The following is a 72,089-nucleotide window of genomic DNA, read 5'->3' as shown; positions in this document are numbered from 1 at the left end:
TCGATGACCTTCCCTCGATAGTGTCTCACCCTCGAGTATTAATATATGCTAATGATGTAAAATTACGTCTGGCATATAAAAATATGGCATCATCCTATCTCTTACAAGCTGACATTGATGCGTTTCAGGCATCTAGCCAACCTTTATAGAAGCCCTCCTATAGAAGCCCTTCTCAATTGGTTTCTTACATCCTTGATAGCTTACCGCTCGAGCATGTTAACAGTATTTCTAAAGAAATTTATGACCTAGGTATCATCCTTGATCATAAATTTAAACTCGACTCTCATGTAAAGACCGTGGTCAATAAGGCCAGAATAGTTATGGGTTTATTCGAGCGATGGTCGAAGGAGTTCGACGATCCGTACACGACAAAAATAGTTTATATATCTTTGGTACGAGATATTCTTGAGTATGGCTCATGTAGCTGGTCACCACAATATGCTATCCATCAGGACAGAATTGAATCTGTTCAGAAACAATTCTTGTTGCTTCTCTTCGCGACTTAAATTGGGATCCTCGTGTGCGGTGACCTTCATACTCCAGCAGACTTCTTATAATTTAATTAATCATAGAGCCATGTTGGATGTAATATTTATTCATAAATTAACTACCGGTGAAATTTACTCTTCTGTGACTAGTCACATAAATTTCTCTATCCCAACTTGACTAACACGGAATTTTGTACCCCTATCGCTTCAATTTTGCTCAACTAATTATGCTTTGCATTAACCGTGCAGTTTTCTCTGTGATGACTATAACTAGCATTACAGGGTATTCCGCTCGGAGTCTACTCTTCCTCTTATAAAGTCTTCTATTCTAAACTATTTACCAAGAAGATATTCTTATTATTATTTGGAATTGTATTTGTATACATAGTTGTAGTTTGTATCGTTTTTTTTTTTACTATTTCGTATCGTACGTTACACCACTGCGCCCCTCGGTTGGTTGGGCGGGGGGTGGGATGCAGTACGTTGCATCGGGATTCGCGTAAAAAACACAAAGCGAAATGAATGTAAATCAAGTACAAGACCTAGTGCAGAACGCTGTTAGCCAAGCATTGACGCAGGAAGAACAGAGATTCCAGTCACAGTTTACTGAGATCAACGCAAGAGTCAGCAATTTGTTCATTCAACCGGCACAGGTGGAAGTTTATTAGTGAATTTTGATGAACTCAGAAATCTGATGCGATATTCCTTTCGATAAAATCAAATCAGTTCCCGAGTTTAGTGGGGGATCTGACGAGTATGTAGCATGGATACAATTGGCCGTCGATGCGTACGAGCTGTTCAAACCATTTAATGGCAGCTGCACGTTTTACCAAGCGGTAACAATCATCAGAAATAAAATCAGGGTCGCAGCTAGGGCAGTGCTAGTGTCTCACAATACAGTCCTTAATTTTCGACACAATAATAGCTAGGCTAGATCACTCATATGCAGATAAAACTTCGCTACGCCTTTTGAGGCAAAACAAGGTGGTTAGGCAAGGTGAATAAAGCCTCATAAAATATTATGCTGGGTCAAAAGGAAGTTGACCCTAGTTACAAATAAAATCGTAATGTCACATGAGGCGGAGTACGCTACATTGCTCAACTGTGAAGTCAGAGGATATGCACTCCACGCCTTTGTTTCTGGAGTAAAAAATCCCTTAAGGCCATTGTTCTTTCGGCACAGCCGAAGATAGCGTCTGCATTGACACTAGCCAGAAAAGCAGCATCATACATAGAGCGCAGTATGTTTTCGGCATCCTATTCCAAGGAAATGTCAGAAAGAGAACAGGCGAGATAGATAATATAAGCCGACTGCACGCGAAACAAGACAAAAACAATAGATTTGATCGTGAAAGGAACCATCATTTCGCTTAAAGGCAGCAGGGCAATAACAGCCCCCAAGAAAAGAACAAATAAAAACAAGTAAGACGTTCTAGTCGGGAGCTCCCGACTAGGGAATACCCTGAACCCACTTATTCCAATACCAAATAAATTAAAAACAAGAGGTTCTAGTCGGGAGCTCCCGACTTGGGGATACCCTGAATCCTCTTCTTCTAACATCAAATGCATATATATATTCTTTTTTAGAAGCTATATGTCAAGTTTGGTGACACTAGCTCTTTACCAGTTTTGCCCAAAAAACAGGATATCTATATCGATTGCTTGGAAACGGTTAAGTTATCGATTATCGGAAACAAACTCGATCTGCGCAGACACTAGGAGCACCTACATCTATTTCAAGTCTCTAGCTCTTATAGGTTCTGAGATCCTTGCGTTCATACATACGGACGGGCGGACGGACGGACGAACGGACGGACATGGACGGACATATCATTCACAGAAGTGGATGACAAAATAGTGCCTGCATCCGTCAAAAAAGAATTCAGGAGCAAGATTTTAAAAAGAATAAAAGTGATTTCGACCTAAAACGAGGCCTTACCATTCAATACCTCAGTCATTGCTTCAATCCGCACAACGAGCCTCTCTACACAAAATTATACCCTTACCCAACGGGAGTTTCTGATTTCGTACATAACGAAGTCAAGCAGTTACTTAAAAATGGCATCATAATACCATCAGAGTCTCCAAACAACAGTCCAGCATAAGTTGTTGACAAAAAAGGTCTTGACAGCAATGGCAGCAAAAATAAACGATTAGTGATCGACTTTAGGGAGCTAAACAATGCCGGATATTCCAATGATTTTCGGGAATCTAGGAAAATTTTTTACGATTTTAGATATAACAATTAAGAGGTTCTAGTCGGGAGCTTCCGACTAGGGGATACCCTGAACCCTCTTCTTCCAACATCAAATGCATATTCTATTCTGTTTTAGAAGCTATATGCCAAGTTTGGTGACTCTAGCTCTTATTATTTACCAAAATTGGCAAAAAAACAGTATATCGATTTCGATTTTTATCGATTGCTTGGAAACGGAGTAAGTTATCGATTATCGGTAATAAACTCGATCTGCGCGGGAACTAGGAGCACCTACATCTATTTCAAGTCTCTAGCTCTTATAGGTTCTGAGATCCTTGCGTTCATACATACGGAAGGACGGACGGACGGACAGACAGACGGACATGGCTAGATCGACTCGGCTATTGTTGCTAATCAAGAATATATTTACTTTATGGGGTCGGAGATGCTTCCTTCTGCCTGTTACATACATTTCGGATTTCGCACAAATACAATATACCCTTATACCCATTTTTAATGGGTTCAGGGTATACAAATAAAAAATACGCCACCTTATAAAACTCACAAACAAAAACACCCTATTCAAAACAATCAGGCCACTCATCAACATAGACGCGGTAAATGCAATACACTGCGATCTACCAGCATTCGCCAGTATACAACATAACTTGGTGCTAAATTTTCCGGTAACCGAATTCTGGCACTGCAAAAATATAGTGGTCGACATTACAGATAAAAATAAACAAATCGAAATGATCACCACCGAGCATCACCGCGCGCACAGAGCCGCCCAGGAAAATACTAAACTATTATTTTCCACAAATGACGAAGTTGGCCAACGAAGCAGTAAAAAAGCACGATAGGCATCCCAAAAAAACAAATACTTAGTGGGACACTAATTCCATCATACGCTGGAGAAAAACTCCACATTAATATCTTTTCAACGGACAAAAAAGTATTTCTTGCTTGCATTGACAAATTCTTGAAATTCACCGTAGTCCAACCACTGGCATCTCGCACAATTATAGATGTAAAACCGCCCATCATCAAGCTGTTGAATTTATTTCCACAGACCAATTTATTGCGATAACGAAGATTCTTTAAATTCAGAAACTATCAGGCGCTGATACAGTCGAATTGATACTAAGGGCAACAATCGTGTACAACCGATCCATACATTCGGTCACAGACCAAACACCCATCGACATAATACACGCAGCGTCGAACGAACTTAGGCAGGCCATTATCAAGGTCTTCCAGTCCAAGAACATTGTCCATATATTAATAGCGTATCCTAGGGTCAAGCTCTTTTGCAAGAAAATCACCATCTTTCCGGTGGCACACCAACACGTCACACTACAGCTACAAGATGATACCATAGCCGAATGCGACAATGACATTCTAGCGGTCAATGAATGAGTAACGACGACCTACGCCGCCGTCTGTAAATTGGCAGCGCAAGACACCTGCGCACAAGCACTAGACGCCGGCAGCACAGCCCTTTGCCGCACGCACCACCTAAACCCCATCACACAAGTCGATGACGGTATTATCATTATCAATGAGAGTGCTGCCAAGGTCAGCACAGACGATAGTCCAGAGATTACTACAAACTGGACACACCTCCCCACATTCCTCTCTTCGGCCATAATCAACGGCACAAAATATGTAAACCAGCGCGAGATGTTAACCCGATCGCCAGAAGTGGCAGGGACGCCTCTACTCAGCATCATCAGCCACGATCCAGTTCTAAGCATGCCCCAACTACAAAGGATGAACAACCACAATTTGCGCGTCATCAGAAGTTTCGAGGACGAATTGAAGGCCTCTGGGTCTCATAAGATTTGGATTGCAGCAGGCATCATCCTCAGTATCGTTGGCATTGGCTTTCACATCGTTTGGCAAGTTGTAAAGAGAAGGCAAGCATCGAAGGAAGTACAGAAGGTGGAATAAAAACCATTAACAGCTATAAAATAACCGAGAACGGTCAAAAGCTTGAGAGAGGAGTAGTCAACACATAAGAATTGCACTTCATATTTATGTCATAAGAACACACTTTTGTTTATAAGAACGCAAGAATGTTGCAGTGCACTTTGCTTTACTGCGACATTCTTCTAATCTACGAGTTCAGTGCCCGGCCACTGCGGCCAGCAGCGGTAACCTGACACTTGCCTATGCCGCAAGCGACAGTGTTGGAGTTTGCCCAACCGGCTTGCCGGATATAGTTGCTAAGACTTATGCGCCTAGCCTTAGGGTTCAGATCTAATTCAATGTTTTAATTCTAGTTTGGTTTGTAACCAACTTTGTAGGAACAACTTCTTCAAATATACTGCTCCGGCACTTGCCGTTATCAGTCCGTTCCTAATTGTTTCATTGCTGAGCCACAAGGCCAGTGATTTGGAAGGCTAGTTGCTATCCGAACATAATCTACAAGTTTACCAATCTCAGCACTTGTGACGAGGGTCTGAATATACAACATCAACATCTACAATTGAAAAAATCACATAACTTACAGGTGTGAGCTATATTATTCAGGTAAAAAGCTTATATGCTACTGGATACTAATTTATAAAAGGTGCTGCGGACGCACCACCGAATTTCACAGCTGCTATTAGGTACCAACGACGGAAGACAGACAACTGTTCATCAGTCAATTCTGGCCATATTGGGTGTATGAAAACGTGCGTGATCTTGCGCGGTACATGAAGTGATTGCCAAACGAACACCTTCATCGTCCTGTAAGGAAACGTGATCATTATCAAGCAAACCATCCTGGAAAAAGACAAGGAGACAATACAAACAGTCGTCGGGATAGCTATCGAGATCCTTCAATGACCTGTGACCAAAGTCGGTGTGCTAGGCGCCGAACATATTAGAGGTAAACAAGCTCCTGAAGATAATGCGGAGACTGCAGGTGCTTGTTACCAAGGCCTCAACATTAAATGAAAAATATTTTGCTCTTTTCTGAATAGTACTTAGATGATATTGGTCAAATCTTTATAGTAGTTCTGGATAACAGACCCACTATCGAGACAATACGTTAACTAAATCTACACATGTTGTCTGGACTTGCCTAACCAGGGGGCAACTCAGGCCGCTCCTGGTTGGTTACGAGCCACTGCCATAAAATTGGGCTCACTCTATTGTGTTTACACGTGAAAAAGATTGCCACATTAAGCCTGTTCTGCATCCATATTTGCTAATATATAAAAATATCGTAAATTCGTCTGCAGGACCTCGGAAAATGGCAACAAGTACAGCAATTGCGAAGAGAAGAGATTGCTTAAACTGTTGTTCGCCTACCTAGTAGGGCACCACACAGCGAAATATCACCTTCACAGAATACACCTCTTAAATATCTTATTGTACGTTCTTCTTCACAAAAACACTTATGTATTTTCTCAGTGAAAGTTGGGAAAGGTGAAATTAAAACATTTTTAGAAAGACACGGCTCCTCTTCATAGGGAAAGTCGAACCACTCTTGTTCATTAGCGAGCACTAGGTTCAATAGACCGTTTTGACTCCCTTTTATCAATATAGTAAGTGTAGGTATAGATTAATTTACTTATTATTTTAAAATTTCGAAAGCAGGTTCGATGCTTTGTATGCGGTGGTAAAGTCCATGCCCGACATAATGCAAACAATTCAAACAGAAAACATTTCATTCCGCGTTCTTTATTCTAAATCCAATTGCAACCTATCCGCAATTATATTAATCTAGCAACATATTCCTGCGTAATATATAGTATATACAGCAATATATTTGTATATTGTTTGTAAGACCATTTAAGAGTCAACACTGTTATTTTACGGGGTTAACCTTTGTGTTACTTAAACATATTTTTTATTTAACGATTGTCTATTCCAAGATTATTGGAGATTGGAGCCGCTTGCCTCCGTCAGGCTACGCATATATTGAGCTTCGGTAACCATGACGCCTTCTTTATCTGCAAATCGTGTGTGCATTTCTGCAGCAATAAACCTTTTACTCGCTGCTATGTCTAAGCGTGGTGCTACTTTCGAACTGTTCGTTTACTTTTCGCGTGCTAACATCTCTCTTGCTCGACCCAAATCGTGTAAAATATAGTGCTGGGGAAAATTATCAGTCATTAAATCATTTTTTTAATAAACAATTTAATTTTAATTTTTTTTGTATTTTGATTTGCTAGCTCGAGGGCCAGGGTTTAGTTTATTGAAAACAAAAGTAAAAAAAAATTGGCTTTATTCGATTGCTTATCGGCAACCGTCTTCAGGGCACTAAAACCAAGAAACAATAATCAAATAACATTAAAATAAATTAATTTAAGCAATAAATTAAACATTTAACACACGTCTGCGCTTCTTGACTTGGAGATTGAAATTCTTTGGCTATTTAATAAGTCTCAACACAAGCGAGCGCAATTTTATGTGTATTTGTTTAAGTTTACTCTTTAGTTTGTTTTGTAGCTATTTTAATGTATGCTGTTTGTTGAAGTGTTGCAGGATTATTGTTGTTTCCTTGTCATACAGTCGGTCATTGGTGCTATTTTTATACCCTGAACCCATTCAAATGCGTAAAACAAGTATAATGTATTTATGTAAACATATGAAACAGGCAGAAGGAAGAAGCACCGATCCCATAAAGTACATATATTCTTGATCAGCATCAACAGCCGAATCAATCCAGCCATGTCCGTATGAACGCGAGGATATCAGAAACTATAGCAGTTAGAGACAGATTTTCCGATATTCGTAACTTGGTCCGTTTCCAAGTAATCGATAAAAATCGACATCAAAATCCTTTTTTTTTTACCAATTTTGGTAAATAATAAGAGATAATAATAATAATAAGAGCTAGAGTAAAATAATTGATATATTGCTTTTAGACTATATATATACATATATATATATATATATATATATATATATATATATATTTATATATAAAGATAATTGCATTTAAAATGTGATATATATATATATATATATATATATATATATCAAGTTCCGCTCAGTTAATACCTATAATAACCCAACTTATATTGCCCATGAATTTGAGCCACATTTTAAATGCAATTTTCTTTTTGAGTTCAATAAGATGTTCTGATGGTTCAATAAGATGTACTGTAGAACATTTTATTTAGATTGGTTAAGAAAATCCCATGAGTTATGTGTCTTACTGCGCAATTGGATGGGGTCAAATTCCAAGAATTTCTATATACATGTATATACATGTACACACACACATTCATGCGCATCTGCTGCGAAATCTGTCAACAGCATTGCGATTGCGATTGTTTTTTGTGCTGATATTTTAATTCAATAAGACACAATTATTGGTGTGACTGTTGGGTAGAGGTGGTGCGGTCTGTCGCGAGTTCAAGAATTCTTAATCTGAAGTCCGATTTGTGTCGCATTATCATTGTTTTTAGTTAACACTCTATTGAAATTGTTGTTGGTGACCCGCAACAATGTATTTTGTAAATTACATTACTTCTATGTATTGTAGTTGTTGCGCTATTGAGCTTTTTCAATAGCTTTCACAAATATTAATAATGAACTATTTATTTTTTGTGTTCAAAATTGTTTTATATTTCTTAAAGTTACGAGAAGCAGGCAGACCCGAATCGGTCTGTGCTTATTATTTAAGAACAATAGTTTGTATATAGGCAAGCGAACCCGAATTAGAACGTGCCAATTTTAGCGAAGAGACAATTATTAGTTATAATTTTGAGTAATGCAAGTGGCCGATGCGTACCAAATGCATGAAGCGAACGAACTTAACTAGCTCGATGCGCAGCATCGAGGCCTTCGCATAAGTAAAGCTAGGGCAATAAAACGATCGTTACAGCGAAGAGCGGCAGCTCTATGTAAATGAATTCTTAAGAGCGAAATTTAGGCCCTTGCTTTGCAGAGCGAGTATTATAAGATAAAATTAAGATGCTGCTCTTATCAGTTGCGAGGTCGCTCCAGTTGTTTTGGCTGCGTAATCAGACATTCTCCCCCCGTTGGAAGGCATGGGCTTTCAACAGATTCCCTGACGGGCAATAGGCATAGCTTGTTTGCAGCTCTTCTCGTTTCCCCTGTTGCGGTGCGCAAAATGGCTACTCGAGCGACTCCATCCTTTCCCACGATTAGCTCTGTGATTCTCGCCAGTGGCCACCTTAGAGGCGGCAGATTTTCATCCTTTACGAGGACTATGTCGTTGACGCATAGGCTTGGTTTCGGAGTACGTCATTTGGAGCGCTGCTGAAGCAGTGATAAGTATTCTTCACGCCAGCGAGACCAAAACAGTTGTTGGAGGTACGTTACGCGTTGCCAACCATCCAGACGATTGAATTGAAGGTGCGTCACATCAGGTTCAAAGAACGATGAGCTGGGTCCACCAATCAAGAAATGAGCTGGAGTGAGCACATCTAGATCTGCTGGATCTTCTGAAAGAGGAAACAATGGCCTGGAATTAATTATCGATGCTATGTGGCAGACTAGGGTGCGAAACTCTTCGAAGTTGAGAACACAAGATCCAACAGCACGATAAAAATGATGTTTCGCTGTCTTCACTGCTGCTTCCAAAGGCCGCCAAAATGCGGTGAATGAGGAGGTATAAATTTCCAATCAATGGAATCAGCCATGCAAAAATTATGCACTGACTCAATATGATTACGACTTGTAAATAGACGCTTGAGATCCAGCTCGTTTTTGGCGCCGACAAAGTTGGTAGCGTTATCCGACCATATCTGAGATGGCCTGCCTCGAGTCGATATAAACCTCTTAAGCGCATTCAAGAAAGAAGCTGTCGACAGATCCTCGACCAGTTCCAGGTGAACCGCTTTAGTCGCGAAGCAGACGAAGACAGCCATGTAACATTTGACTGGAGCTTTATTTCGTACGTCTGGCTTATAGAAAAATGGTCCACAATAGTCATCACCTGAGACTTCAAAGGCTCGACAAGCAGTCAAACGTTCTTTGGGCAGATCACCCATTATATGCTCTATTAATCGAGGCTTGGCACGAAAGCATCTCACACATTTTTCAACCACCTTGGATACGGTCTTCCTTCCACCAATCGGCCAATACTGCAACCGAATATGAGCAAGAAGTGCCCGTGGACCAGCGTGTAAGTCCCGATTGTGAAACTGTGATGACCGAGTTTGTGATGGGGTGGTGACACGGGAGAATTATTGGATGGCGAGCGTCGAAATCCAGCGAACAGTTTTTCAAGCGCCCATCAACTCTAAGAATTCCGAAATCATCCAAAAAAGGGTTAAGTGATGCGATACAACTGGACGGTTTAACAACTCTTCTCGATTGCAATGATTTGACACCTGTCTCTCTGGACGAGCCTTAGTAAGAGTTGGGTCCCATGTTGTATATCAGACACTGTTAGTCCAGGATGCCTGCTTCTGTGTATGATGATGTATAAATATATCCAAATATAAGCTGCATTGTATCAAATGAGTTGACGCATTTACAAGTGACAGTTATATCAACGAAGGGAGATGACGCAATAAGGACCCTTTTTTTAAGTTCGAGTTCTGTCCTTTCTGACAAGCAAGAAGCAGGCCAGTCCAATTTGTTTTTAACTAGAAATTCTGGGCCGTTGAACCACAGAGACGATTGATCTAATTCACTGGGCGTAGATCCTCTCGAGAGTATATCTTCCGGGTTGAGTGAAGTAGGCACGTAACGCCATTCCATGCCATTAGTTAGCTCTTGAACTGCTGTGACGCGATTAGCCACAAACACATTGAGCTTGCAGGGCTCGGTCCTTATCCAGGAAAGACATACAGAAGAATCCGACCAACAGTAGAATTTTCCATCAAACAGATTCATCTAAGATATCTCACGCATGAGATTAGATAATAAGACGGCACCACAGAGCTCTAGCTTTAGAACTGTGATTTTTTTCAGAGGAGCTACACGCGATTTGGAACACAACAGCTGACAACTGGCTGATGTTCGTCGAGAAAGGACGTAGACACAGGCCCCATATGCTTCGATGCTGGCGTCGCAGGATCCGTGAACTTCTAACTCGGCTGCAGGTATTGACACGAGACGAGGAAATTTAAGAAACTGTGCCTTCTCAAAACTGCAGCAAAGATCATGCCAAGCTGTTGCCAGTAATGATGGCAAGCTCCCGTCCCACTCAAGCTTCTCCTTCCAGATCTGCTGCATAAAGATTTTAGCCTTGGCAATTATCTATGAGTCCAAGCGGGTCATACAAGCGAGCTATGGTCGATAGTATTGACCTTCTTGATGGTTTAGATCTCTGCTGAATGGACGAAAACGAAAACAACAATCGATCCGACGCTGAGTCCCAAGCGAGTCCAAGAGTTTTGTTGATGGCGCTACCATCATCAAACTTTAGGGAAGATTCTCTGTCCTCTATGGGTATCCCTTTCAGTACAGCAGAATTGTTTGAGCACCACTTTCGCAACTTGAAGCCCCCACTTGCCAAGATTCCAGCCGTCTGATTAAGAAGTTCCTTTGCTTCTTGAATTGAATCACCCCCTGAAATGAGGTCATCAACGTAGAAGTCACGCCGCAAAATCCGAGATCCAATTGGAAAATTAGTTTCCTCATCCACAGACAGCTGATGCATAGCACGGATAGAGAGGAATGAAGCTGGCTTTGTTCCGTATGTTACTGTATCTAGCTTAAAAATCGTTATATCCTGTTCTGGCGAGTCTCGCCATAGAATGCATTGGAGAAAATCATCCGGTGCTGAAACGCGTACGCAGCGATACATTTTTCCAATATCTCCTGTTAGGGCGATCGGGAAATTACGAAAGCGAAAAAGGATATGAAACAGCGAGCTTTGAATAACAGGTCCAGCCATCAATAGTTCATTTAATGAATAACCTGACGAGGTAGCTGCTGAGCCGTCGAAAACGACTCGCAATTTTGTCGTTGAGCTGACTTCTTTAAAGACACAGTGATGAGGAAGAAAGTATTGACAAAGTCCTATAGACTCTGGAGCAACAGGCGACATATGACCAAGATCCAAATATTCCTTTAGAAAGTTTGAATATTGAATCTTCAGATCTGGACGATTTTGTAGTTTGCGTTCCAGGGTCAGGAACCGACGAAAGGCTTGTTGGTATGACGTCCCCAGACATTCCAAACTTCGCTTGAAGGGTAAACGAACTGAATATTGGCCACTAGGCAATCTGATATGAGTCTTTACGAAATGTTCTTCACAGATGTTTTCTTCCTTTGAAGTGGTAGGTGTACTTTCCAAGCAGGATTCTATCTCCCAAAATCTTCGAACCAATTCATCAGCACGTTCTTCAGAACTTGACTCAAGTTTGCCCGCAGTATGCTTTGCCATTAACATAGAACCACTCAAGCGGGGTCCGCCTCCAAAAACTACCCAACCAAGCCGTGTTTTTTGAAGACACGGTAGTCCTAGGAGAAGCCTTATCTGGCCGACGCTGAGAAGGTCGTAAAACAGGCTAGCTCCAAGTAGCAAGTCCACGCGTTGAGGCTTAAAGAAAGACGGATCTGCAAGTTTTATGTTAGCGGGAATGTTCCAATTCGTCGTGTTGATAGTAAAACTCGGTTGACTATCAGTTATGTTAGGCGCTACCAGAGCTGTAAGGCATGTTGAGTATTCAGAGACTTGAGACTGTATTGTGATAGTGACCGTGTTTCCTTCTGTTTCAAAACGAGAATCTCCTAGACCAGATACAATGGCTGAGGACTTGTGCTTCTTTAGCTGAAGCTGTTGAGCAAGGCGCGACGTTATAAGGTGAAGCTGAGAACCAGAATCCAAAAGGGCACGACAAGGTATCAAAGTGCCGGAGCGATTTCTTACAAAGATCATAGCCGTAGCCAAGACGACAACATCACTACTGAAATATTGGGCAACAAGAGATGTGGAGGTAGATGGCGATGACTTAGCGAAAGAGGCATGGGCTATCGGCGATGAATTTGCAGGCTCAGTCAGCTGACCAGACGGAGATGCGAATTGTTTAAATGCAGCAGAGAATGATGTTTCGCCCCGCTGGTTCGACAGCATCCAGAGCTGCATGATCGCAATTGATGACCTTTCTTTAGGCAATTCAAGCACAATGCAACTCGTTTTGCCTCCCTAAGCCGTAATGCAGGGGTCAAATTTCCAAATCGAGAACAATTATATATACTATGACCAGGGCTGTCACAAAAGACGCTGACAGGGGCGTCGTGGTTAGTGGCGATAAATGACGATCTACTGGTGTTAATTGCTCTAGTTTTTCCCACCTGATGGCTAGGGGCTAGCTAGCAAAATTTACGGTTTCCATTGTTCGGCATCTCTGCTCCAGAAACGTAGCCATATGCTCCCACGATGGTATTAAATTAACGAACGACGAATCCTCTAGCCTTTCTTCTCATTTGGCTTGTGATATTGGGTCCAGCTTTTGTAAAATAATCTGCACAATGATGCATCCAGCGATTTGTTCGGAGTTGCCCATGCTCTTTAACGCGCGAAAATGTGCGTTGAATTGGTCGGCCGATCCACCCGCCACCCTCTTGAGCCCCAATATCTCAAGTATGTGTACCTGAAAAACCAAACGTCTATTATTAAACCTTTTCTCCAATAAATTAAGTGCTATGGCATAATTATCGTTTGTTATTTCCAATGATCGAATCGCGTCCAGCGTTGTATCGTTAGGCACGATCGAAGATGCTGCAGCTTTTCGATATCTGCTAGATCAGGATGATTTTCTATGACGGTTGTGAACATAGAATAAAAGTCGGCCCATACTGTGTAACCACCACTGAACGTAGGCAACTTTATTGAGGGTAGTGTTGGCGGTGCCTTTGCTCTAACTGTCTGCGAGGGCAGCACAGATTGGTCGCGAAATGTTGAGCAGGGCAATATTGAGACACGTTTCGCAATTTTACTCCGAACCGAAATTTCCATAGAAACTGCTAACTCGTCGAAGTCCTCACGCAATTGGTTACCGATTTCATCAAAGTCTAGTTCTTCGAGGCTAGTGTGAGTAATATCAAATGAGATCTGAAGCCGCTCGATTTGCTTCAGCCTAACACTAAGACCGCACTCACCAATTGCACTAAGTGGCGAATTAGTTAGAGCATTTCGAAGTGTTTGCAAACTGTCATAAACTGAAATGGCTTTGCGCTTCAGAAAGGTCACCCTGTTTGCAGAGGGCACTGCACTAGAGGCATTATTTTCGGTTGCCATTAGAAGCGCGATAGAAAGCGCGTGCGAAACTAGCTGAGTAACTAACAACGGTGATCGCTAGTACATGCAAACCGTTCAAAAAACAATAGTTGTACAATAAGAACTTCGGCGAACGCAAGTGTCAAGCTATGTAATGAAGCAACGGCAATAGCTTTTACATAAGTACCGTACGAATGAGCAGCGACCGAGAGAGTAGGCAAAGCGACGGCGATAAGTATGTATGTATATAAAGTGCACAAAACGAAATGCCAGGTGGTGCCTTTTAAGATTATTGCTTTAATGTAAAGCAAATAATCTTACAACAACAAAAATAAAAATCACGTCGGTGTCACCAAATGTTGCGCTATTGAGCTCTTTCAATAGCTTTCACAAATATTAATAATTAACTATTTATTTTTTGTGTTCAAAATTGTTTTATATTTCTTAAAGTTACGAGAAGCAGGCAGACCCGAATTGGTCTGTGCTTATTATTTAAGAACAATAGTTTGTATATAGGCAAGCGAACCCGAATTAGAACGTGCCAATTTTAGCGAAGAGACAATTATTAGTTATAATTTTGAGTAATGCAAGTGGCCGATGCGTACCAAATGCATGAAGCGAACGAACTTAACTAGCTCGATGCGCAGCATCGAGGCCTTCGCATAAATAAAGCTAGGGCAATAAAACGATCGTTACAGCGAAGAGCGGCAGCTCTATGTAAATGAATTCTTAAGAGCGAAATTTAGGCCCTTGCTTTGCAGAGCGAGTATTATAAGATAAAATTAAGATGCTGCTCTTATCAGTTGCGAGGTCGCTCCAGTTGTTTTGGCTGCGTAACCAGACATTCTCCCCCCGTTGGAAGGCATGGGCTTTCAACAGATTCCCTGACGGGCAATAGGCATAGCTTGTTTGCAGCTCTTCTCGTTTCCCCTGTTGCGGTGCGCAAATGGCTACTAGAGGCGGCAGATTTTCATTCTTTACGAGGACTATGTCGTTGACGCATAGGCTTGGTTTCGGAGTACGCCATTTGGAGCGCTGCTGAAGCAGTGATAAGTATTCTTCACGCCAGCGAGACCAAAACAGTTGTTGGAGGAACGTTACGCGTTGCCAACCATCCAGACGATTGAATTGAAGGTGCGTCACATCAGGTTCAAAGAACGATGAGCTGGGTTCACCAATCAAGAAATGAGCTGGAGTGAGCACATCTAGATCTGCTGGATCTTCTGAAAGAGGAAACAATGGCCTGGAATTAATTATCGATGCTATGTGGCAGACTAGGGTGCGAAACTCTTCGAAGTTGAGAACACAAGATCCAACAGCACGACAAAAATGATGTTTCGCTGTCTTCACTGCTGCTTCCAAAGGCCGCCAAAATGCGGTGAACGAGGAGGTATAAATTTTCAATCAATGGAATCAGCCATGCAAAAATTATGCACTGACTCAATATGATTACGACTTGTAAATAGACGCTTGAGATCCAGAAGCTCGTTTTTGGCGCCGACAAAGTTGGTAGCGTTATCCGACCATATCTGAGATGGCCTGCCTCGAGTCGATATAAACCTCTTAAGCGCATTCAAGAAAGAAGCTGTCGACAGATCCTCGACCAGTTCCAGGTGAACCGCTTTAGTCGCGAAGCAGACGAAGACAGCCATGTAACATTTGACTGGAGCTTTATTTCGTACGTCTGGCTTATAGAAAAATGGTCCACAATAGTCAACACCAGAGACTTCAAAGGCTCGACAAGCAGTCAAACGTTCTTTGGGCAGATCACCCATTATATGCTCTATTAATCGAGGCTTGGCACGAAAGCATCTCACACATTTTTCAACCACCTTGGATACGGTCTTCCTTCCACCAATCGGCCCATACTGCAACCGAATATGAGCAAGAAGTGCCCGTGGACCAGCGTGTAAGTCCCGATTGTGAAACTGTGTGATGACCGAGTTTGTGATGGGGTGGTGACACGGGAGAATTATTGGATGGCGAGCGTCGAAATCCAGCGAACAGTTTTTCAAGCGCCCATCAACTCTAAGAATTCCGAAATCATCCAAAAAAGGGTTAAGTGATGCGATACAACTGGACGGTTTAACAACTCTTCTCGATTGCAATGATTTGACACCTGTCTCTCTGGACGAGCCTTAGTAAGAGTTGGGTCCCATGTTGTATATCAGACACTGTTAGTCCAGGATGCCTGCTTCTGTGTATGAATTTATTAATATATCCGAATATACGCTGCATTGTATCAAATGAGTTGACGTATTTACAAGTGACAGTTATATCAACGAAGGGAGATGACGCAATAAGGACCCTTTTTTTAAGTTCGTGTTCTGTTCTTTCTGACAAGCAAGAAGCTGGCCAGTCCAATTTGTTTTTAACTAGAAATTCTGGGCCGTTAAACCACATGGCTAGGGGCTAGCTAGCAAAATTTACGGTTTCCATTGTTCGGCATCTCTGCTCCAGAAACGTAGCCATATGCTCCCACGATGATATTAAATTAACGAACGACGAATCCTCTAGCCTTTCTTCCCATTTGGCTTGTGATATTGGGTCCAGCTTTTGTAAAATAATCTGCACAATGATGCATCCAGCGATTTGTTCGGAGTTGCCCATGCTCTTTAACGCGCGAAAATGTGCGTTGAGTTGCTCGGCCGATCCACCCGCCACCCTCTTGAGCCCCAATATCTCAAGTATGTGTGCCTGAAAAACCAAACGTCTATTATTAAACCTATTCTCCAATAAATTAAGTGCTATGGCATAATTATCGTTTGTTATTTCCAATGATCGAATCGCGTCCAGCGTTGTATCCTTCAGGCACGATCGAAGATGCTGCAGCTTTTCGATATCTGCTAGATCAGGATGATTTTCTATGACGGTTGTGAACATAGAATAAAAGTCGGCCCATACTGTGTAACCACCACTGAACGTAGGCAACTTTATTGAGGGTAGTGTTGGCGGTGCCTTTGCTCTAACTGTCTGCGAGGGCAGCACAGATTGGTCGCGAAATGTTGAGCAGGGCAATATTGAGACACGTTTCGCAATTTCACTCCGAACCGAAATTTCCATAGAAACTGCTAACTCGTCGAAGTCCTCACGCAATTGGTTACCGATTTCATCAAAGTCTAGTTCTTCGAGGCTAGTGTGAGTAATATCAAATGAGGTCTGAAGCCGCTCGATTTGCTTCAGCCTAACACTAAGACCGCACTCACCAATTGCACTAAGTGGCGAATTAGTTAGAGCATTTCGAAGTGTTTGCAAACTGTCATAAATTGAAATGGCTTTGCGCTTCAGAAAGGTCACCCTGTTTGCAGAGGGCACTGCACTAGAGGCATTATTTTCGGTTGCCATTAGAAGCGCGATAGAAAGCGCGTGCGAAACAAGCTGAGTAACTAACAACGGTGATCGCTAGTACATGCAAACCGTTCAAAAAACAATAGTTGTACAATAAGAACTTCGGCGAACGCAAGTGTCAAGCTATGTAATGAAGCAACGGCAATAGCCTTTACATAAGTACCGTACGAATGAGCAGAGACTTTAAGCGACCGAGAGAGTAGGCAAAGTGACGGCGATAAGTATGTATGTATATAAAGTGCACAAAACGAAATGCCAGGTGGTGCCTTTTAAGATTATTGCTTTAATGTAAAGCAAATAATCTTACAACAACAAAAATAAAAATCACGTCGGGGTCACCAAATGATGCGCTATTGAGCTTTTTCAATAGCTTTCACAAATAGAAATAATTAACTATTTATTTTTTGTGTTCAAAATTGTTTTATATTTCTTAAAGTTACGAGAAGCAGGCAGACCCGAATTGGTCTCTGCTTATTATTTAAGAACAATAGTGTGTGTACAGGCAAGCGAACCCGAATTAGAACGTGCCAATTTTAGCGAAGAGACAATTATTAGTTATAATTTTGAGTAATGCAAGTGGCCGATGCGTACCAAATGCATGAAGCGAACGAACTTAACTAACTCGATGCGCAGCATCGAGGCCTTCGCATAAGTAAAGCTAGGGCAATAAAACGATCGTTACAGCGAAGAGCGGCAGCTCTATGTAAATGAATTCTTAAGAGCGAAATTTAGGCCCTTGCTTTGCAGAGCGAGTATTATAAGATAAAATTAAGATGCTGCTCTTATCAGTTGCGAGGTCGCTCCAGTTGTTTTGGCTGCGTAACCAGACATTCTCCCCCCGTTGGAAGGCATGGGCTTTCAACAGATTCCCTGACGGGGAATAGGCATAGCTTGGTTGCAGCTCTTCTCGTTTCCCCTGTTGCGGTGCGCAAATGGCTACTAGAGGCGGCAGATTTTCTTTACGAGGACTATGTCGTTGACGCATAGGCTTGGTTTCGGAGTACGCCATTTGGAGCGCTGCTGAAGCAGTGATAAGTATTCTTCACGCCAGCGAGACCAAAACAGTTGTTGGAGGAACGTTACGCGTTGCCAACCATCCAGACGATTGAATTGAAGGTGCGTCACATCAGGTTCAAAGAACGATGAGCTGGGTTCACCAATCAAGAAATGAGCTGGAGTGAGCACATCTAGATCTGCTGGATCTTCTGAAAGAGGAAACAATGGCCTGGAATTAATTATCGATGCTATGTGGCAGACTAGGGTGCGAAACTCTTCGAAGTTGAGAACACAAGATCCAACAGCACGACAAAAATGATGTTTCGCTGTCTTCACTGCTGCTTCCAAAGGCCGCCAAAATGCGGTGAACGAGGAGGTATAAATTTTCAATCAATGGAATCAGCCATGCAAAAATTATGCACTGACTCAATATGATTACGACTTGTAAATAGACGCTTGAGATCCAGAAGCTCGTTTTTGGCGCCGACAAAGTTGGTAGCGTTATCCGACCATATCTGAGATGGCCTGCCTCGAGTCGATATAAACCTCTTAAGCGCATTCAAGAAAGAAGCTGTCGACAGATCCTCGACCAGTTCCAGGTGAACCGCTTTAGTCGCGAAGCAGACGAAGACAGCCATGTAACATTTGACTGGAGCTTTATTTCGTACGTCTGGCTTATAGAAAAATGGTCCACAATAGTCATCACCTGAGACTTCAAAGGCTCGACAAGCAGTCAAACGTTCTTTGGGCAGATCACCCATTATATGCTCTATTAATCGAGGCTTGGCACGAAAGCATCTCACACATTTTTCAACCACCTTGGATACGGTCTTCCTTCCACCAATCGGCCCATACTGCAACCGAATATGAGCAAGAAGTGCCCGTGGACCAGCGTGTAAGTCCCGATTGTGAAACTGTGTGATGACCGAGTTTGTGATGGGGTGGTGACACGGGAGAATTATTGGATGGCGAGCGTCGAAATCCAGCGAACAGTTTTTCAAGCGCCCATCAACTCTAAGAATTCCGAAATCATCCAAAAAAGGGTTAAGTGATGCGATACAACTGGACGGTTTAACAACTCTTCTCGATTGCAATGATTTGACACCTGTCTCTCTGGACGAGCCTTAGTAAGAGTTGGGTCCCATGTTGTATATCAGACACTGTTAGTCCAGGATGCCTGCTTCTGTGTATGAATTTATTAATATATCCGAATATACGCTGCATTGTATCAAATGAGTTGACGTATTTACAAGTGACAGTTATATCAACGAAGGGAGATGACGCAATAAGGACCCTTTTTTTAAGTTCGTGTTCTGTTCTTTCTGACAAGCAAGAAGCTGGCCAGTCCAATTTGTTTTTAACTAGAAATTCTGGGCCGTTAAACCACATGGCTAGGGGCTAGCTAGCAAAATTTACGGTTTCCATTGTTCGGCATCTCTGCTCCAGAAACGTAGCCATATGCTCCCACGATGATATTAAATTAACGAACGACGAATCCTCTAGCCTTTCTTCCCATTTGGCTTGTGATATTGGGTCCAGCTTTTGTAAAATAATCTGCACAATGATGCATCCAGCGATTTGTTCGGAGTTGCCCATGCTCTTTAACGCGCGAAAATGTGCGTTGAGTTGCTCGGCCGATCCACCCGCCACCCTCTTCAGCCCCAATATCTCAAGTATGTGTGCCTGAAAAACCAAACGTCTATTATTAAACCTATTCTCCAATAAATTAAGTGCTATGGCATAATTATCGTTTGTTATTTCCAATGATCGAATCGCGTCCAGCGTTGTATCCTTCAGGCACGATCGAAGATGCTGCAGCTTTTCGATATCTGCTAGATCAGGATGATTTTCTATGACGGTTGTGAACATAGAATAAAAGTCGGCCCATACTGTGTAACCACCACTGAACGTAGGCAACTTTATTGAGGGTAGTGTTGGCGGTGCCTTTGCTCTAACTGTCTGCGAGGGCAGCACAGATTGGTCGCGAAATGTTGAGCAGGGCAATATTGAGACACGTTTCGCAATTTTACTCCGAACCGAAATTTCCATAGAAACTGCTAACTCGTCGAAGTCCTCACGCAATTGGTTACCGATTTCATCAAAGTCTAGTTCTTCGAGGCTAGTGTGAGTAATATCAAATGAGATCTGAAGCCGCTCGATTTGCTTCAGCCTAACACTAAGACCGCACTCACCAATTGCACTAAGTGGCGAATTAGTTAGAGCATTTCGAAGTGTTTGCAAACTGTCATAAACTGAAATGGCTTTACGCTTCAGAAAGGTCACCCTGTTTGCAGAGGGCACTGCACTAGAGGCATTATTTTCGGTTGCCATTAGAAGCGCGATAGAAAGCGCGTGCGAAACTAGCTGAGTAACTAACAACGGTGATCGCTAGTACATGCAAACCGTTCAAAAAACAATAGTTGTACAATAAGAACTTCGGCGAACGCAAGTGTCAAGCTATGTAATGAAGCAACGGCAATAGCTTTTACATAAGTACCGTACGAATGAGCAGCGACCGAGAGAGTAGGCAAAGCGACGGCGATAAGTATGTATGTATATAAAGTGCACAAAACGAAATGCCAGGTGGTGCCTTTTAAGATTATTGCTTTAATGTAAAGCAAATAATCTTACAACAACAAAAATAAAAATCACGTCGGTGTCACCAAATGTTGCGCTATTGAGCTCTTTCAATAGCTTTCACAAATATTAATAATTAACTATTTATTTTTTGTGTTCAAAATTGTTTTATATTTCTTAAAGTTACGAGAAGCAGGCAGACCCGAATTGGTCTGTGCTTATTATTTAAGAACAATAGTTTGTATATAGGCAAGCGAACCCGAATTAGAACGTGCCAATTTTAGCGAAGAGACAATTATTAGTTATAATTTTGAGTAATGCAAGTGGCCGATGCGTACCAAATGCATGAAGCGAACGAACTTAACTAACTCGATGCGCAGCATCGAGGCCTTCGCATAAGTAAAGCTAGGGCAATAAAACGATCGTTACAGCGAAGAGCGGCAGCTCTATGTAAATGAATTCTTAAGAGCGAAATTTAGGCCCTTGCTTTGCAGAGCGAGTATTATAAGATAAAATTAAGATGCTGCTCTTATCAGTTGCGAGGTCGCTCCAGTTGTTTTGGCTGCGTAACCAGACATTCTCCCCCCGTTGGAAGGCATGGGCTTTCAACAGATTCCCTGACGGGGAATAGGCATAGCTTGGTTGCAGCTCTTCTCGTTTCCCCTGTTGCGGTGCGCAAATGGCTACTAGAGGCGGCAGATTTTCTTTACGAGGACTATGTCGTTGACGCATAGGCTTGGTTTCGGAGTACGCCATTTGGAGCGCTGCTGAAGCAGTGATAAGTATTCTTCACGCCAGCGAGACCAAAACAGTTGTTGGAGGAACGTTACGCGTTGCCAACCATCCAGACGATTGAATTGAAGGTGCGTCACATCAGGTTCAAAGAACGATGAGCTGGGTTCACCAATCAAGAAATGAGCTGGAGTGAGCACATCTAGATCTGCTGGATCTTCTGAAAGAGGAAACAATGGCCTGGAATTAATTATCGATGCTATGTGGCAGACTAGGGTGCGAAACTCTTCGAAGTTGAGAACACAAGATCCAACAGCACGACAAAAATGATGTTTCGCTGTCTTCACTGCTGCTTCCAAAGGCCGCCAAAATGCGGTGAACGAGGAGGTATAAATTTTCAATCAATGGAATCAGCCATGCAAAAATTATGCACTGACTCAATATGATTACGACTTGTAAATAGACGCTTGAGATCCAGAAGCTCGTTTTTGGCGCCGACAAAGTTGGTAGCGTTATCCGACCATATCTGAGATGGCCTGCCTCGAGTCGATATAAACCTCTTAAGCGCATTCAAGAAAGAAGCTGTCGACAGATCCTCGACCAGTTCCAGGTGAACCGCTTTAGTCGCGAAGCAGACGAAGACAGCCATGTAACATTTGACTGGAGCTTTATTTCGTACGTCTGGCTTATAGAAAAATGGTCCACAATAGTCAACACCAGAGACTTCAAAGGCTCGACAAGCAGTCAAACGTTCTTTGGGCAGATCACCCATTATATGCTCTATTAATCGAGGCTTGGCACGAAAGCATCTCACACATTTTTCAACCACCTTGGATACGGTCTTCCTTCCACCAATCGGCCCATACTGCAACCGAATATGAGCAAGAAGTGCCCGTGGACCAGCGTGTAAGTCCCGATTGTGAAACTGTGTGATGACCGAGTTTGTGATGGGGTGGTGACACGGGAGAATTATTGGATGGCGAGCGTCGAAATCCAGCGAACAGTTTTTCAAGCGCCCATCAACTCTAAGAATTCCGAAATCATCCAAAAAAGGGTTAAGTGATGCGATACAACTGGACGGTTTAACAACTCTTCTCGATTGCAATGATTTGACACCTGTCTCTCTGGACGAGCCTTAGTAAGAGTTGGGTCCCATGTTGTATATCAGACACTGTTAGTCCAGGATGCCTGCTTCTGTGTATGAATTTATTAATATATCCGAATATACGCTGCATTGTATCAAATGAGTTGACGTATTTACAAGTGACAGTTATATCAACGAAGGGAGATGACGCAATAAGGACCCTTTTTTTAAGTTCGTGTTCTGTTCTTTCTGACAAGCAAGAAGCTGGCCAGTCCAATTTGTTTTTAACTAGAAATTCTGGGCCGTTAAACCACATGGCTAGGGGCTAGCTAGCAAAATTTACGGTTTCCATTGTTCGGCATCTCTGCTCCAGAAACGTAGCCATATGCTCCCACGATGATATTAAATTAACGAACGACGAATCCTCTAGCCTTTCTTCCCATTTGGCTTGTGATATTGGGTCCAGCTTTTGTAAAATAATCTGCACAATGATGCATCCAGCGATTTGTTCGGAGTTGCCCATGCTCTTTAACGCGCGAAAATGTGCGTTGAGTTGCTCGGCCGATCCACCCGCCACCCTCTTGAGCCCCAATATCTCAAGTATGTGTGCCTGAAAAACCAAACGTCTATTATTAAACCTATTCTCCAATAAATTAAGTGCTATGGCATAATTATCGTTTGTTATTTCCAATGATCGAATCGCGTCCAGCGTTGTATCGTTAGGCACGATCGAAGATGCTGCAGCTTTTCGATATCTGCTAGATCAGGATGATTTTCTATGACGGTTGTGAACATAGAATAAAAGTCGGCCCATACTGTGTAACCACCACTGAACGTAGGCAACTTTATTGAGGGTAGTGTTGGCGGTGCCTTTGCTCTAACTGTCTGCGAGGGCAGCACAGATTGGTCGCGAAATGTTGAGCAGGGCAATATTGAGACACGTTTCGCAATTTCACTCCGAACCGAAATTTCCATAGAAACTGCTAACTCGTCGAAGTCCTCACGCAATTGGTTACCGATTTCATCAAAGTCTAGTTCTTCGAGGCTAGTGTGAGTAATATCAAATGAGATCTGAAGCCGCTCGATTTGCTTCAGCCTAACACTAAGACCGCACTCACCAATTGCACTAAGTGGCGAATTAGTTAGAGCATTTCGAAGTGTTTGCAAACTGTCATAAACTGAAATGGCTTTGCGCTTCAGAAAGGTCACCCTGTTTGCAGAGGGCACTGCACTAGAGGCATTATTTTCGGTTGCCATTAGAAGCGCGATAGAAAGCGCGTGCGAAACTAGCTGAGTAACTAACAACGGTGATCGCTAGTACATGCAAACCGTTCAAAAAACAATAGTTGTACAATAAGAACTTCGGCGAACGCAAGTGTCAAGCTATGTAATGAAGCAACGGCAATAGCTTTTACATAAGTACCGTACGAATGAGCAGCGACCGAGAGAGTAGGCAAAGCGACGGCGATAAGTATGTATGTATATAAAGTGCACAAAACGAAATGCCAGGTGGTGCCTTTTAAGATTATTGCTTTAATGTAAAGCAAATAATCTTACAACAACAAAAATAAAAATCACGTCGGTGTCACCAAATGTTGCGCTATTGAGCTCTTTCAATAGCTTTCACAAATATTAATAATTAACTATTTATTTTTTGTGTTCAAAATTGTTTTATATTTCTTAAAGTTACGAGAAGCAGGCAGACCCGAATTGGTCTGTGCTTATTATTTAAGAACAATAGTTTGTATATAGGCAAGCGAACCCGAATTAGAACGTGCCAATTTTAGCGAAGAGACAATTATTAGTTATAATTTTGAGTAATGCAAGTGGCCGATGCGTACCAAATGCATGAAGCGAACGAACTTAACTAACTCGATGCGCAGCATCGAGGTCTTCGCATAAGTAAAGCTAGGGCAATAAAACGATCGTTACAGCGAAGAGCGGCAGCTCTATGTAAATGAATTCTTAAGAGCGAAATTTAGGCCCTTGCTTTGCAGAGCGAGTATTATAAGATAAAATTAAGATGCTGCTCTTATCAGTTGCGAGGTCGCTCCAGTTGTTTTGGCTGCGTAACCAGACATTCTCCCCCCGTTGGAAGGCATGGGCTTTCAACAGATTCCCTGACGGGCAATAGGCATAGCTTGTTTGCAGCTCTTCTCGTTTCCCCTGTTGCGGTGCGCAAATGGCTACTAGAGGCGGCAGATTTTCATTCTTTACGAGGACTATGTCGTTGACGCATAGGCTTGGTTTCGGAGTACGCCATTTGGAGCGCTGCTGAAGCAGTGATAAGTATTCTTCACGCCAGCGAGACCAAAACAGTTGTTGGAGGAACGTTACGCGTTGCCAACCATCCAGACGATTGAATTGAAGGTGCGTCACATCAGGTTCAAAGAACGATGAGCTGGGTTCACCAATCAAGAAATGAGCTGGAGTGAGCACATCTAGATCTGCTGGATCTTCTGAAAGAGGAAACAATGGCCTGGAATTAATTATCGATGCTATGTGGCAGACTAGGGTGCGAAACTCTTCGAAGTTGAGAACACAAGATCCAACAGCACGACAAAAATGATGTTTCGCTGTCTTCACTGCTGCTTCCAAAGGCCGCCAAAATGCGGTGAACGAGGAGGTATAAATTTTCAATCAATGGAATCAGCCATGCAAAAATTATGCACTGACTCAATATGATTACGACTTGTAAATAGACGCTTGAGATCCAGAAGCTCGTTTTTGGCGCCGACAAAGTTGGTAGCGTTATCCGACCATATCTGAGATGGCCTGCCTCGAGTCGATATAAACCTCTTAAGCGCATTCAAGAAAGAAGCTGTCGACAGATCCTCGACCAGTTCCAGGTGAACCGCTTTAGTCGCGAAGCAGACGAAGACAGCCATGTAACATTTGACTGGAGCTTTATTTCGTACGTCTGGCTTATAGAAAAATGGTCCACAATAGTCAACACCAGAGACTTCAAAGGCTCGACAAGCAGTCAAACGTTCTTTGGGCAGATCACCCATTATATGCTCTATTAATCGAGGCTTGGCACGAAAGCATCTCACACATTTTTCAACCACCTTGGATACGGTCTTCCTTCCACCAATCGGCCCATACTGCAACCGAATATGAGCAAGAAGTGCCCGTGGACCAGCGTGTAAGTCCCGATTGTGAAACTGTGTGATGACCGAGTTTGTGATGGGGTGGTGACACGGGAGAATTATTGGATGGCGAGCGTCGAAATCCAGCGAACAGTTTTTCAAGCGCCCATCAACTCTAAGAATTCCGAAATCATCCAAAAAAGGGTTAAGTGATGCGATACAACTGGACGGTTTAACAACTCTTCTCGATTGCAATGATTTGACACCTGTCTCTCTGGACGAGCCTTAGTAAGAGTTGGGTCCCATGTTGTATATCAGACACTGTTAGTCCAGGATGCCTGCTTCTGTGTATGAATTTATTAATATATCCGAATATACGCTGCATTGTATCAAATGAGTTGACGTATTTACAAGTGACAGTTATATCAACGAAGGGAGATGACGCAATAAGGACCCTTTTTTTAAGTTCGTGTTCTGTTCTTTCTGACAAGCAAGAAGCTGGCCAGTCCAATTTGTTTTTAACTAGAAATTCTGGGCCGTTAAACCACATGGCTAGGGGCTAGCTAGCAAAATTTACGGTTTCCATTGTTCGGCATCTCTGCTCCAGAAACGTAGCCATATGCTCCCACGATGATATTAAATTAACGAACGACGAATCCTCTAGCCTTTCTTCCCATTTGGCTTGTGATATTGGGTCCAGCTTTTGTAAAATAATCTGCACAATGATGCATCCAGCGATTTGTTCGGAGTTGCCCATGCTCTTTAACGCGCGAAAATGTGCGTTGAGTTGCTCGGCCGATCCACCCGCCACCCTCTTGAGCCCCAATATCTCAAGTATGTGTGCCTGAAAAACCAAACGTCTATTATTAAACCTATTCTCCAATAAATTAAGTGCTATGGCATAATTATCGTTTGTTATTTCCAATGATCGAATCGCGTCCAGCGTTGTATCCTTCAGGCACGATCGAAGATGCTGCAGCTTTTCGATATCTGCTAGATCAGGATGATTTTCTATGACGGTTGTGAACATAGAATAAAAGTCGGCCCATACTGTGTAACCACCACTGAACGTAGGCAACTTTATTGAGGGTAGTGTTGGCGGTGCCTTTGCTCTAACTGTCTGCGAGGGCAGCACAGATTGGTCGCGAAATGTTGAGCAGGGCAATATTGAGACACGTTTCGCAATTTCACTCCGAACCGAAATTTCCATAGAAACTGCTAACTCGTCGAAGTCCTCACGCAATTGGTTACCGATTTCATCAAAGTCTAGTTCTTCGAGGCTAGTGTGAGTAATATCAAATGAGGTCTGAAGCCGCTCGATTTGCTTCAGCCTAACACTAAGACCGCACTCACCAATTGCACTAAGTGGCGAATTAGTTAGAGCATTTCGAAGTGTTTGCAAACTGTCATAAATTGAAATGGCTTTGCGCTTCAGAAAGGTCACCCTGTTTGCAGAGGGCACTGCACTAGAGGCATTATTTTCGGTTGCCATTAGAAGCGCGATAGAAAGCGCGTGCGAAACAAGCTGAGTAACTAACAACGGTGATCGCTAGTACATGCAAACCGTTCAAAAAACAATAGTTGTACAATAAGAACTTCGGCGAACGCAAGTGTCAAGCTATGTAATGAAGCAACGGCAATAGCCTTTACATAAGTACCGTACGAATGAGCAGAGACTTTAAGCGACCGAGAGAGTAGGCAAAGTGACGGCGATAAGTATGTATGTATATAAAGTGCACAAAACGAAATGCCAGGTGGTGCCTTTTAAGATTATTGCTTTAATGTAAAGCAAATAATCTTACAACAACAAAAATAAAATTCACGTCGGGGTCACCAAATGATGCGCTATTGAGCTTTTTCAATCTCTTTCACAAATAGAAATAATTAACTATTTATTTTTTGTGTTCAAAATTGTTTTATATTTCTTAAAGTTACGAGAAGCAGGCAGACCCGAATTGGTCTCTGCTTATTATTTAAGAACAATAGTGTGTGTACAGGCAAGCGAACCCGAATTAGAACGTGCCAATTTTAGCGAAGAGACAATTATTAGTTATAATTTTGAGTAATGCAAGTGGCCGATGCGTACCAAATGCATGAAGCGAACGAACTTAACTAACTCGATGCGCAGCATCGAGGCCTTCGCATAAGTAAAGCTAGGGCAATAAAACGATCGTTACAGCGAAGAGCGGCAGCTCTATGTAAATGAATTCTTAAGAGCGAAATTTAGGCCCTTGCTTTGCAGAGCGAGTATTATAAGATAAAATTAAGATGCTGCTCTTATCAGTTGCGAGGTCGCTCCAGTTGTTTTGGCTGCGTAACCAGACATTCTCCCCCCGTTGGAAGGCATGGGCTTTCAACAGATTCCCTGACGGGGAATAGGCATAGCTTGGTTGCAGCTCTTCTCGTTTCCCCTGTTGCGGTGCGCAAATGGCTACTAGAGGCGGCAGATTTTCTTTACGAGGACTATGTCGTTGACGCATAGGCTTGGTTTCGGAGTACGCCATTTGGAGCGCTGCTGAAGCAGTGATAAGTATTCTTCACGCCAGCGAGACCAAAACAGTTGTTGGAGGAACGTTACGCGTTGCCAACCATCCAGACGATTGAATTGAAGGTGCGTCACATCAGGTTCAAAGAACGATGAGCTGGGTTCACCAATCAAGAAATGAGCTGGAGTGAGCACATCTAGATCTGCTGGATCTTCTGAAAGAGGAAACAATGGCCTGGAATTAATTATCGATGCTATGTGGCAGACTAGGGTGCGAAACTCTTCGAAGTTGAGAACACAAGATCCAACAGCACGACAAAAATGATGTTTCGCTGTCTTCACTGCTGCTTCCAAAGGCCGCCAAAATGCGGTGAACGAGGAGGTATAAATTTTCAATCAATGGAATCAGCCATGCAAAAATTATGCACTGACTCAATATGATTACGACTTGTAAATAGACGCTTGAGATCCAGAAGCTCGTTTTTGGCGCCGACAAAGTTGGTAGCGTTATCCGATCATATCTGAGATGGCCTGCCTCGAGTCGATATAAACCTCTTAAGCGCATTCAAGAAAGAAGCTGTCGACAGATCCTCGACCAGTTCCAGGTGAACCGCTTTAGTCGCGAAGCAGACGAAGACAGCCATGTAACATTTGACTGGAGCTTTATTTCGTACGTCTGGCTTATAGAAAAATGGTCCACAATAGTCAACACCAGAGACTTCAAAGGCTCGACAAGCAGTCAAACGTTCTTTGGGCAGATCACCCATTATATGCTCTATTAATCGAGGCTTGGCACGAAAGCATCTCACACATTTTTCAACCACCTTGGATACGGTCTTCCTTCCACCAATCGGCCCATACTGCAACCGAATATGAGCAAGAAGTGCCCGTGGACCAGCGTGTAAGTCCCGATTGTGAAACTGTGTGATGACCGAGTTTGTGATGGGGTGGTGACACGGGAGAATTATTGGATGGCGAGCGTCGAAATCCAGCGAACAGTTTTTCAAGCGCCCATCAACTCTAAGAATTCCGAAATCATCCAAAAAAGGGTTAAGTGATGCGATACAACTGGACGGTTTAACAACTCTTCTCGATTGCAATGATTTGACACCTGTCTCTCTGGACGAGCCTTAGTATATCAGACACTGTTAGTCCAGGATGCCTGCTTCTGTGTATGAATTTATTAATATATCCGAATATACGCCGAATATACGGAGATGACGCAATAAGGACCCTTTTTATAAGTTCGAGTTCTGTTCTTTCTGACAAGCAAGAAGCAGGCCAGTCCAATTTGTTTTTAACTAGAAATTCTGGGCCGTTGAACCACAGAGACGATTGATCTAATTCACTGGGCGTAGATCCTCTCGAGAGTATATCTTCCGGGTTGAGTGAAGTAGGCACGTAACGCCATTCCATGCCATTAGTTAGCTCTTGAACTGCTGTGACGCGATTAGCCACAAACACATTGAGCTTGCAGGGCTCGGTCCTTATCCAGGAAAGACATACAGAAGAATCCGACCAACAGTAGAATTTTCCATCAAACAGATTCATTTAAGATATCTCACGCATGAGATTAGATAATAAGACGGCACCACAGAGCTCTAGCTTTAGAACTGTGATTTTTTTCAGAGGAGCTACACGCGATTTGGAACACAACAGCTGAAAACTGGCTGATGTTCGTCGAGAAAGGACGTAGACACAGGCCCCATATGCTTCGATGCTGGCGTCGCAGAAGCCGTGAACTTCTAACTCTGCTGCAGGTATTGACACGAGACGAGGAAATTTAAGAAACTGTGCCTTCTCAAAACTGCAGCAAAGATCATGCCAAGCTGTTGCCAGTGATGATGGCAAGCTCCCGTCCCACTCAAGCTTCTCCTTCCAGATCTGCTGCATAAAGATTTTAGCCTTGACAATTATCGGCCCTATGAGTCCAAGCGGGTCATACAAGCGAGCTATGGTCGATAGTATTGACCTTCTTGATGGTTTAGATCTCTGCTGAATGGACGAAAACGAAAACAACAATCGATCCGACGCTGAGTCCCAAGCGAGTCCAAGAGTTTTGTTGATGTCGCTACCATCATCAAACTTTAGGGAAGATTCTCTGTCCTCTACGGGTATCCCTTTCAGTACAGCAGAATTGTTTGAGCACCACTTTCGCAACTTGAAGCCCCCACTTGCCAAGATTCCAGCCGTCTGATTAAAAAGTTCCTTTGCTTCTTGAATTGAATCACCCCCTGAAATGAGTTCATCAACGTAGAAGTCACGCCGCAAAATCCGAGATCCAATTGGAAAATTAGTTTCCTCATCCACAGACAGCTGATGCATAGCACGGATTGAGAGGAATGAAGCTGGCTTTGTTCCGTATGTAACTGTATCTAGCTTAAAAATCTTTATATCCTGTTCTGGCGAGTTTCGCCATAGAATGCATTGGAGAAAATCATCTGGTGCTGAAACGCGTACGCAGCGATACATTTTTCCAATATCTCCTGTTAGGGCGATCGGGAAATTACGAAAGCGAAAAAGGATATGAAACAGCGAGCTTTGAATAACAGGTCCAGCCAGCAATAGTTCATTTAATGTTTAACCTGACGAGGTAGCTGCTGAGCCGTCGAAAACGACTCGCAATTTTGTCGTTGAACTGACTTCTTTAAAGACACAGTGATGAGGAAGAAAGTATTGACAAAGTCCTATAGACTCTGGAGCAACAGGCGACATATGACCAAGATTCAAATATTCCTTTAGAAAGTTTGAATATTGAATCTTCAGATCTGGACGATTTTGTAGTTTGCGTTCCAGGGTCAGGAACCGACGAAAGGCTTGTTGGTATGACGTCCCCAGACATTCCAAACTTCGCTTGAAGGGTAAACGAACTGAATATTGGCCACTAGGCAATCTGATATGAGTCTTTACGAAATGTTCTTCACAGATGTTTTCTTCCTTTGAAGTGGTAGGTGTACTTTCCAAGCAGGATTCTATCTCCCAAAATCTTCGAACCAATTCATCAGCACGTTCTTCAGAACTTGACTCAAGTTTGCCCGCAGTATGCTTTGCCATTAACATAGAACCACTCAAGCGGGGTCCGCCTCCAAAAACTACCCAACCAAGCCGTGTTTTTTGAAGACACGGTAGTCCAAGTAGCAAGTCCACGCGTTGAGGTTTAAAGAAAGACGGATCTGCAAGTTTTATGTTAGCGGGAATGTTCCAATTCGTCGTGTTGATAGTAAAACTCGGTTGACTATCAGTTATGTTAGGCGCTACCAGAGCTGTAAGGCATGTTGAGTATTCAGAGACTTGAGACTGTATTATGATAGTGACCGTGTTTCCTTCTGTTTCAAAACGAGAATCTCCTAGACCATATACAATGGCTGAGGACTTGTGCTTCTTTAGCTGAAGCTGTTGAGCAAGGCGCGACGTTATAAGGTGAAGCTGAGAACCAGAATCCAAAAGGGCACGACAAGGTATCAAAGTGCCGGAGCGATTTCTTACAAAGATCATAGCCGTAGCCAAGACGACAACATCACTACTGAAATACTGGGCAACAAGAGATGTGGAGGTAGATGGCGATGACTTAGCGAAAGAGGCATGGGCTATCGGCGATGAATTTGCAGGCTCAGTCAGCTGACCAGACGGAGATACGGAATTGTTTAAATGCAGCAGAGAATGATGTTTCGCCCCGCAGGTCCGACAGCATTCAGAGCTGCATGATCGCAATTGATGACCTTTCTTTAGGCAATTCAAGCACAATGCAACTCGCTTTGCCTCCCTAAGCCGTAATGCAGGGGTCAAATTTCCAAATCGAGAACAATTATATATACTATGACCAGGGCTGTCGATAGTGGCGATAAATGACGATCTACTGGTGTTAATTGCTCTAGTTTTTCCCACCTGATGGCTAGGGGCTAGCTAGCAAAATTTACGGTTTCCATTGTTCGGCATCTCTGCTCCAGAAACGTAGCCATATGCTCCCACGATGGTATTAAATTAACAAACGACGAATCCTCTAGCCTTTCTTCCCATTTGGCTTGTGATATTGGGTCCAGCTTTTGTAAAATAATCTGATCACAATGATGCATCCAGCGATTTGTTCGGAGTTGCCCATGCTCTTTAACGCGCGAAAATGTGCGTTGAATTGGTCGGATAACTCCCTTAGCGACACGGCAGATCCACCTGCCACCCTCTTGAGCCCCAATATCTCAAGTATGTGTGACTGAAAAACCAAACGTCTATTATTAAACCTTTTCTCCAATAAATTAAGTGCTATGGCATAATTATCGTTTGTTATTTCCAATGATCGAACCGCGTCCAGCGCTGTATCCTTCAGGCACGATCGAAGATGCTGCAGCTTTTCGATATCTGCTAGATCAGGATGATTTTCTATGACGGTTGTGAACATAGAATAAAAGTCGGCCCATTCTGTGTAACCACCACTGAACGTAGGCAACTTTATTAAGGGGAGTGTTGGCGAAGCCTTTGCTCTAACTGTCTGCGAGGGCAGCACAGATTGGTCGCGAAATGTTGAGCAGGGCAATATTGAGACACGTTTCGCAATTTCACTCCGAACCGAAATTTCCATAGAAACTGCTAACTCGTCGAAGTCCTCACGCAATTGGTTACCGATTTCATCAAAGTCTAGTTCTTCGAGGCTAGTGTGAGTAATATCAAATGAGGTCTGAAGCCGCTCGATTTGCTTCAGCCTAACACTAAGACAGCACTCATCAATTGTTCTACATTGTTGTCTATTTAAAAATGTATTAATTATATTCTGTGAGAAGTCGTTTTTGGTCAAATGTTATTTAATATCGTGTCCAATTTCTTTGTGGTCTCTTGGTTAGTGCTCTGAAGAGGGTTCCCGAGATTTAGCACTCAAGGTAATATCAGGCCAGACACCTCTGAATACGAAAATGTAAGGTGGTCCGAGTCAAATTTGATTGATGCGACCAATAGGCAGGTAGTCATTAATACACAAACACAGACACAAATTAACAAACTCACCGACACGGTGAACGAAATAATTAAATGTAAAAGAAATTAATTGGTAAACACACCGCATTTATATGAAACACTATTAGTAAGAAATATAATACTAATAAATCAAATATCGAACTTGATACTTACAATTACACTAGCCAAAGCGGGTATAATAAATCCCACAATATTTGACCACGATGATTGATGAAATCAATTATAAATAAACATCCTGTCGAAATTTCCATAGTTAGCCCAACCGAAGCGTTTAAAATCAAGGTCCTCCAGTCCGAGAACATTGTCCATATATTAATAGAGTATCCCAGGGTCAAGCTCTTTTGCAAGAAAATCACCATCTTTCCGGTGGCACACCAACACGTCACACGACAGCTACAAGATGATACCATAGCCTAATGCGACAATGATATTCTAGCGGTCAATGAATGAGTAACGACGACCTACGCTGCCGTCTGTAAATTGGCAGCGCTGGACACCATCAACATCTACAATTGAAAAACTCATATAACTTACAGGTGTGAGCCATATTATTCAGGTAAAAAGCTTATATGCTACTGGATGCTAATTTATAAAAGTTGCTGCGCACGCACCACCGAATTTCGCAGCTGCTATTAGGTACCAACGACGGAAGACAGACAACTGTTCGTCAGTCAATTCTGGCCATATTGGGTGTATGAATACGTGCGTGATCTTGCGCGGTACATGAAGTGATTTGCCAAACGACCACCTTCATCGTCCTGTAAGCAAACGTGATCCATATTAAGCAAACCATCCTGGAAAAAGACAAGGAGACAATACGAACATAATAACCTGTGACCAAAGTCGGTGTGCTAGGCACTGAGCATGTTAGAGGTTAACAAGCTCCAGAAGAGAATGCGGAAACTGCAGGTGCTTGTTACCAAGGCCTCAACATTAAATGAAAACAATTAAGAGGTTCTAGTCGGGAGCTACCGATTAGGGCATACCCTGAACCCTCTTATTCCAACACCAAATATATTAATAAAAAAAAGTTCCCTTGGCAGGGTTCGAACTCGCAACTGACCGCATTACTTGCTGTCGACTCTACTCAACAGCCACACCAGCAAAAAAAAATAATAATAATAATACTTTCCCCGGTAGGGCTCGAGCTCGCGACAGACCGCACCACCTGCTATGCCTCTACTCAGCAGCCACACCAACAATTAATTACTAATGATAAAAAAAGGAACTTAAATAACATTACAAAAAAAAGTTGCAATTACCATGCTGTTAGAATGCGAAGCAGACGCGCATGAATGTGTGTATGTACATGTATACAGAAATTCTTAAAGCTGCTGCCCCATTCAATTGTGCAGTTGCATATAACTTTGGTTTTTCTTAACCGATCTTTATGAAATTTTCTACAGTATATCTTATTGTACCATAGAATATTTGTGCATTCTGAAAAAGTCAATTGCATTTAAATTGTGGTTTAAATTGGTTGGCAATAAAAGTTGGGTTATTAACTTGATTTATAGCTCTGTGGTGGTAGCGGGGAGGTGGCGTTAGGTATGAAATGAAAGATACTTGAAATATCTATCATATTCTAGGAACAACATATCATGTTTGGTGGCTCTAGCTCTTACTATTTACCCAATTTGCTAAAAAAAAACAGGATGTCGATATCGATTTTTATTATTTTTTTATCGATTGCTTGGAAACGGAGTAAGTTATCGATTATCGGAAACAAACTTGATCTGCGCGGAAACAAGGAGCACCTACATCTAAAATTTCAAGTTCATACATACGGACGAACGGACGGACAGACAGACGGACATGGCTAAATCGACTCGGCTATTGGTGCTGATCAAGAATATATACACTTTATGGGGTCGGAGATGCTTCCTTCTGCCTGTTACATACATTTGGATTTTGCACAAATACAATATACCCTTATATCCATTTTTAATGGGTTCAGGGTATAAATATTGTGCTCTTTTCTAAATAGTACCTAGATGATATTGGTCAAATCTTTATAGTAGTTCTGGATAACAGACCCACTATCGAGACAATACGTTAACTAAATCTACACATGTTGTCTGGACTTGCCTAACCAGGGGCAACTCAGGCCGCTCCTGGTTGGTTACGAGCCACTGCCATAAAATTGGGCTCACTCTATTGTGTTTACACGTGAAAAAGATTGCCACATTAAGCCTGTTCTGCATCCATATTGCTAATATATAAAAAGGATCTCGTAAATTCGTCTGCAGGACCTCGGAAAATGGCAATCTGCATCCATATTTGCTAATATATAAAACGGATCTCGTAAATTCGTCTGCAGGACCTCGGAAAATGGCAACAACTACAGCAATTGCGAAGAGAAGAGATGGCTTAAACTGTTGTTCGCCTACCTGGTAGGGCACCACACAGCGAAATATCACCTTCACAGAATACACCTCTTAAATATCTTATTGTACGTTCTTCTTCACAAAAACACTTATGTATTTTCTCAGTGAAAGTTGGGAAAGGTGAAATAAAAACTTTTTTAGAAAGGCATGGCTCCTCTTCATAGGGAAAGTCGAACAACTCTTGCTCATTAGCGAGCACTAGGTACAATAGACCGTATTGACTCCCTTTTATCAATATAGTACGTGTAGGTATAGATTAATTTACTTATTATTTTAAAATTTCGAAAGCAGGTTCGATGCTTTGTATGCGGTGGTAAAGTCCATGCCCGACATAATGCAAACAATTCAAATAGAAAACATTTCATTCCGTGTTCTTTATTCTAAATCCAATTGTAACCTATCCGCAATTATATTAATCTAGCAACATATTCCTGCGTAATATATAGTATATACAGCAATATATTTGTATATTGTTTGTAAGACCATTTAAGAGTCAACACTGTTATTTTACGGGGTTAACCTTTGTGTTACTTAAACATATTTTTTATTTAACGAATTTCATGTTCCAAAATTATTGGAGACTGGAGCCGCTTGCCTCCGTCAGGCTACGCATATATTGAGCTTCGGTAACCATGACGCCTTCCATATCTACAAATCGTGTGTGCATTTCTGCAGCAATAAACCGTTTACTCGCTGCTATGTCTAAGCGTGGTGCTACTTTCGAACTGTTCGTTTACTTTTCGCGTGCTAACATTTCTCTTGCTCGACCCAAATCGTGTAAAATATAGTGCTAGGGAAAATTATCAGTCATTAAATAATTTTTTTAATAAACAATTTAATTTTAATTTTTTTTGTATTTTGATTTGCTAGCTCGAGGGCCAGGGTTTAGTTTATTGAAAACAAAAGTAAAAAAAAATTGGCTTTATTCGATTGCTTATCGGCAACCGTCTTCAGGGCACTAACACCAAGAAACAATAAACAAATAACATTAAAATAAATTAATTTAAGCAATAAATTAAACATTTAACATACGTCTGCGCTTCTTGACTTGAAGATTGAAATTCTTTGGCTATGTAATAAGTCTCAACACAAGCGAGCGCAATTTTATGTGTATTTGTTTAAGTTTACTCTTTAGTTTGTTTTGTAGCTATTTTAATGTATGCTGTATGTTGAAGTGTTGCAGGATTATTGTTGTTTCCTTGTCATACAGTCGGTCATTGGTGCTATTTTTATACCCTGAACCCATTAAAATGGGTAAAATAAGTATAATGTATTTATGTAAACATATGAAACAGGCAGAAGGAAGAAGCACCGATCCCATAAGGTACATATATTCTTCATCAGGATCAACAGCCGAATCAATCCAGCCATGTCCGTCCGTCTGTCTGTCTAACCGTCCATCCGTCTATCCGAACTGAACGCGAGGATATCAGAAACTATAGCAGTTAGAGACAGATTTTCCGATATTCGTAACTTGGTCCGTTTCCAAGTAATCGATAAGAATCGACATCAAAATTCTTTTTTTTTTTTTTACCAATTTTGGTAAATAATAAGAGCTAGAGTAAAATAATTGATATATTGCTTTCAGACTAGTATATATATATATATATATATCAAGCTCCGCTCAGTTAATACCTATTGCCACCTTTCCGCTACCACCGCAGAGCTATAAATCAAGTTAAAAACCCAACTTATATTGCCCATGGATTTGAGCCACATTTTAAATGCAATTTTCTTTTTGAGTTCAATTAGATGTTCTGATGGTTCAATAAGATGTACTGTAGAACATTTTTCTTTGTGGTCTCTTGGTTAGTGCTCTGAAGATGGTTCCCGAGGTTCAGCACTCAAGGTAATATCAGGCCAGACGCCTCTGAATAAGAAAATGTAAGGTGGTCCGAGTTAAGTTTGATTGATGCGAACAATAGGCAGGTAATCATTAATACACAAACACAGACACAAATTAACAAACTCACCGACACGATGAACGAAATAATTAAATGTAAAAGAAATTAATTGGTTAACACACCGCATTTATATGAAACACTATTAGTAAGAAATATAATACTAATAAATCAAATATCGAACTTGATACTTACAATTACACTAGCCAAAGCGGGTATAATAATTCCCACAATAGTTGACCACGATGATTTGAAATCAATTATAAATAAACATCCTGTCGAAATAAAATCAAGGTCCTCCAGTCCGAGAACATTGTCCATATATTAATAGCGTATCCCAGGGTCAAGCTCTTTTGCAAGAAAATCACCATCTTTCCGGTGGCACACCAACACGTCACACGACAGCTACAAGATGATACCATAGCCGAATGCGACAAAGACATTCTAGCGGTCAATGAATGAGTAACGACGACCTACGCCGCCGTCTGTAAATTGGCAGCGCAGGACACCATCAACATCTACAATTGAAAAAATCACATAACTTACACGTGTGAGCTATATTATTCAGGTAAAAAGCTTATATGCTACAGGATGCTAATTTATAAAAGTTGCTGCGCACGCACCACCGAATTTCGCTGCTGCTATTAGGTACCAACGACGGAAGACAGACAACTGTTCGTCAGTCAATTCTGGCCGTATTGGGTGTATGAATACGTGCGTGATCTTGCGCGGTACATGAAGTGATTTGCCAAACGACCACCTTCATCGTCCTGTAAGCAAACGTGATCAATATTAAGCAAACCATCCTGAAAAAAAAAACGAGGAGACAATACGAACATAATAACCTGTGACCAAAGTCAGTGTGCTAGGCGCTGAACATGTTAGAGGTAAACAAGCTCCAGAAGAGAATGCGGAAACTGCAGGTGCTTGTTACCAAGGCCTCAACATAAAATGAAAACAATTAAGAGGTTCTAGTCGGGAGCATACCCTGAACCCTCTTATTCCAACACCAAATATATTAATAAAAAAAAGTTCCCTTGGCAGGGTTCGAACTCGCAACTGACCGCATTACTTGCTGTCGACTCTACTCAACAGCCACACCAACAATTGCAATTATCATGCTCTTAGAATGCGAAGCAGACTCGCATGAATGTGTGTGTGTACATGTATACAGAAATTCTTAAAGCTGCTGCCCCATTCAATTGCGCAGTTGCGTATAACTTTGGTTTTTCTAAACCGATCTTTATGAAATTTTCTACAGTATATCTTATTGTACCATAGAATATTTGTGTATTCTGAAAAAGTCAATTGCATTTAAATTGTGGTTTAAATTGGTTGGCAATAAAAGTTGGGTTATTAACTTGATTTATAGCTTTTGGGTGGTAGCGGGGAGGTGGCGATAGGTATGAAATGAAAGATACTTGAAATATCTATAATATTCTAGGAACAACATATCATGTTTGGTGGCTCTAGCTCTTATTATTTACCCAATTTGCTAAAAAAAAACAGGATGTCGATATCGATTTTTATTTTATTTTTTATCGATTGCTTGGAAATTGCTTGGTTATCGATTATCGGAAACAAACTCGATCTGCGCGGAAACTAGGAGCATCTACATCTTAAATTTCAAGTCTCTAGCTCTTATAGGTTCTGAGATCCTTGCGTTCATACATACGGACGGACGGACGGACGGACGGACGGACAGACAGACGGACATGGCTAAATCGACTCGGCTATTGGTGCTGATCAAGAATATACATTTATACTTTATGGGGTCGGAGATGCTTACTTCTGCCTGTTACATACATTTGGATTTTGCACAAATACAATATACCCTTATACCCATTTTTAATGTGTTCAGGGTATAAATATTGTGCTCTTTTCTAAATAGTACCTAGATGATATTGGTCAAATCTTTATAGTAGTTCTGGATAACAGACCCACTATCGAGACAATACGTTAACTAAATCTACACATGTTGTCTGGACTTGCCTAACTAGGGGGCAACTCAGGCCGCTCCTGGTTGGTTACGAGCCACTGCCATAAAATTGGGCTCACTCTATTGTGTTTACACGTGAAAAAGATTGCCACATTAAGCCTGTTCTGCATCCATATTTGCTAATATATAAAAAGGGTCTCGTAAATTCGCCTGCAGGGCCTCGGAAAATGGCAACAACTACAGCAATTGCGAAGAGAAGAGATGGCTTAAACTGTTGTTCGCCTACCTTGTAGGGCACCACACAGCGAAATATCACCTTCACAGAATACACCTCTTAAATATCTTATTGTACGTTCTTCTTCACAAAAACACTTATGTATTTTCTCAGTGAAAGTTGGGAAAGGTGAAATAAAAACTTTTTTAGAAAGGCATGGCTCCTCTTCATAGGGAAAGTCGAACAACTCTTGCTCATTAGCGAGCACTAGGTACAATAGACCGTATTGACTCACTTTTATCAATATACGTGTAGGTATAGATTAATTTACTTATTATTTTAAAATTTCGAAAGCAGGTTCGATGCTTTGTATGCGGTGGTAAAGTCCATGCCCGACATAATGCAAACAATTCAAACAGAAAACATTTCATTTCGTGTTCTTTATTCTAAATCCAACTGCAACCTATCCGCAATTATATTAATCTAGCAACATATTCCTGCGTAATATATAGTATATACAGCAATATATTTGTATATTGTTTGTAAGACCATTTAAGAGTCAACACTGTTACTTTACGGGGTTAACCTTTGTGTTACTTAAACATATTTTTTATTTAACGATTTTCATGTTCCAAGATTATTGGAGACTGGAGCCGCTTGCCTCCGTCAGGCTACGCATATATTGAGCTTCGGTAACCATGACGCCTTCCATATCTACAAATCGTGTGTGCATTTCTGCAGCAATAAACCGTTTACTCGCTGCTATGTCTAAGCGTGCTGCTACTTTCGAACTGTTCGTTTACTTTTCGCGTGCTAACATTTCTCTTGCTCGACCCAAATCGTGTAAAATATAGTGCTAGGGAAAATTATCAGTCATTAAATAATTTTTTTAATAAACAATTTAATTTTAATTTTTTTTGTATTTTGATTTGCTAGCTCGAGGGCCAGGGTTTAGTTTATTGAAAACAAAAGTAAAAAAAAATTGGCTTTATTCGATTGCTTATCGGCAACCGTCTTCAGGGCACTAACACCAAGAAACAATAAACAAATAACATTAAAATAAATTAATTTAAGCAATAAATTAAACATTTAACATACGTCTGCGCTTCTTGACTTGAAGATTGAAATTCTTTAGCTATTTAATAAGTCTCAACACAAGCGAGCGCAATTTTGGTGCTGCTTTTAGACTAGTATATATATACATACATATATATATATATATATCAAGGTCCTCTCAGTTAATACCTATTGCCACCTTTCCGCTACCACAGCAGAGCTATAAATCAATTTAATAACCCAACTTATATTGCCCATGAATTTGAGCCACATTTTAAATGCAATTTTCTTTTTGAGTTCAATAAGATGTTCTGATGGTTCAATAAGATGTACTGTAGAACATTTTATTTAGATTGGTTAAGAAAATCCCATAAGTTATGTGTCTTACTGCGCAATTGGATGGGGTCAAATTCCAAGAATTTCTGTATACATGTACACACACACATTCATGCGCATCTGCTGCGAAATCTGTCAACAGCATTGCGATTGCGATTGTTTTTTGTGCTGATATTTTAATTCAATAAGACACAATTATTGGTGTGACTGTTGAGTAGAGGTGGTGCGGTCTGTCGCGAATTCGAGAATTCTTAATTTGAAGTCCGATTTGTGTCACATTATCATTGTTTTTAGTTTACACTCTATTGAAATTATTGTTGGTGACCCCGCAACAATGTATTTTGTAAATTACATTACTTCTATGTATTGTAGTATTGTTGAAAATTTTGTTGTAATGTTTTCGTAGGGTTGTGTGCTACTTTTATTTCTTGCTTGTTGTAGTATTCTGAGTTCGTGAGACGTACTGATAATTGTGGTACATGTATTCAAGACATATATATTTTGACAAGTTCTGTAGGCTATTGTGTTCTACATTGTTGTCTATTTAAAAATGTATTAATTATATTCTGTGAGAAGTCGTTTTTGGTCAAATGTTGTTTAATATCGTGTCCAATTTCTTTGTGGTCTCTTGGTTAGTGCTCTGAGCTCCCGAGATTTAGCACTCAAGGTTATATCAGGCCAGACGCCTCTGAATACGAAAATATAAGGTGGTCCGAGTCAAATTTGATTGATGCGAACAATAGGCAGGTAGTCATTAATACACAAACACAGACATAAATTAACAAACTCAACGACACGGTGAACGAAATAATTAAATGTAAAAGAAATTAATTGGTTAACACACCGCATTTATATGAAACACTATTAGTAAGAAATATAATACTAATTAATCAAATATCGAACTTGATACTTACAATTACACTAGCCAAAGCGGGTATAATAAATCCCACAATATTTGACCACGTTGATTTGAAATCAATTATAAATAAACATCCTGTCGAAATAAAATCAAGGTCCTCCAGTCCGAGAACATTGTCCATATATTAATAGCGTATCCCAGGGTCAAGCTCTTTTGCAAGAAAATCACCATCTTTCCGGTGGCACACCAACACGTCACACGACAGCTACAAGATGATACCATAGCCGAATGCGACAAAGACATTCTAGCGGTCAATGAATGAGTAACGACGACCTACGCCGCCGTCTGTAAATTAGCAGCGCAGGACACCATCAACATCTACAATTGAAAAAATCACATAACTTACACGTGTAAGCTATATTATTCAGGTAAAAAGCTTATATGCTACAGGATGCTAATTTATAAAAGTTGCTGCGCACGCACCACCGAATTTCGCTGCTGCTATTAGGTACCAACGACGGAAGACAGACAACTGTTCGTCAGTCAATTCTGGCCATATTGGGTGTATGAATACGTGCGTGATCTTGCGCGGTACATGAAGTGATTTGCCAAACGACCACCTTCATCGTCCTGTAAGCAAACGTGATAAATATTAAGCAAACCATCCTGAAAAAAAAAACGAGGAGACAATACGAACATAATAACCTGTGACCAAAGTCGGTGTGCTAGGCGCTGAACATGTTAGAGGTAAACAAGCTCCAGAAGAGAATGCGGAAACTGCAGGTGCTTGTTACCAAGGCCTCAACATTAAATGAAAACAATTAAGAGGTTCTAGTCGGGAGCTACCGATTAGGGCATACCCTGAACCCTCTTATTCCAACACCAAATATATTAATAAAAATAAGTTCCCTTGGCAGGGCTCGAACTCGCAACTGACCGCATTACTTGCTGTCGACTCTACTCAACAGCCACACCAACAATTGCAATTATCATGCTCTTAGAATGCGAAGCAGACTCGCATGAATGTGTGTGTGTACATGTATACAGAAATTCTTAAAGCTGCTGCCCCATTCAATTGCGCAGTTGCATATAACTTTGGTTTTTCTAAACCGATCTTTATGAAATTTTCTACAGTATATCTTATTGTACCATAGAATATTTGTGTATTCTGAAAAAGTCAATTGCATTTAAATTGTGGTTTAAATTGGTTGGCAATAAAAGTTGGGTTATTAACTTGATTTATAGCTTTTGGGTGGTAGCGGGGAGGTGGCGATAGGTATGAAATGAAAGATACTTGAAATATCTATAATATTCTAGGAACAACATATCATGTTTGGTGGCTCTAGCTCTTATTATTTACCCAATTTGCTAAAAAAAAAAACAGGATGTCGATATCGATTTTTATTATTTTTATTATCGATTGCTTGGAAATTGCTTGGTTATCGATTATCGGAAACAAACTCGATCTGTGCGGAAACTAGGAGCATCTACATCTTAAATTTCAAGTCTCTAGCTCTTATAGGTTCTGAGATCCTTGCGTTCATACATACGGACGGACGGACGGACGGACAGACAGACGGACATGGCTAAATCGACTCGGCTATTGGTGCTGATCAAGAATATACATTTATACTTTATGGGGTCGGAGATGCTTCCTTCTGCCTGTTACATACATTTGGATTTTGCACAAATACAATATACCCTTATACCCATTTTTAATGTGTTCAGGGTATAAATATTGTGCTCTTTTCTAAATAGTACCTAGATGATATTGGTCAAATCTTTATAGTAGTTCTGGATAACAGACCCACTATCGAGACAATACGTTAACTAAATCTACACATGTTGTCTGGACTTGCCTAACCAGGGGGCAACTCAGGCCGCTCCTGGTTGATTACGAGCCACTGCCATAAAATTGGGCTCACTCTATTGTGTTTACACGTGAAAAAGATTGCCACATTAAGCCTGTTCTGCATCCATATTTGCTAATATATAAAAAGGGTCTGGTAAATTCGTCTGCAGGGCCTCGGAAAGTGGCAACAACTACAGCAATTGCGAAGAGAAGAGATGGCTTAAACTGTTGTTCGCCTACCTGGTAGGGCACCACACAGCGAAATATCACCTTCACAGAATACACCTCTTAAATATCTTATTGTACGTTCTTCTTCACAAAAACACTTATGTATTTTCTCAGTGAAAGTTGGGAAAGGTGAAATAAAAACTTTTTTAGAAAGGCATGGCTCCTCTTCATAGGGAAAGTCGAACAACTCTTGTTCATTAGCGAGCACAAGGTACAATAGACCGTATTGACTCACTTTTATGAATATACGTGTAGGTATAGATTAATTTACTTATTATTTTAAAATTTCGAAAGCAGGTTCGATGCTTTGTATGCGGTGGTAAAGTCCATGCCCGACATAATGCAAACAATTCAAACAGAAAACATTTCATTTCGTGTTCTTTATTCTAAATCCAACTGCAACCTATCAGCAATTATATTAATCTAGCAACATATTCCTGCGTAATATATAGTATATACAGCAATATATTTGTATATTGTTTGTAAGACCATTTAAGAGTCAACACTGTTACTTTACGGGGTTAACCTTTGTGTTACTTTAACATATTTTTTATTTAACGATTTTCATGTTCCAAGATTATTGGAGACTGGAGCCGCTTGCCTCCGTCAGGCTACGCATATATTGAGCTTCGGTAACCATGACGCCTTCTTTATCTGCAAATCGTGTGTGCATTTCTGCAGCAATAAACCTTTTACTCGCTGCTATGTCTAAGCGTGGTGCTACTTTCGAACTGTTCGTTTACTTTTCGCGTGCTAACATCTCTCTTGCTCGACCCAAATCGTGTAAAATATAGTGCTGGGGAAAATTATCAGTCATTAAATCATTTTTTTAATAAACAATTTAATTTTAATTTTTTTTGTATTTTGATTTGCTAGCTCGAGGGCCAGGGTTTAGTTTATTGAAAACAAAAGTAAAAAAAAATTGGCTTTATTCGATTGCTTATCGGCAACCGTCTTCAGGGCACTAACACCAAGAAACAATAAACAAATAACATTAAAATAAATTAATTTAAGCAATAAATTAAACATTTAACATACGTCTGCGCTTCTTGACTTGAAGATTGAAATTCTTTGGCTATTTAATAAGTCTCAACACAAGCGAGCGCAATTTTATGTGTATTTGTTTAAGTTTACTCTTTAGTTTGTTTTGTAGCTATTTTAATGTATGCTGTATGTTGAAGTGTTGCAGGATTATTGTTGTTTCCTTGTCATACAGTCGGTCATTGGTGCTATTTTTATACCCTGAACCCATTAAAATGCGTAAAACAAGTATAATGTATTTATGTAAACATATGAAACAGGCAGAAGGAAGAAGCACCGATCCCATAAAGTACATATATTCTTGATCAGCATCAACAGCCGAATCAATCCAGCCATGTCCGTATGAACGCGAGGATATCAGAAACTATAGCAGTTAGAGACAGATTTTCCGATATTCGTAACTTGGTCCGTTTCCAAGTAATCGATAAAAATCGACATCAAAATCCTTTTTTTTTTACCAATTTTGGTAAATAATAAGAGCTAGAGTAAAATAATTGATATATTGGTTTTAGACTAGTATATATATACATATATATATATATACATACATATATATATATATCAAGGTCCTCTCAGTTAATACCTATTGCCACCTTTCCGCTACCACAGCAGAGCTATAAATCAAGTTAATAACCCAACTTATATTGCCCATGAATTTGAGCCACATTTTAAATGCAATTTTCTTTTTGAGTTCAATAAGATGTTCTGATGGTTCAATAAGATGTACTGTAGAACATTTTATTTAGATTGGTTAAGAAAATCCCATAAGTTATGTGTCTTACTGCGCAATTGGATGGGGTCAAATTCCAAGAATTTCTGTATACATGTACACACACACATTCATGCGCATCTGCTGCGAAATCTGTCAACAGCATTGCGATTGCGATTGTTTTTTGTGCTGATATTTTAATTCAATAAGACACAATTATTGGTGTGACTGTTGAGTAGAGGTGGTGCGGTCTGTCGCGAATTCGAGAATTCTTAATTTGAAGTCCGATTTGTGTCACATTATCATTGTTTTTAGTTTACACTCTATTGAAATTATTGTTGGTGACCCCGCAACAATGTATTTTGTGAATTACATTACTTCTATGTACTGTAGCATTGTTGAAAATTTTGTTGTAATGTTTTCGTAGGCTTGTGTGCTACTTTTATTTCTTGCTTGTTGTAGTATTCTGAGTTCGTGAGACGTACTGATAATTGTGGTACATGTATTCAAGACATATATATTTTGACAAGTTCTGTAGGCTATTGTGTTCTACATTGTTGTCTATTTAACAATGTATTAATTATATTCTGTGAGAAGTCGTTTTTGGTCAAATGTTGTTAAATTTCGTGTCCAATTTCTTTGTGGTCTCTTGGTTAGTGCTCTGAAGATGGTTCCCGAGGTTCAGCACTCAAGGTAATATCAGGCCAGACGCCTCTGAATAAGAAAATGTAAGGTGGTCCGAGTCAAATTTGATTGATGCGAACAATAGGCAGGTAATCATTAATACACAAACACAGACATAAATTAACAAACTCACCGACACGATGAACGAAATAATTAAATGTAAAAGAAATTAATTGGTTAACACACCGCATTTATATGAAACACTATTAGTAAGAAATATAATACTAATAAATCAAATATCGAACTTGATACTTACAATTACAGTAGCCAAAGCGGGTATAATAAATCCCACAATAGTTGACCACGATGATTTGAAATCAATTATAAATAAACATCCTGTCGAAATAAAATCAAGGTCCTCCAGTCCGAGAACATTGTCCATATATTAATAGCGTATCCCAGGGTCAAGCTCTTTTGCAAGAAAATCACCATCTTTCCGGTGGCACACCAACACGTCACACGACAGCTACAAGATGATACCATAGCCGAATGCGACAATGATATTCTAGCGGTCAATGAATGAGTAACGTCGACCTACGCCACCGTCTGTAAATTGGCAGCGCAGGACACCATCAACATCTACAATTAAAAAAATCACATAACTTACACGTGTGAGCCATATTATTCAGGTAAAAAGCTTATATGCTACAGGATGCTAATTTATAAAAGTTGCTGCGCACGCACCACCGAATTTCGCAGCTGCTATTAGGTACCAACGACGGAAGACAGACAACTGTTCGTCAGTCAATTCTGGCCATATTGGGTGTATGAATACGTGCGTGATCTTGCGCGGTACATGAAGTGATTTGCCAAACGACCACCTTCATCGTCCTGTAAGCAAACGTGATCAATATTAAGCAAACCATCCTGGAAAAAGACAAGGAGACAATACGAACATAATAACCTGTGACCAAAGTCGGTGTGCTAGGCGCTGAACATGTTAGAGGTTAACAAGCTCCAGAAGAGAATGCGGAAACTGCAGGTGCTTGTTACCAAGGCCTCAACATTAAATGAAAACAATTAAGAGGTTCTAGTCGGGATCTACCGATTAGGGCATACCCTGAACCCTCTTATTCCAACACAAAATATATTAATAAAAAAAAGTTCCCTTGGCAGGGTTCGAACTCGCAACTGACCGCATTACTTGCTGTCGACTCTACTCAACAGCCACACCAGCAAAAAAAAAAAAAAAAAATAATACTTTCCCCGGTAGGGCTCGAGCTCGCGACAGACCGCACCACCTGCTATGCCTCTACTCAGCAGCCACACCAACAATTGCAATTATCATGCTCTTAGAATGCGAAGCAGACTCGCATGAATGTGTGTGTGTACATGTATACAGAAATTCTTAGAGCTGCTGCCCCATTCAATTGCGCAGTTGCATATAACTTTGGTTTTTCTAAACCGATCTTTATGAAATTTTCTACAGTATATCTTATTGTACCATAGAATATTTGTGTATTCTGAAAAAGTCAATTGCATTTAAATTGTGGTTTAAATTGGTTGGCAATAAAAGTTGGGTTATTAACTTGATTTATAGCTTTTGGGTGGTAGCGGGGAGGTGGCGATAGGTATGAAATGAAAGATACTTGAAATATCTATAATATTCTAGGAACAACATATTATGTTTGGTGGCTCTAGCTCTTATTATTTACCCAATTTGCTAAAAAAAAAAACAGGATGTCGATATCGATTTTTATTATTTTTATTATCGATTGCTTGGAAATTGCTTGGTTATCGATTATCGGAAACAAACTCGATCTGCGCGGAAACTAGGAGCATCTACATCTTAAATTTCTCTAGCTCTTATAGGTTCTGAGATCCTTGCGTTCATACATACGGACGGACGGACGGACGGACAGACAGACGGACATGGCTAAATCGACTCGGCTATTGGTGCTGATCAAGAATATACATTTATACTTTATGGGGTCGGAGATGCTTCCTTCTGCCTGTTACATACATTTGGATTTTGCACAAATACAATATACCCTTATACCCATTTTTAATGTGTTCAGGGTATAAATATTGTGCTCTTTTCTAAATAGTACCTAGATGATATTGGTCAAATCTTTATAGTAGTTCAGGATAACAGACCCACTATCGAGACAATACGTTAACTAAATCTACACATGTTGTCTGGACTTGCCTAACCAGGGGGCAACTCGGGCCGCTCCTGGTTGGTTACGAGTCACTGCCATAAAATTGGGCTCACTCTATTGTGTTGGCCATATTGGGTGTATGAATACGTGCGTGATCTTGCGCGGTACATGAAGTGATTTGCCAAACGACTACCTTCATCGTCCTGTAAGCAAACGTGATCATTATCAAGCAGACCATCCTGGAAAAAGACAAGGAGACAATACGAACAGTCGTCGGGATAGCTATCGAGATCCTTCAATGACCTGTGACCAAAGTCGGTGTGCTAGGCGCCGAACATAATAGAGGTAAACAAATTCCTGAAGATAATGCGGAAAATGCAGGTGCTTGTTACCAAGGCCTCAACATTAAATGAAAATATTTTGCTCTTTTCTGCATAGTACCTAGATGATATTGGTCAAATCTTTATAGTAGTTCTGGATAACAGACCCACTATCGAGACAATACGTTAACTAAATCTACACATGTTGTCTGGACTTGCCTAACCAGGGGGCAACTCAGGCCGCTCCTGGTTGATTACGAGCCACTGCCATAAAATTGGGCTCACTCTATTGTGTTTACACGTGAAAAAGATTGCCACATTAAGCCTGTTCTGCATCCATATTTGCTAATATATAAAAAGGGTCTGGTAAATTCGTCTGCAGGGCCTCGGAAAGTGGCAACAACTACAGCAATTGCGAAGAGAAGAGATGGCTTAAACTGTTGTTCGCCTACCTGGTAGGGCACCACACAGCGAAATATCACCTTCACAGAATACACCTCTTAAATATCTTATTGTACGTTCTTCTTCACAAAAACACTTATGTATTTTCTCAGTGAAAGTTGGGAAAGGTGAAATAAAAACTTTTTTAGAAAGGCATGGCTCCTCTTCATAGGGAAAGTCGAACAACTCTTGTTCATTAGCGAGCAGTAGGTACAATAGACCGTATTGACTCACTTTTATCAATAGACGTGTAGGTATAGATTAATTTACTTATTATTTTAAAATTTCGAAAGCAGGTTCGATGCTTTGTATGCGGTGGTAAAGTCCATGCCCGACATAATGCAAACAATTCAAACAGAAAACATTTCATTCCGTGTTCTTTATTCTAAATCCAACTGCAACCTATCCGCAATTATATTAATCTTGCAACATATTAATGCGTAATATATAGTATATACAGCAATATATTTGTATATTGTTTGTAAGACCATTTAAGAGTAAACACTGTTATTTTACGGGGTTAACCTTTGTGTTACTTAAACATATTTTTTATTTAACGATTTTCATGTTCCAAGATTATTGGAGATTGGAGCCGCTTGCCTCCGTCAGGCTACGCATATATTGAGCTTGTACATATCTTCCATATCTTTTACTTTACTTTTCGCGTGCTAACATTTCTCTTGCTCGACCCAAATCGTGTAAAATATAGTGCTAGGGAAAATTATCAGTCATTAAATAATTTTTTTAATAAACAATTTAATTTTAATTTTTTTGTGTATTTTGATTTGCTAGCTCGAGGGCCAGGGTTTAGTTTATTGAAAACAAAAGTTAAAAAAAATTGGCTTTATTCGATTGCTTATCGGCAACCGTCTTCAGGGCACTAACACCAAGAAACAATAAACAAATAACATTAAAATAAATTAATTTAAGCAATAAATTAAACATTTAACATACGTCTGCGCTTCTTGACTTGAAGATTGAAATTCTTTGGCTATTTAATAAGTCTCAACACAAGCGAGCGCAATTTTATGTGTATTTGTTTAAGTTTACTCTTTAGTTTGTTTTGTAGCTATTTTAATGTATGCTGTATGTTGAAGTGTTGCAGGATTATTGTTGTTTCCTTGTCATACAGTCGGTCATTGGTGCTATTTTTATACCCTGAACCCATTAAAATGCGTAAAACAAGTATAATGTATTTATGTAAACATATGAAACAGGCAGAAGGAAGAAGCACCGATCCCATAAAGTACATATATTCTTGATCAGCATCAACAGCCGAATCAATCCAGCCATGTCCGTATGAACGCGAGGATATCAGAAACTATAGCAGTTAGAGACAGATTTTCCGATATTCGTAACTTGGTCCGTTTCCAAGTAATCGATAAAAATCGACATCAAAATCCTTTTTTTTTTACCAATTTTGGTAAATAATAAGAGCTAGAGTAAAATAATTGATATATTGCTTTTAGACTAGTATATATATACATATATATATATATATACATACATATATATATATATCAAGGTCCTCTCAGTTAATACCTATTGCCACCTTTCCGCTACCACAGCAGAGCTATAAATCAAGTTAATAACCCAACTTATATTGCCCATGAATTTGAGCCACATTTTAAATGCAATTTTCTTTTTGAGTTCAATAAGATGTTCTGATGGTTCAATAAGATGTACTGTAGAACATTTTATTTAGATTGGTTAAGAAAATCCCATAAGTTATGTGTCTTACTGCGCAATTGGATGGGGTCAAATTCCAAGAATTTCTGTATACATGTACACACACACATTCATGCGCATCTGCTGCGAAATCTGTCAACAGCATTGCGATTGCGATTGTTTTTTGTGCTGATATTTTAATTCAATAAGACACAATTACTGGTGTGACTGTTGAGTAGAGGTGGTGCGGTCTGTCGCGAATTCGAGAATTCTTAATTTGAAGTCCGATTTGTGTCACATTATCATTGTTTTTAGTTTACACTCTATTGAAATTATTGTTGGTGACCCCGCAACAATGTATTTTGTGAATTACATTACTTCTATGTACTGTAGCATTGTTGAAAATTTTGTTGTAATGTTTTCGTAGGCTTGTGTGCTACTTTTATTTCTTGCTTGTTGTAGTATTCTGAGTTCGTGAGACGTACTGATAATTGTGGTACATGTATTCAAGACATATATATTTTGACAAGTTCTGTAGGCTATTGTGTTCTACATTGTTGTCTATTTAAAAATGTATTAATTATATTCTGTGAGAAGTCGTTTTTGGTCAAATGTTGTTAAATTTCGTGTCCAATTTCTTTGTGGTCTCTTGGTTAGTGCTCTGAAGATGGTTCCCGAGGTTCAGCACTCAAGGTAATATCAGGCCAGACGCCTCTGAATAAGAAAATGTAAGGTGGTCCGAGTCAAATTTGATTGATGCGAACAATAGGCAGGTAATCATTAATACACAAACACAGACATAAATTAACAAACTCACCGACACGATGAACGAAATAATTAAATGTAAAAGAAATTAATTGGTTAACACACCGCATTTATATGAAACACTATTAGTAAGAAATATAATACTAATAAATCAAATATCGAACTTGATACTTACAATTACAGTAGCCAAAGCGGGTATAATAAATCCCACAATAGTTGACCACGATGATTTGAAATCAATTATAAATAAACATCCTGTCGAAATAAAATCAAGGTCCTCCAGTCCGAGAACATTGTCCATATATTAATAGCGTATCCCAGGGTCAAGCTCTTTTGCAAGAAAATCACCATCTTTCCGGTGGCACACCAACACGTCACACGACAGCTACAAGATGATACCATAGCCGAATGCGACAATGATATTCTAGCGGTCAATGAATGAGTAACGTCGACCTACGCCACCGTCTGTAAATTGGCAGCGCAGGACACCATCAACATCTACAATTAAAAAAATCACATAACTTACACGTGTGAGCCATATTATTCAGGTAAAAAGCTTATATGCTACAGGATGCTAATTTATAAAAGTTGCTGCGCACGCACCACCGAATTTCGCAGCTGCTATTAGGTACCAACGACGGAAGACAGACAACTGTTCGTCAGTCAATTCTGGCCATATTGGGTGTATGAATACGTGCGTGATCTTGCGCGGTACATGAAGTGATTTGCCAAACGACCACCTTCATCGTCCTGTAAGCAAACGTGATCAATATTAAGCAAACCATCCTGGAAAAAGACAAGGAGACAATACGAACATAATAACCTGTGACCAAAGTCGGTGTGCTAGGCGCTGAACATGTTAGAGGTTAACAAGCTCCAGAAGAGAATGCGGAAACTGCAGGTGCTTGTTACCAAGGCCTCAACATTAAATGAAAACAATTAAGAGGTTCTAGTCGGGATCTACCGATTAGGGCATACCCTGAACCCTCTTATTCCAACACAAAATATATTAATAAAAAAAAGTTCCCTTGGCAGGGTTCGAACTCGCAACTGACCGCATTACTTGCTGTCGACTCTACTCAACAGCCACACCAGCAAAAAAAAAAAAAAAAATAATACTTTCCCCGGTAGGGCTCGAGCTCGCGACAGACCGCACCACCTGCTATGCCTCTACTCAGCAGCCACACCAACAATTGCAATTATCATGCTCTTAGAATGCGAAGCAGACTCGCATGAATGTGTGTGTGTACATGTATACAGAAATTCTTAGAGCTGCTGCCCCATTCAATTGCGCAGTTGCATATAACTTTGGTTTTTCTAAACCGATCTTTATGAAATTTTCTACAGTATATCTTATTGTACCATAGAATATTTGTGTATTCTGAAAAAGTCAATTGCATTTAAATTGTGGTTTAAATTGGTTGGCAATAAAAGTTGGGTTATTAACTTGATTTATAGCTTTTGGGTGGTAGCGGGGAGGTGGCGATAGGTATGAAATGAAAGATACTTGAAATATCTATAATATTCTAGGAACAACATATTATGTTTGGTGGCTCTAGCTCTTATTATTTACCCAATTTGCTAAAAAAAAAAACAGGATGTCGATATCGATTTTTATTATTTTTATTATCGATTGCTTGGAAATTGCTTGGTTATCGATTATCGGAAACAAACTCGATCTGCGCGGAAACTAGGAGCATCTACATCTTAAATTTCTCTAGCTCTTATAGGTTCTGAGATCCTTGCGTTCATACATACGGACGGACGGACGGACGGACAGACAGACGGACATGGCTAAATCGACTCGGCTATTGGTGCTGATCAAGAATATACATTTATACTTTATGGGGTCGGAGATGCTTCCTTCTGCCTGTTACATACATTTGGATTTTGCACAAATACAATATACCCTTATACCCATTTTTAATGTGTTCAGGGTATAAATATTGTGCTCTTTTCTAAATAGTACCTAGATGATATTGGTCAAATCTTTATAGTAGTTCAGGATAACAGACCCACTATCGAGACAATACGTTAACTAAATCTACACATGTTGTCTGGACTTGCCTAACCAGGGGGCAACTCGGGCCGCTCCTGGTTGGTTACGAGTCACTGCCATAAAATTGGGCTCACTCTATTGTGTTGGCCATATTGGGTGTATGAATACGTGCGTGATCTTGCGCGGTACATGAAGTGATTTGCCAAACGACTACCTTCATCGTCCTGTAAGCAAACGTGATCATTATCAAGCAGACCATCCTGGAAAAAGACAAGGAGACAATACGAACAGTCGTCGGGATAGCTATCGAGATCCTTCAATGACCTGTGACCAAAGTCGGTGTGCTAGGCGCCGAACATAATAGAGGTAAACAAATTCCTGAAGATAATGCGGAAAATGCAGGTGCTTGTTACCAAGGCCTCAACATTAAATGAAAATATTTTGCTCTTTTCTGCATAGTACCTAGATGATATTGGTCAAATCTTTATAGTAGTTCTGGATAACAGACCCACTATCGAGACAATACGTTAACTAAATCTACACATGTTGTCTGGACTTGCCTAACCAGGGGGCAACTCAGGCCGCTCCTGGTTGATTACGAGCCACTGCCATAAAATTGGGCTCACTCTATTGTGTTTACACGTGAAAAAGATTGCCACATTAAGCCTGTTCTGCATCCATATTTGCTAATATATAAAAAGGGTCTGGTAAATTCGTCTGCAGGGCCTCGGAAAGTGGCAACAACTACAGCAATTGCGAAGAGAAGAGATGGCTTAAACTGTTGTTCGCCTACCTGGTAGGGCACCACACAGCGAAATATCACCTTCACAGAATACACCTCTTAAATATCTTATTGTACGTTCTTCTTCACAAAAACACTTATGTATTTTCTCAGTGAAAGTTGGGAAAGGTGAAATAAAAACTTTTTTAGAAAGGCATGGCTCCTCTTCATAGGGAAAGTCGAACAACTCTTGTTCATTAGCGAGCAGTAGGTACAATAGACCGTATTGACTCACTTTTATCAATAGACGTGTAGGTATAGATTAATTTACTTATTATTTTAAAATTTCGAAAGCAGGTTCGATGCTTTGTATGCGGTGGTAAAGTCCATGCCCGACATAATGCAAACAATTCAAACAGAAAACATTTCATTCCGTGTTCTTTATTCTAAATCCAACTGCAACCTATCCGCAATTATATTAATCTTGCAACATATTAATGCGTAATATATAGTATATACAGCAATATATTTGTATATTGTTTGTAAGACCATTTAAGAGTAAACACTGTTATTTTACGGGGTTAACCTTTGTGTTACTTAAACATATTTTTTATTTAACGATTTTCATGTTCCAAGATTATTGGAGATTGGAGCCGCTTGCCTCCGTCAGGCTACGCATATATTGAGCTTGTACATATCTTCCATATCTTTTACTTTACTTTTCGCGTGCTAACATTTCTCTTGCTCGACCCAAATCGTGTAAAATATAGTGCTAGGGAAAATTATCAGTCATTAAATAATTTTTTTAATAAACAATTTAATTTTAATTTTTTTTGTATTTTGATTTGCTAGCTCGAGGGCCAGGGTTTAGTTTATTGAAAACAAAAGTAAAAAAAATTGGCTTTATTCGATTGCTTATCGGCAACCGTCTTCAGGGCACTAACACCAAGAAACAATAAACAAATAACATTAAAATAAATTAATTTAAGCAATAAATTAAACATTTAACATACGTCTGCGCTTCTTGACTTGAAGATTGAAATTCTTTGGCTATTTAATAAGTCTCAACACAAGCGAGCGCAATTTTATGTGTATTTGTTTAAGTTTACTCTTTAGTTTGTTGTGTAGCTATTTTATTGTATGCTGTATGTTGAAGTGTTGCAGGATTATTGTTGTTTCCTTGTCATACAGTCGGTCATTGGTGCTATTTTTATACCCTGAACCCATTAAAATGGGTAAAATAAGTATAATGTATTTATGTAAATATATGAAACAGGCAGAAGGAAGATGCACCGATCCCATAAGGTACATATATTCTTCAACAGCCGAATCAATCCAGCCATGTCCGTCCGTCTGTCTGTCTAACCGTCCATCCGTCTATCCGAACGTATCAACGCGAGGATATCAGAAACTATAGCAGTTAGAGACAGATTTTCCGATATTCGTAACTTGGTCCGTTTCCAAGTAATCGATAAAAATCGACATCAAAATCCTTTTTTTTTTACCAATTTTGGTAAATAATAAGAGCTAGAGTAAAATAATTGATATATTGCTCTCAGATGTATATATGTGATTCGCTTGTTTTGGGGACAGACAAAAGGTGGGACTTTCACTATGTTTTTCTATTAATAAGCCCCCAAATAATCATCTCTCTAAAAATGGGGCATTTTGGAGCTTTCTGATAAAAAATATGTGCGTTTGGTCATACAGAGATTTATTTGGGGACACGATATGCAAAGATTATTTCTGGGACCGAGTCTTCAAAACTGACTTTAAATACTTTACCAAAATATTATATATAATCATAATCCATTAGAAAGCTTATTTTGGGGACAAAAATTTAGAGTTGCCACCTGGTCTAAAGGCTTATTGGCTAAAGCTATTTTTAGGGACAGGGAACGGTGGAATGAATTGGATAGGTAACGATTATTTCGGGAACACTATATGAGACGTCCTTATTGGGGACAATATCCCTCAAATAACTCTAGCGCATATTACCGAATATACAAACATTTAAATATGGAATTAGAACACGGAAACTTTTACTTACTCCCATTTGAGTAAGTATTTGGGATTTTTATTTTTTGTTTACCGCCAACCCATTAAAAATTTATGAAAGTGGTATAACGAAGTTTTGCTTATTTAGCAGTGTAAAATAAATTTAATCTATATCTATTATTAACGAAATAGTGTCGATTTAGACACGCCCGTCACTCCATTTGTCTGTCGGATCAATATTAAACGAAATTATTGATCATCATGATCAATATTAAACGAAATTATTGATCATCATAAACTTGTATGAAAAGTAAACATGCAATTTTTATATATTTTGTTATAAGATTATTTTATTTTATTTTTATTGTTTTAAACCATTAAAACGATTTTTTCCTCCCCTCCGCTTTTCTCTGGTTGTCCAGAAAAGTCTTTAGTTGAGCTGAAGTGCGGCCGCGAAAGCATGGATTTTTATTTATTATTTGGGAACATTTTTTAAGCGATGGCAACTTTTCCAATTTTTCTAAATTCCCAAATGTGTTTTCCAGTTGCTTGCATTCGCCTGGGCCCCATCGTACACGGCGCGTTTTTCCATACGGAGACGCTGCAATAAAAAAGATAAAGTTTTGAATTACCGTGATATTACATAAGTTTATTTATATAAGTAAATGAATAAGTTTTGATTTGTCATGCCGTTAGTAATCGATCTGTTAGAGATTGAGCTCCATAAAAGAAGGAACCGTGGGACTCTGTTTGTATTGTTATATTAAGTATTATACTGAAAATGATTACTTGTTGGCTATTCTGTAATACTAACTGCTTCGACGTTTTACCATTTTTTTGGGAGGCGAATAATTTGCGTCATCTGACGTACATACAAACTCCGGCGGCTCTTCATCATTTGATTCATTTGAGATTTCTGAATTATTAATTTCAGCTGTAAGAAAAAGTACGTTAAAGCATTTTTTTAAATATTTTGTTTGCTTGCTTGAGGTCCGGGTTTGTTTAAATAAACAGTTGAAAAAAATTTAATTTAATATATTGCTTCCAATAAAATAAGCAAAATATTAAATTAAATAGTTTTGAACTTCGGGCTAGCCATACCAACAAAATATTGTTTATTTTGCAAAAATGACCGCCAAGAAGTGTGAAACCACCGTAGAGCAGCGAAAATATATTAAATTATATACCTATAAAAAATTAACGCAAGCATGGCAGATCCTTTTAAGAATTTGCCGAGCTATTGGACAAAAGTAAATCAGTTATAGACGAGCGGCACAAAATTGAACCAAATGTTTAATGAAAACTGATGCATTTAATGACAAATCGAAAACAAAATGGCAAAATCACTAAACAATAATTTTTATTTCTTGTTTTATTTTTCCATATTTTAACACAATTATTTTAGCAATTGCCAATACTTTTGTATCTATGAAAATATGCAAATCGAATGTTTTTTATTTGAGAGTGTTGAAGAACTAAAAATGTTCCTTTTTTAATGCGTTCAAATAGGTTGGATATATAAAAGAACTTAAAAAAAACATATACAATAAAATAATAATTAAGTTATTCTGTAATTTTTATTTTTTAGTTATCAATTTAACATCCTTCTGCTGACTTCAGCAGTTAAACTAGTTCCCTTCTATGAACAAACTATGAAATTTGCACTCACCCTGTACGCTGCAATCAGTTTGCATATCTGCTCTTGCATCCAGACTATTTTGACCAGTGCCTATTGAAAAAAAAAGAGAAAATATTTGTTGTAAAATAATACTTATAATACATATGTATGAAAAAAACAAATATAAGTTGAATTAAATATTTATCCTTACCCTTGGCGCCCCAGTTTGTGGCCATATCTGCTCCAACATCAGCACTTTTTGGAATATCAGCTTCTGTACAAAAAAAATATATATATTTTTTTATAAAATTTTTAGCTTTTTGTGCAAGAAATGACTTTATGTACCTTTGTATGAGTGTATGAGAATTTAACTTTTCGTGTTAATTTGCCTTTGTACATACAGTCACGGACAAAAGTATTGGCAATTGTGGTGTTGTCAACTAAAAATTCGAAATTTGAGAATAACCAACTTATTATTTTATTGAAATATATTTTTTTTATGATCTTTTAAATATCTAACTCACTTAAAAGTATTAAAAAAGGAACATTTTTTGTTGCTTCAAGCCTTACAAATAAAAAACAAAAAATATGGTAATTTTCATAGGGACAAAAGTATTGGCAAAAACTTAAATAATTGTGTTAAAATTTAAAAAAATAAAACATGAGATAAAAATTAATACTTAGTCGGCATGCCTTTTTGTTTTATAACGCTTTCCAGGCGATTTGGCATCGAATGCACCAATTTTCGGGCAACATTTGGCTCAATTTTGTGCCACTCTTCCATTAGGGCTTCTTTAAGCTCAGTCTTTGTTGAAAATGTTTGCTTTCTAAGCCTTTTTTCTAGTTCCTCCCATTGGTGCTCGATTGGATTGAGGTCTGGTGATTGAGGAGGATGTGGAAGAACATGAGCTGTATTGTATGCAAGCCACATTCGCACATCATGGGCCGTGTGCTTTGGATCATTGTCCTGTTGAAAAGTGAACTGACTGCCTAACATCAACTTTTCAGCGCTTTTTTTTAAATTTGCCTTCAATATTTCCAAGTAAACACGCTTGTCCATTGTTCCTTCGATGAAAACTAGTTCACCCACACCAGCTGCGGACATACAACCCCACACCATAACACCTCCACCACCGTGCTTTACTGTGGGCATTAAGTTGCAACTATTGTATGCCGTATTGGGTTTTCTCCACACTTTAATGCGGCCATCTGAGCGAAAAATATTAAACTTACTTTCGTCGGAGAATAGGACATCGTTCCAGTAAGTTAATGGCTTCGATTTAAATTCTTTGGCGAATGCCAATCTCTTCGATTGGTTAACACTCGAAATGAGTGGTTTGCGTCTTGCAATTCTCGCATTGTACCCAGCCTTGTGTAGTACCCGCCGTACCGTTTTGGAGTGAATTTCTTTCCCAGTCTCTTCTTTAACCTCTGATACTATTTTGGATGATGTGATTTTTGGGTCTTTCTTGATCTTTCTTATTATTTGGGTGCAATCACGATCGGTTAACTTTCGTGGGCGGCCGGTGCGTTCAGCGTTTTCTATTGTAGGGTCGTCTGAAAATCTATGGACTATGCTCCGAATGGTAAATTGACTTCTGTCCAATAGCTCGGCAATTTCTTTAAAGGATTTGCCTTGTTTGCGTAAATTTAAAATAATTTTTCGCTGCTCTACGGTGGTTTCACACTTCTTACCGGCCATTTTTGCAAAATAATATATAAATTGATGCTTAAACAATTTTTTCTAAGTATTTTTTTTTTAAGATTCAAATAACGGTGCTTACAGAGTTTCATTTTTGCAAAGAAAAGTGTGACCATATAAAAATACTATTAAAATAACAACTTTATATTGAAAATTGCCAATACTTTTGTCCCTATAAAATTACGGGTACTTGGAATTAAATAATTATTAAAAATTAACCATGCCGCCAAAGTTTATAAAAATAATTAGATTACATGCACAAATAGCTAATAATCGTATGAAAAATATAAAATTGTTAAATATTAGACGGTATATTGGACAAAACCGACAATAAAACAAGATAATATAAAATTGCCAATACTTTTGTCCGTGACTGTATCTGTTTAACGGAAATTCAACAACATACAATTCAATTCAACTCAATTTAATATACACATACAAAAGTACATAAGTTTACATAATATGTATATGTAGAATAGCACATACATATACATAGCGATCATCACACGATTTCTCTAAAAAGTATAATATGCACTTGTACATGCATTAAACATTTGACTTACCATTTAGGCTTTTGAATTTATTTTCCAGGCGAGATGCACTTGAAGCTTTATCTATAATAAAGGCCTCGTATTTCGCGCCTTTAAATTTCGCGAAACATTTTTCTTTTTTTATTACAACTTTGTTTTGCGGTAGTATATAATACTCCCCACATTTTACTAAATAAAACATTTTTTATAACTTTTTTAATTCGTCGCTCAAAAACTTCGAAATTAAAATAACCGCACAGGCGATTGCGATTAACTGGAAAATTGGTTTTCCTAGAAATCAATCGATAATTCCCAAAATAATCGTAAAATCGTATTGACTCATTCTATTCAATTTATACAAAATGATTATGTGCGTCAAGTTAGCGGCGGTGACATAGCGTCAATTTGTGAAACTTGTTATCGGAAAAGGAATCGCTCACTTTTAAATGCATTTATTTATGTTTTTAAGCACACAACCTAAAAAATGTAAATGCAGAATTGAAAAAAATTAAATTATTTACTGTCTATATCTATTTCTTTTTGAATTTTAATTTATAATATGGTTAAACCAAGGGGTTGAAAATTAAGCTTTCCACCATTCTTTAAATATCTTAACTTCGATAATGGCCCCGAAAACCGCATATACACGATTAAGGTCTATAGTTTCACCTAACCAATCTTGGACAAATTATAAAAAATTTTAAAGATATTTGTAAAACAGTGCTGCAACCATACAAAATGACCGTAAAAAATAACCCTTGCACTTGAACCCTAATATCTTTTCTCAGGGATAATGAACGGTACACCAACTTAAAGAGACGGAATAAATTAATTTAAAATATTAGTATATGGGAAAGAAATACAGTAATAAACGACATAATTGGCATTTTACAATAAAACATCTTTATTAAAATATATTACTACGTAATAAGGAAACAGTGCATTTATGTATTTATACACAGAATTATAAAAAGGTGTCAATATTTCAACAAATTTTCATTTATATTTTTTGGTTGTTTAACATATAGATCGCGAATTATCAATCATTTTGTTTTTTATATAAAAAAATTCGTACAGCTAGTTTTTAAACAAATTTTTGTATATCTATTTCTCTATTATACCCTATGTTAATGAAAAAAAACTAGCTGGCAATAATTACCTAACATTTTTATTCATCAATATAGCAGTAATTTGCAATTCTGCATTTAAATTTATTAGGATTTGTGCTTAAAAACATAAATAAATGCATTTAAAAGTGAACGATTCCATTTTCGATAACAAGTACGAAAAATCGACGCTAAGTCACCGCCGCTAATTTGACAAAAAAGGAGGGCGAGTTGAAGAAAAAGCCAGCCCCCAAAATGCAGAAAGTGCCCGAAGCTGAGCTCAACCAAAATGCAAAAATGCAAAAAGTAAAATTCTTAAATATGAGTGCCCCAATACCAACTCCCAAATCAATCCAGCTATGTGCCAAGAGCAACAAAGCAAAACGCATGAACAACACCTCCAGAAAAGTAACTGAAAACACCCCCGAATAAAAGCTTAAGGAAACCAATCAAGCGCACAAGCGCTTTCGAAGCAAATATATTTGGAGGAGTGCAAAAACTGAGGCAACAAGCGGAACTAAAGGAAGAAAGTGAAGCCTCAGCATCGCCACAGCTGTCGAGCTTTAACAATCACAGCGTGGATGGAACTCGACGGCCTTGTCTAATGATCCGGCTTGGTACGTGCCTTGGAAAAATCAGCGAAAAAGCCAATTAAACGTGCAGCCAGCACATCACAAACGATGTTTGATCTTTGTTCCTCCGATTCCGCTACGGCATTTGGCACTTGCTGCAACCAGTCTGATGGCGATGGCGACTATACTGTGGTAACATCTACAACTAGCTGCAAGCCACCTGTAACCGTCACCAAAAGCTGTGGCCTAATGTCCAAATATTAAGCTAACAAAAAAAGAATGCGCATAAAGTAACGCCAACCGATCGGGCGCAGCTCGAGCAACTTTATGCTCACCGAGCCCCCCCCTCATTTGACAACTGTAAGCGCGCAAGTTTCTTAAGTGTCACTTAGGTAGTAGCAGCTTTGATGGTTGCTACTCGATTTATTAACGTCCCACTGCGAAGCTGGCGGCTATGTTGTGTTTCGATGCGAAGTCTGTGGATTCCAGTAGCAGCGATGAAGATATATTTGATCGTGTTCAGCGTTACGGATGGGTCAAATCTGTGCTGGAGAAAAGCAACGAAGGCGATTGATTCGCCCAATTGTTGACTTATTACTATGAGCAAATCGTTGTGAATACTTGTTAATATATTTCACATTTAATGCTCAACATCTTGAATTATATTATTATGTTTGACGAAAGTTTGTTACATTTAATTTTATTTAAAATTTCGCTATTAACAACAAAAACATGACTAACATTCCATTATGCATTCATCAAATTTTCGAAAATCCCGCCTTAATACACACTTGATCCAAAAAATAAGTACATGCAGGTAGCAGATCAGACGACCATATAAGCTTAAATAAAATCAATTAGACGAAATTCGAGTTCAGGTGTTATTGGTCTTATACTATCACAGACACAAAAGTAGGTTGGGTTTATTATCTGTAATGTATTTGTCATTTTGAGGACACACGAAAATAGTACAATAAGCGCTACTGATGACTGTAGAATTCTTGTGTGCATGTACACACATATATATGTGTATTATCTATGTATGTAAATATATATCTTATCTACGTTAATCTATGTAAGTATATATATGTACATATACATATATACACAAGAATAATTAAACCAATACATACGTATGTATGTGCATATGTACTTACTTACCCTCTAAATAGGAAAGCAGGTGCTTCAAACCAAATTGCTTAAGGAGCTCCCGAAGCCTTTGCTCCGGCAATATAGCTTTTTTATTCCCGTACATTTCTGAGTCACCGAACTCTTTATTTGAAATGGCACGCGTTGGCTTCAGCAAAAGAATTAGAAACAAAATTGAGAGAGCGAACGCGTGCCAATTCTTTCTGACTTTTTTGGGCTCTCCAACTTTTCAAGATTTTTAAACCTTGAGTTAACTTTTATTCTTCTTAATTTTTTAAAGCTTACATTAAGTACAAATGCTGCATCAAATAAATTTTTTGTACTTGATTCAAGAACATTAGTACTTATTCTAAGACCTTTCAGAGCTTATATGAAATGAAGTACGAATTATACTTAACTCAAGAATTTTTATCTCGATTCGAGCCCAAGAAGTGTGGTTTTTTAAAAAAAAAAATTTTTCATTACTGCTGAAGCAGACAAGCTCTGCTAGCGCGAGCTGAATTTGGTGTTGGTGGAAGAGGGTTCTGGGTGAATACCCGCTAGGGAATAGCGGGAGCTCCCTACCATTAATAAAAAAAACTATCTCATTTCATATAAACTCTTGCACACCGAATTTATTTTCATAAAATAAATACTTTCAGACTTTTGACTCTGAAAGGGGTATTGGGGTATTGTCCCCAAAAGGAATGTCACATATAGTGTACCCGAAATAATCGTTACATTAGAAATAATTCCACCGTTCCTCTGTCCTCATAAAAGCTGTTGTTCATATATATGTGCGGTGTTGCCACATCGATGGAATTTGATTTTATATTTTTGATAAAATAATCAATGATTGGTTAAATATGTTGTTGTTCATATATTTTAAACATATATTTAACCAGTAAAAATGAGATTAACTTAACTGGGGTCATAAATACTAAACGGACAATTAAAGAAAAATCATAGAAGTATGGGTCTCCAAAATTGACTATATACATAATCTATAAAAATTAAAAAAGGGCTGTAACTTGTTTTATAAAACCTAGATTGGCTTAATGCTAAGTCAATCTTTATCGAAAAAAAGTATATTTTTAAACCATACATAATTCATATCCAAAAGTACATATCTTTGCTTTGAAAACGAAAATGTCCTCAAAATTAACATTGCACCTTCGATTTTTTCGGGGACAGTCCCCGATAGTGGCAAATGTCCCTGAAATAACCTCCTTACCCAAAAAGTGCCCCCAAAATAAGCGCATCACATATATATATATATATATATATATATATATATATATATATCAAGCTCCGTTCAGTTAATACCTATTGCCACCTTTCCGCTACCACCGCAGAGCTATAAATCAAGTTAATAACCCAACTTATATTGCCCATGAATTTGAGCCACATTTTAAATGCAATTTTCTTTTTGAGTTCAATAAGATGTTCTGATGGTTCAATAAGATGTACTCTAGAACATTTTATTTAGATTGGTTAAGAAAATCCTATAAGTTATAAGTTATAAATTCCAAGAATTTCTGTATACATGTACACACACACACTCATGCGCATCTGCTGCGAAATCTGTCAACAGCATTGCGATTGCGATTGTTTTTGTGCTGATATTTTAATTCAATAAGACACAATTATTGGTGTGACTGTTGAGTAGAGGTGGTGCGGTCTGTCGCGAATTCGAGAATTCTTAATTTGAAGTCCGATTTGTGTCACATTATCATTGTTTTTAGTTTACACTCTATTGAAATTATTGTTGGTGACCCCGCAACAATGTATTTTGTAAATTACATTACTTCTATGTATTGTAGTATTGTTGAAAATTTTGTTGTAATGTTTTTGTAGGGTTGTGTGCTACTTTTATTTCTTGCTTGTTGTAGTATTCTGAGTTCGTGAGACGTACTGATAATTGTGGTACATGTATTCAAGACATATATATTTTGACAAGTTCTGTAGGCTATTGTGTTCTACATTGTTGTCTATTTAAAAATGTATTAATTATATTCTGTGAGAAGTCGTTTTTGGTCAAATGTTGTTTAATATCGTGTCCAATTTCTTTGTGGTCTCTTGGTTAGTGCTCTGAGCTCCCGAGATTTAGCACTCAAGGTTATATCAGGCTAGACGCCTCTGAATTCGAAAATGTAAGGTGGTCCGAGTCAAATTTGATTGATGCGAACAATAGGCAGGTAGTCATTAATACACAAACACAAACACAAATTAACAAACTCACCGACACGGTGAACGAAATAATTAAATGTAAAAGAAATTAATTGGTAAACACACCCCATTTATATGAAACACTATTAGTAAGAAATATAATACTTATAAATCAAATATCGAACTTGATACTTACAATTACACTAGCCAAAGCGGGTATAATAAACCCCACAATATTTAACCACGATGATTTGAAGTCAATTATAAATAAACATCCTGTCGAAATTCCCATAGTTAACCCAACCGAAGCGTCTAAAATCAAGGTTCTTCAGTCCGAGAACATTGTCCATATATTAATAGCGTATCCCAGGGTCAAGCTCTTTTGCAAGAAAATCACCATCTTTCCGGTGGCACACCAACACGTCACACTACAGCTACAAGATGATACCATAGCCGAATGCGACAATGACATTCTAGCGGTCAATGAATGAGTAACGACGACCTACGCCGCCGTCTGTAAATTGGCAGCGCAAGACACCTGCGCACAAGCACTAGACGCCGGCAGCACAGCCCTTTGCCGCACGCACCACCTAAAGCCCATCACACAAGTCGATGACGGTATTATCATTATCAATGAGAGTGCTGCCAAGGTCAGCACAGACGATAGTCCAGAGATTACTACAAACTAGACACACCTCCCCATATTCCTTTCTTCGGCCATAATCAACGGGACAAAATATGTAAACCAGCGCGAGATGTTAGCCCGATCGCCAGAAGTGGCAGGGTCGCCTCTACTCAGCATCATCAGCCACGATCCAGTGCTAAGCATGCCCCAACTACAAAGGATGAACAACCACAATTTGCGCGTCATCAGAAGTTTCGAGGACGAATTGAAGGCCTCTGGGTCTCATAAGATTTGGATTGCAGCAGGCATCATCCTCAGTGTCGTTGGCATTGGCTTTCACATCGTTTGGCAAATTGTAAAGAGAAGGCAAGCATCGAAGGAAGTACAGAAGGTGGAATAAAAACCATTAACAGCTATAAAATAACCGGGAACGGTCAAAAGCTTGAGAGAGGAGTAGTCAACACATAAGAATTGCACTTCATATTTATGTCATATAAAAACACACTTTTGTTTATAAGAACGCAAGAATGTTGCAGTGCACTTTGCTTTACTGCGACATTCTGCTGAGCTACGAGTTCAGTGCCCGGCCACTGCGGCCAGCAGCGGTAACCTGACACTTGCCTATGCCGCAAGCGACAGTGTTGGAGTATGCCCAATCGGCTTGCCGGATATAGTAGCTAAGACTTATGCGCCTAGCCTTAGGGTTCAGATCTAATTCAATGTTTTAATTCTAGTTTGGTTTGTAACCAACTTTGTAGGAACAACTTCTTCAAATATACTGCTCCGGCACTTGCCGTTATCAGTCCGTTACTAGTTGTTTCATTGCTGAGCCACAAGGTCAGTGATTTGGAAGGCTAGTTGCTTTCCGAACATAATCTACAAATTTACCAATCTCAGCACTTGTGACGAGGGTCTGAATATACATCAACATCTACAATTGAAAAAATCACATAACTTACAGGTGTGAGCTATATTATTCAGCTAAAAAGCTTATATGCTACTGGATACTAATTTATAAAAGTTGCTGCGCACGCACCACCGAATTTCGCAGCTGCTATTAGGTACCAACGACGGAAGACAGACAACTGTTCATCAGTCAATTCTGGCCATATTGGGTGTATGAATATGTGCGTGATCTTGCGCGGTACATGAAGTGATTTGTCAAACGAACACCTCCATCGTCCTGTAAGCAAACGTGATCATTATCAAGCAAACCATCCTGGAAAAAGGCAAGGAGACAATACGAACAGTCGTCGTGATAACTATCGAGATCCTTCAATGACCTGTGACCAAAGTCGGTGTGCTAGGCGCTGAACATATTAGAGGTAAACAAGCTCCAGAAGAGAATGCGGAAACTGCAGGTGCTTGTTATCAATGCCTCAACATTAAATGAAAAATATTGTGATCTTTTCTAAATAGTACCTAGATGATATTGGTCAAATCTTTATAGTAGTTCTGGATAACAGACCCACTATCGAGACAATACGTTAACTAAATCTACACATGTTTTCTGGACTTGCCTAATCAGAGGCAACTCACGCCGCTCCTGGTTGGTTACGAGCCACTGCCATAAAGTCGAAAAACTCTTGTTCATTAGCGAGCACTAGGTACAATAGACTGTATTGACTCCCTTTTATCAATATAATAAATGTAGGTATAGATTTATTTACTTTTATTTTTAAATTTCGAAAGCAGGTTCGTTGCTTTGTATGCGGTCCATGACCGACATAATGCAAACAATTCAAACAGAAAACATTTCATTCCGCGTTCTTTATTCTAAATTCAATTGCAACCTATCCGCAATTATATTAATCTAGCAACATATTCCTGCGTAATATATAGTATATACAGCAATATATTTGTATATTGTTTGTAAGACCATTTAAGAGTCAACACTGTTATTTTACGGGGTTAACCTTTGTGTTACTTAAACATATTTTTTATTTAACGAATTTCATGTTCCAAAATTATTGGAGACTGGAGCCGCTTGCCTCCGTCAGGCTACGCATATATTGAGCTTCGGTAACCATGACGCCTTCCATATCTACAAATCGTGTGTGCATTTCTGCAGCAATAAACCGTTTACTCGCTGCTATGTCTAAGCGTGGTGCTACTTTCGAACTGTTCGTTTACTTTTCGCGTGCTAACATTTCTCTTGCTCGACCCAAATCGTGTAAAATATAGTGCTAGGGAAAATTATCAGTCATTAAATAATTTTTTTAATAAACAATTTAATTTTAATTTTTTTGTGTATTTTGATTTGCTAGCTCGAGGGCCAGGGTTTAGTTTATTGAAAACAAAAGTAAAAAAAAATTGGCTTTATTCGATTGCTTATCGGCAACCGTCTTCAGGGCACTAACACCAAGAAACAATAAACAAATAACATTAAAATAAATTAATTTAAGCAATAAATTAAACATTTAACATACGTCTGCGCTTCTTGACTTGGAGATTGAAATTTTTTGGCTATTTAATAAGTCTCAACACAAGCGAGCGCAATTTTATGTGTATTTGTTTAAGTTTACTCTTTAGTTTGTTGTGTAGCTATTTTATTGTATGCTGTATGTTGAAGTGTTGCAGGATTATTGTTGTTTCCTTGTCATACAGTCGGTCATTGGTGCTAATTTTATACCCTGAACCCATTAAAATGCGTAAAACAAGTATAATGTATTTATGTAAATATATGAAACAGGCAGAAGGTAGAAGCACCGATCCCATAAAGTACATACATATTGTCTTGATCAGCATCAACAGCCGAATCAATCCAGCCATGTCCGTCCGTCTGTCTGTCTAACCGCCCACCCGTCTATCCGAACGTATGAACGCGAGGATATCAGAAACTATTGCAGTTAGAGACAGATTTTCCGATATTCGATAACTTGGTCCGTTTCCAAGTAATCGATAAGAATCGACATCAAAATCCTTTTTTTTACCAATTTTGGTAAATAATAAGAGCTAGAGTAAAATAATTGATATATTGCTTTTAGACTAGTATATGTATATAAATATATACATACATATATATATATATATCAAGGTCCTCTCAGTTAATACCTATTGCCACCTTTCCGCTACCACCAGTTAATAACCACACTTATATTGCCCATGAATTTGAGCCACATTTTAAATGCAATTTTCTTTTTGAGTTCAATAAGATGTTCTGATGGTTCAATAAGATGTACTGTAGAACATTTTATTTAGATTGGTTAAGAAAATCCCATAAGTTATGTGTCTTACTGCGCAGTTGGATGGGGTCAAACTCCAAGAATTTCTGTATACATGTACACACACACACATTCATGCGCATCTGCTGCGAAATCTGTCAACAGCATTGCGATTGCGATTGTTTCTTGTGCTGATATTTTAATTCAATAAGACACAATTATTGGTGTGACTGTTGAGTAGAGGTGGTGCGGTCTGTCGCGAATTCGAGAATTCTTAATCTGAAGTCCGATTTGTGTCGCATTGTCATTGTTTTTAGTTTACACTCTATTGAAATTATTGTTGGTGACCCCGCAACAATGTATTTTGTAAATTACATTACTTCTATGTATTGTAGTTGTTGCGCTATTGAGCTTTTTCAATAGCTTTCACAAATAGAAAGATTGAACTATTTATTTTTTGTGTTCAAAATTGTTTTATATTTCTTAAAGTTACGAGAAGCAGGCAGACCCGAATTGGTCTGTGCTTATTATTTAAGAACAATAGTTTGTATATAGGCAAGCGAACCCGAATAAGAACGTGTCAATTTTAGCGAAGAGACAATTATTAGTTATAATTTTGAGTAATGCAAGTGGCCGATGCGTACCAAATGCATGAAGCGAACGAACTTAACTAACTCGATGCGCAGCATCGAGGCCTTCGCATAAGTAAAGCTAGGGCAATAAAACGATCGTTACAGCGAAGAGCGGCAGCTTTATGTAAATGAATTCTTAAGAGCGAAATTTAGGCCCTTGTTTTGCAGAGCGAGTATTATAAGATAAAATTAAGATGCTGCTCTTATCAGTTGCGAAGTCGCTCCAGTTGTTTTGGCTGCGTAACCAGACAGTAGTATTGTTGAAAATTTTGTTGTCATGTTTTCGTAGGGTTGTGTGCTACTTTTATTTCTTGCTTGTTGTAGTATTCTGAGTTCGTGAGACGTACTGATAATTGTGGTACTTGTATTAAAGACATATATATTTTGAAAAGTTCTGTAGGCTATTGTGTTCTACATTGTTGTCTATTTAAAAATGTATTAATTATATTCTGTGAGAAGTCGTTTTTGGTCAAATGTTGTTTAATATCGTGTCCAATTTCTTTGTGGTCTCTTGGTTAGTGCTCTGAAGATGGTTCCCGAGATTTAGCACTCAAGGTTATATCAGGCTAGACGCCTCTGAATTCGAAAATGTAAGGTGGTCCGAGTCAAATTTGATTGATGCGAACAATAGGCAGGTAGTCATTAATACACAAACACAGACACAAATTAACAAACTCACCGACACGGTGAACGAAATAATTAAATGTAAAAGAAATTAATTGGTAAACACACCGCATTTATATGAAACACTATTAGTAAGAAATATAATACTTATAAATCAAATATCGAACTTGATACTTACAATTACACTAGCCAAAGCGGGTATAATAAACCCCACAATATTTGACCACGATGATTTGAAATCAATTATAAATAAACATCCTGTCGAAATTCCCATAGTTAACCCAACCGAAGCGTCTAAAATCAAGGTTCTTCAGTCCCAGAACATTGTCCATATATTAATAGCGTATCCCAGGGTCAAGCTCTTTTGCAAGAAAATCACCATCTTTCCGGTGGCACACCAACACGTCACACTACAGCTACAAGATGATACAAAAGCCGAATACGACAATGAAATCCTAGCGGTCAATGAATGAGTAACGACGACCTACGCCTAAAAACCATTAACAGTTATAAAATAACCGGGAACGGTCAAAAGCTTGAGAGAGGAGTAGTCAACACATAAGAATTGCACTTCATATTTATGTCATATAAAAACACACTTTTGTTTATAAGAACGCAAGAATGTTGCAGTGCACTTTGCTTTACTGCGACATTCTGCTGAGCTACGAGTTCAGTGCCCGGCCACTGCGGCCAGCAGCGGTAACCTGACACTTGCCTATGCCGCAAGCGACAGTGTTGGAGTATGCCCAATCGGCTTGCCGGATATAGTAGCTAAGACTTATGCGCCTAGCCTTAGGGTTCAGATCTAATTCAATGTTTTAATTCTAGTTTGGTTTGTAACCAACTTTGTAGGAACAACTTCTTCAAATATACTGCTCCGGCACTTGCCGTTATCAGTCCGTTACTAGTTGTTTCATTGCTGAGCCACAAGGTCAGTGATTTGGAAGGCTAGTTGCTTTCCGAACATAATCTACAAGTTTACCAATCTCAGCACTTGTGACAAGGGTCTGAATATACATCAACATCTACAATTGAAAAAATCACATAACTTACAGGTGTGAGCTATATTATTCAGGTAAAAAGCTTATATGCTACTGGATACTAATTTATAAAAGTTGCTGCGCACGCACCACCGAATTTCGCAGCTGCTATTAGGTACCAACGACGGAAGAAAGACAACTGTTCATCAGTCAATTCTGGCCATATTGGGTGTATGAATACGTGCGTGATCTTGCGCGGTACATGAAGTGATTTGTCAAACGAACACCTCCATCGTCCTGTAAGCAAACGTGATCATTATCAAGCAAACCATCCTGGAAAAAGACAAGGAGACAATACGAACAGTCGTCGGGATAGCTATCGAGATCCTTCAATGACCTGTGACCAAAGTCGGTGTGCTAGGCGCCGAACATAATAGAGGTAAACAAATTCCTGAAGATAATGCGGAAAATGCAGGTGCTTGTTACCAAGGCCTCAACATTAAATGAAAATATTTTGCTCTTTTCTGCATAGTACCTAGATGATATTGGTCAAATCTTTATAGTAGTTCTGGATAACAGACCCACTATCGAGACAATACGTTAACTAAATCTACACATGTTGTCTGGACTTGCCTAACCAGGGGGCAACTCAGGCCGCTCCTGGTTGATTACGAGCCACTGCCATAAAATTGGGCTCACTCTATTGTGTTTACACGTGAAAAAGATTGCCACATTAAGCCTGTTCTGCATCCATATTTGCTAATATATAAAAAGGGTCTGGTAAATTCGTCTGCAGGGCCTCGGAAAGTGGCAACAACTACAGCAATTGCGAAGAGAAGAGATGGCTTAAACTGTTGTTCGCCTACCTGGTAGGGCACCACACAGCGAAATATCACCTTCACAGAATACACCTCT

At 39.3% G+C, this 72,089-nt stretch overlaps 1 protein-coding gene and 1 long non-coding RNA gene across 7 annotated transcripts; both read right to left on the bottom strand.

The window, feature by feature from the left end:
* Positions 1–27,608: 27,608 nt before the first annotated feature.
* On the bottom strand, positions 27,609–47,483 carry LOC138911534 (uncharacterized). 3 transcript variants are annotated; one of them, XR_011417236.1, is made up of 9 exons: positions 47,207–47,483; positions 46,995–47,141; positions 46,567–46,889; positions 42,280–42,426; positions 41,852–42,174; positions 38,016–38,198; positions 37,588–37,910; positions 32,028–33,898; positions 27,609–28,357 (listed from the first exon to the last, which is right to left on the bottom strand). It is a non-coding gene; the product is annotated as an uncharacterized lncRNA (long non-coding RNA). The 3 variants fall into 3 exon arrangements; XR_011417237.1 differs by lacking the exon at positions 47,207–47,483 and having other exon boundaries at positions 27,612–28,357; positions 32,028–32,349; positions 33,258–33,898; positions 46,995–47,193; XR_011417235.1 differs by lacking the exon at positions 47,207–47,483 and having other exon boundaries at positions 27,610–28,357; positions 46,995–47,196.
* A 9,188-nt stretch (positions 47,484–56,671) lies between these two features.
* LOC26530351 (uncharacterized) lies at positions 56,672–60,589 on the bottom strand. 4 transcript variants are annotated; one of them, XM_032433213.2, is made up of 6 exons: positions 59,638–59,717; positions 58,288–58,382; positions 58,154–58,216; positions 57,994–58,053; positions 57,155–57,258; positions 56,677–56,925 (listed from the first exon to the last, which is right to left on the bottom strand). In XM_032433213.2, the coding sequence occupies exons 1-6, from the start codon at positions 59,642–59,644 to the stop codon at positions 56,817–56,819; spliced, it is 438 nt and encodes a 145-aa protein (XP_032289104.2). In that variant the 5' UTR covers positions 59,645–59,717; the 3' UTR covers positions 56,677–56,816. The 4 variants fall into 4 exon arrangements, with proteins under 4 accessions (XP_032289105.2, XP_032289106.1, XP_032289104.2 ...); XM_032433214.2 differs by lacking the exon at positions 57,155–57,258 and having other exon boundaries at positions 56,672–56,925; positions 59,638–59,720; XM_015169275.3 differs by lacking the exons at positions 58,288–58,382; positions 59,638–59,717 and adding an exon at positions 60,208–60,586.
* Between the last annotated feature and the right edge of the window lie 11,500 nt (positions 60,590–72,089).

The sequence above is a fragment of the Drosophila virilis genome, unplaced genomic scaffold (assembly GCF_030788295.1).
Source record: "Drosophila virilis strain 15010-1051.87 unplaced genomic scaffold, Dvir_AGI_RSII-ME tig00001479, whole genome shotgun sequence".
Lineage (NCBI taxonomy): Eukaryota > Metazoa > Arthropoda > Insecta > Diptera > Drosophilidae > Drosophila > Drosophila virilis.
This window is presented reverse-complemented; position numbering and strand designations above follow the sequence as displayed.

Excerpts from the sequence above, each read along its gene's own strand:
- LOC26530351 (XM_015169275.3), bottom strand. The coding sequence starts at position 60,376 with ATGTTTTATTTAGTAAAATGTGGGGAGTATTATATACTACCGCAAAAC. Across the intron at positions 58,054-58,153 it reads CACAAACTGGGGCGCCAAGG|GCACTGGTCAAAATAGTCTG; the intron begins GTAAGGATAAAT and ends TTTTTTCAATAG. Across the intron at positions 57,259-57,993 it reads AACTGATTGCAGCGTACAGG|CTGAAATTAATAATTCAGAA; the intron begins GTGAGTGCAAAT and ends TTTTTCTTACAG.